Source organism: Jaculus jaculus, chromosome 14 (assembly GCF_020740685.1).
Source record: "Jaculus jaculus isolate mJacJac1 chromosome 14, mJacJac1.mat.Y.cur, whole genome shotgun sequence".
NCBI classification, from domain to species: domain Eukaryota; kingdom Metazoa; phylum Chordata; class Mammalia; order Rodentia; family Dipodidae; genus Jaculus; species Jaculus jaculus.
This window is the reverse complement of record NC_059115.1, coordinates 6675267-6745971: the sequence shown is the minus strand read 5'-3', so window position 1 is coordinate 6745971 and position 70705 is coordinate 6675267. Positions and strand designations below refer to the sequence as shown.

The 70705-nt window shown below is 47.5% G+C and overlaps 1 protein-coding gene, 1 long non-coding RNA gene and 1 pseudogene across 2 annotated transcripts; 2 read left to right on the top strand and 1 right to left on the bottom strand.

The window, feature by feature from the left end:
* Positions 1 to 16436: 16436 nt before the first annotated feature.
* Positions 16437 to 18112, bottom strand: LOC101599055. Its single transcript, XR_006633522.1, has 3 exons — positions 17985 to 18112; positions 17110 to 17326; positions 16437 to 16666 (listed from the first exon to the last, which is right to left on the bottom strand). It is a non-coding gene; the product is annotated as an uncharacterized LOC101599055 (long non-coding RNA).
* A 26090-nt stretch (positions 18113 to 44202) lies between these two features.
* Positions 44203 to 44746, top strand: LOC101602486 (annotated as a pseudogene).
* A 6628-nt stretch (positions 44747 to 51374) lies between these two features.
* On the top strand, positions 51375 to 70443 carry Slc1a5 (solute carrier family 1 member 5). The gene is made up of 9 exons (XM_045134376.1): positions 51375 to 51398; positions 51508 to 52499; positions 58146 to 58188; positions 59193 to 59264; positions 60746 to 60912; positions 63680 to 63913; positions 65364 to 65558; positions 65659 to 65793; positions 69664 to 70443. The coding sequence occupies exons 2-9, from the start codon at positions 51931 to 51933 to the stop codon at positions 69896 to 69898; spliced, it is 1650 nt and encodes a 549-aa protein (XP_044990311.1). The 5' UTR covers positions 51375 to 51398; positions 51508 to 51930; the 3' UTR covers positions 69899 to 70443.
* The last annotated feature ends 262 nt before the right edge of the window (positions 70444 to 70705 follow it).

The window sequence follows — 70705 nt, the reverse complement described above, 5'->3', positions numbered from 1 at the left end:
AAACAAACAAACATAGAAGAGAGTACCCTGCTGTGTGTGTCTGTGAGGCTATGGATGATGACTTTTGCCCAGGCTCCCTGACCCCTCAGCAGAACCTGGAAAAGAACTGAGAGCCCAGGCTGAGGTCTGAGGGACCCAGGAGGCTGTGAACGGCACAAAGGACGAAACCTATGCTCCAGTCTGTTGGGAAGGGGACCCGGAAACTGGCTTTGGGGCAGCTTGTGCCAACTGCTGCTGTGTCCCCGGGTCCCTGGTCCTTGCTGTCTCCCAGTGCTGGAAGTTGGGTGCTGGGGTGGGTTCCAAGCTGTTACAGGTTTCCTTGCAGACCCAAGGGGAACTTCCTATAGAAGTTAGAATTTGAGGGCTGGAGAGATGGCTTAGCGGTTAAGCACTTGCCCGTGAAGCCTAAGGACCCAGGTTCGAGGCTTGATTCCCCAGGATCCACATAAGCCAGGTGTGCAAGGTGGTGCATGCATCTGGAGTTCGTTTACAGTGGCTGGAGGCCCTGGCGTGCCCATTCTCTCTCTCTCTCGCTCTCTATCTATCTGTCTCTTTCTCTCACTCTGTGTATTGCTCTCAAATAAATAAATAAAAATAAGCAAAATAAAAATATATAGAAAAAAAAAAGAATTTGTTGTAGCTATTTCAGTTGCTTTTGTCTCCCTTGGCCTGTACAAAGGGATGATGGGGGCGCTGGGGGAAGGAGGGTCTCACTGGGGGGCTTATGCTACCTCACTGTGCTCCCCAGTGGTGAGGGCCCATCAGAAGAAGTTAAAACGCTAAAGCTGTGTGGGGCAGACCATGATGGAGGGGGGGTGGTTACTGGAAATAAAGCTGAGCTTCTGGCTGCTTGCTTTCCCATGGGAGTGGATAATGAGGCGATGAAGCCTTTTTGTTTACTAAAGGCCTGTTGAAGGGGGTTAGAGCTGTTCCCCAAAGTAGCCAGATAAGTCAAAGGTTGAATCTAGCTATCTGTGAGTTTGTAAGTTCATAAATCCTTCAGTTATGTTGAAGTCTTATAAGAAGTTGGTAAGGCATATTCTAAGACATTGTTCTCCGATAGAAACTGGCCGGCGCATCCATGACCCCACCGAGTAATTAAAGAGAGAAAGACCAGAAAAGGTAAAAAGGCAGAGATGGACCTTCAGAAGACTTTAGAGGAAAATAAACTGCTAGTGAACATCAGCCACACTAGGGTTGATTAGAAAAGGGAAAATTTGGGGTGGAGAGATGGCTTAGTGGTTAAGTGCTTGCCTGTGAAGCCTAAGGACCCTGGTTCGAGGCTTGATTCCCCAGGACTCAACGTTAGCCAGGTGCACAAGGGGGCGCACGCGTCTGGAGTTTGTTTGCAATGGCTGGAAGCCCTGGTGCGCCCATTCTCTCTTCTCTCTCTCTTTATCTGCCCCTGTCTCTCTCAAATGAATAAATAAAAATTGAATAAAATTTAAAAAAAGAAATGGGAAATTGTTACACAATTTACAACTGGGAAATATGTGTTTGAGATTCTCTTTCCTTTTAGTGTAGTTCCCTTTTGTTCTGATGGAACATAAAACTGTAGCCCTGAACTCACAGCGATCCTCCTACCTCTGCCTCCCGAGTGCTGGGATTAAAGGTGTGCGCCACCACACCCGGCCATCAACCTGTTTTAATGACAAAGATACTTGGACAAAAGGTCAGCGGTTAAGGCATTTGCCTGCAAAGCCAAAGGATCCTGGTTCGATTCCCCAGGACCCAGATGCACAAGGGGGCGCACGCAGCTGGAGTTCGTTTGCAGTGGCTGGAGGCCCTGGCACGCCCATTCTCTCTCAAATAAATATGTGTTCTTGCAGCCTCCCGTCTTACATCCTCTCGTCTTACATCCTCCTCCAGCTTCAAAATCTCCTTTGCCCTCACATGCCCTCTTCCTCACACTTTTCTGCATTTTGAATCCCTCCTGAGACATCACACTTTCCTGGAGTGCCACAGGACCTGAGGCCTCACACCGTGATGTGGCCTAACACCCCCCTCAATCTCCCATGTTCCGGCTGTATCACAACCCCCTTCAGGCTCAATCCATCCTGTGGCTGCACAGCATCCTGCAGCCTCACACCCTCCGATGGCTTCACACCCTCCAGCAGCGGCACATCCTTCTGGGCTCCTCAGTGCCCTGTGGTTCTGACTAACAAGTGAAGCCCCATTGAGTTTCTAGGTTGGTTAGCCCAATGGCCATTGCAGATCTCTGCCACCTTGCATTATTACCTGGTTTTGCAATACTTGCAATGACATAAGTGGTTGATAGTAAGTGTACTCCCCTCTTGTGATGAAAGTCACAATTTTAGTGAAGATTTAATGACTTAAAAAGTGTTAAATGATATATGTAAGTAAATCATATATTTCAACACAAAAAGCAGTGTAAATTTAAGGAAAATATAGTGTGCCCATGATCATGTAAAACTGCAAATTCTTTTTTTTAAATTTTTTTTGTTTATTCTTATTTATTTATTTGAGAGCAACAGAGAGAAAGAGGCAGATAGAGAGAAAAAGAGAGAGAGAATGGGCACACCAGGGTCTCCAGCCAGTGCAAATGAACTTCAGATGTGTGCGCCCTCTTGTGCATCTGGCTGACGTGGGTTCTGGGGAAGCGAGCCTCGAACCGGGGTTCTTAGGCTTCACAGGCAAGCGCTTAACCGCTAAGCCATCTCTCCAGCCCAAAACTGCAAATTCTTGTACTATCTTTTTTTTAAAAACGTGCCAAAAACCAGACACAGTAGTAGGCATGTTTAAATTTTTTTTAAATTTATTTGACAGAGAAAGGCGGTGAAGAAAGAGAGGGAGAGAGAGAGAATAGGTGCACCATCGCCTCTAGCCACTGCAAACGAACTCCAGACAAGTCCGCCCCCTTGTGCATCTGGCTAACACGGGTCCTGGGGAATCGAACCTGGGTCCTTAGGCTTCAGAGGCAAATGTCTTAACTGCTAAGCCATCCCTGCAGTCCTCACAATATCGTGAAATTCCAGTAGGACTTCTGGGTTTAGGGCTGATGGTATGTAGCCCTGAAGGGGGAAAGAAAGGAAACATCACGCAGGAAGAGGAATCCATGACTACCACTACTCAGGCACAAAGCAAAGATTAATCTTCACAGCAACAAACAGAATACCTCCATGGGTAAGGAGAACAAAGGTGGACTCACAGGAGGGAGACTGAAAAGGAGAGTCATTCACCATTCCCAAGTATTTGCCCAGGGAGAGACCACAGGGAGTGTCGTTACTTAAACTCTCGTGCACATCCAGTGAAAAGGGAGCGCACCAACGTGCTCTCAAGGTCATTCAGAGCTACTAGTGACATAAGCCTGCACAGCCTTCCGAAGAAAAGCGATGAAGCCATGGCAGAAGAGTACTTCCCTAGAATCAAGACTGGCAATTCCCCATGGTGTTCACACACCTTCACTGCAACAAAGGGGGAGAGAAATGACGAAGGACACGGGAAGAGGTTGGTGAGGGAAAATGGTAAGTGATGCGTGATCTCTGCGAAGTGTGCGCCACATTCACACCAACGAAAGGCAGTGACAGAAGAACAGCCTGACATGTTAATATAGAAAGGGGCAGGTAGAAAGTATCTCAGTTCTACGATGAGAACGAACAATTAGAATATGTTGGGCTGGAGAGATGGCTTAGCGGTTAAGCGCTTGCCTGTGAAGCCTAAGGACCCCGGTTCGAGGCTCGGTTCCCCAGGTCCCACGTTAGCCAGATGCACAAGGGGGCGCACGCATCTGGAGTTTGTTTTCAGTGGCTGAAGGCCCTGGCGCGCCCATTCTCTCTCTATCTGCCTCTTTCTCTCTCTGTCTGTCGCTCTCAAATAAATAAATTAAATTAAATTAAATAAATTAGAGTATGCAAAAACACTGTGCGGGAAAGAAATTATTCTTTCTCTCAAGCTATAACTGAGGAACATGGCACAAATACACACAAACACACCCCACAGCAGAACTATCAGATACACGGAGGCAGTAGATGTCATAGGAGAAATGTGTTCATATGAAATAATCACTCAACCAAATAAAGCACTGAATTATGTGGTAAGAAATATGAGTGTATCACACGCATGAAATCGGTGGTGATAGTTATGGTGGAGGGACTTTAGGAAATGTTGTGTTGCCTGGCCCCAAATACCACCGGATCCGCAGGTGTAGTTACACGCATGGTTGGAATCACCAATGAAGCTGGATCCGGTGCTTTCCTCTACTAGGTGGGTCTAGGTTGAAAGCAAGAAGGGAAGTTCAGGGGCATTGAAGCAAACTGCAATCTCCCATGCTCAATGCCCAAGTTATACACATGCCCCTATTCAATAATCACACTCAAACACAAAATCACAGCCATTTATATGGGGTGAGACAAGAAAATATCACACACACAGTGGTGAAGACAGACTGGGGTCTTTCCCTCTTGAGATACCTTGTGAATTAGGTCACTCAAACCCAAACCTACCCATAGGAGGAGTAGGAGGAGAGCCTGGGGCATGGTTAAAACTCCCTCTGGTTTCAAAGACACACTGACTGCACCGTGAATATAATCATAACACTAAGGGATCAGAAAACCGGGCACTGTCATATTGGAGGACAAGAATGTGGTGCATGCGCACGTGTGTGCGCACACACACACACACACACACACACACACACACACGAGAAAACCCATGGTGGGGAAGGAAACTGCTCTTTGATGTTAGTGATACAAGAGAAACTCAGTTCATGCACACAAACATCCCAACCAGTTATGGTGGAGTTACTTTAGGAAATGTCACCTGGCCCCAAAGACCACTGGATCCACAGGTGTACTTAGGTGATTTCCACCGTCAGTTGGGTGTACGTTGAAAGCAAAAGAGAAGTTCAGGCACATTGAAGCATATTGCTGTCTCCCATGCTCATTACTCAAGCTATGTACGTGCTCCTATTCAATAATCTCACTTAAACACAAAAACGCAATCATGGGCCGAGCGTGGTGGCGCACGCCTTTAATCCCAACACTCAGGAGGCAGAGGTAGGAGGATCGCCGTGAGTTCAAGGCCATCCTGAGACTGCATAGTGAATTCCAGGTCAGTCTGGGCTACAGCAAGACCCTACCTCGAAAAAAAAAAACGCAATAATGTATATGGTGAGAGACGAGAAAATATCGCACACACATAGTGATGGTGACAGACTGGGGTCTTTCCCGACTGAGATATCTCTGGGAGGCCCGGGTGTGTGAGGGATGAGGGGAGCCAGGACTTCTGAGCCCTTGTCACAGAGCATGGGAGACAGCAGGACGCGAGATTCAGAAACTAAGGAGGAACAGTGAGAGTGAAACCTGGAAGGTTCGGGTGGAAAGGCGGGTGTGCAGGAGCTGCACTGATCCTGCTGGCCAGGGGTCAACTTAAGTGTGACCTCCACTGCTTGTTTTGTTTATGTGTGTGTATTCTTTTTTTCCTGAGACTTTGAACACAATGCTTTCTTGTAGAAATGTAGTTTTTTTATGTTTTTTTTTTTTTTTTTTCGAGGTAGGTTCTCACTCTAGCTCAGGCTGACCTGGAATTCACTATGGAGTCTCAGGGTGGCCTTGAACTCATGGTGATCCTCCTACCCCTGCCTCCCCAGTGCTGGGATTAAAGGCGTGTGCCACCACGCCGGGCAGAAATGTAGTTTTGAACATATGATACTTTTTCTTTTTACAACATTTTCTTTTTATTTATTTATTTATTTAAGAGAGAAAGAGGCAGAGAGAGAATGGGTATGCCAGGGCCTTCAGCAAATGAACTCCAGACGCATGCGCCACCTTGTGCATATCTGCTTCCTGTGGGTCCTGGGGAATCGAACCTGGATTCTCTGTCTTTGCAGGCAAGTGCCTTAACTGCTAAGCCTTCTCTCCAGCCCGATTTTTTTTTTTTCCTTACAGGTTTGTCAGGGGTTAGAAAATGGCTCAGCAGGTAAAGGCATTTGTTTGCAAAGCCTGTGATCCCAGGTTTAATTCCCCAGCATGGATGCAAAGTTGCTCAACGGCCAGACTCATTTGCAGTGGCAAGACAGCCTGTCTCAAAGAAGATGGAGTCCAGACAATTCCTCTCATCTTCACATGCCTCTCGAATGCTGGGATTAAAGGTGTGCACCACCATGCCTGCTTTAAGGCTTATTTTTCAATCTCAGTGCTATAGTTACAATTATATATTCAATAATATGAACACACACACATATGACAGATATATTCTTTTTTTTTTTTTTTAGTGAAATAGAGATAAAGAGGCAGAGGCAGGCAAATAGAGAGAGAGAGAGAGAATGGGCACACCAGGGCCTCCAGCCACTGCCAATGAACTCCAGACGTGTGTGCCCCCCTTGTGCATCTGGCTTACATGGGTCTTAGGGAATTGAACTGAGCAAGGTGGCACATGTGTCTGGAGTTTGTTGGCAGTGGCTGGAGACCCTGGTGTGCCCAATCTCTCTCTCTCTCACTCTCTCTGCCTCCTTCCTTCTCTTGCTCTCTCAAATAAATAAAGATATTTAAAATAAAAATAAATTATTAGAGAGAGAGAGAAAAAACAGGTGCACCAGGGCCTCTAGCCACTGCAAAGGAATTCTAGATGCATGTGCCACCTTGTGCATCTGGCTTATGGGGATTCTGGGGAATTGAACCTGTGTCCTTAGACTTTGTAAGCAAGTGCCTTAACTGGAAAACCATCTCTGTAGCCTCCCCTCACCTTTTCTTTTCTTTTCCTTTCCTTTTTTTTTTCCCCCCCTGGGCTTACTTACTCTTTTTTTTTTTTAATTTTTTTAATTTTTTTTTTAATTTTTATTAACATTTTCCATGATTATAAAATATATCCCATGGTAATTCCCTCCCTCCCCACCCCCACACTTTCCCGTTTGAAATTCCATTCTCCATCATATTACCTCCCCATTACAATCATTGTAATTACATATATACAATATCAACCTATTAAGTATCCTCCTCCCTTCCTTTCTCCACCCTTTATGTCTCCTTTTCAACTTACTGGCCTCTGCTACTAAGTATTTTCATTCTCACGCAGAAGCCCAGTCATCTGTAGCTAGGATCCACATATGAGAGAGAACATGTGGCGCTTGGCTTTCTGGGCCTGGGTTACCTGACTTAGTATAATACTTTCCAGGTCCATCCATTTTTCTGCAAATTTCATAACTTCATTTTTCTTTACCGCTGAGTAGAACTCCATTGTATAAATGTACCACATCTTCATTATCCACTCATCTGTTGAGGGACATCTAGGCTGGTTCCATTTCCCAGCTATTATAAATTGAGCAGCAATAAACATGGTTGAGCATGTACTTCTAAGGAAATGAGATGAGTCCTTTGGATATATGCCTAGGAGCGCTATAGCTGGGTCATATGGTAGATCAATCTCTAGCTGCTTTAGGAACCTCCACACTGTTTTCCACAATGGCTGGACCAGATTGCATTCCCACCAGCAGTGCAGAAGGGTTCCTTTTTTTCCACATCCCCGCCAACATTTATGATCATTTGTTTTCATGATGGTGGCCAATCTGACAGGAGTGAGATGGAATCTCAATGTAGTTTTAATCTGCATTTCCCTGATGACTAGTGACGTAGAACATTTTTTTAGATGCTTATATGCCATTCGTATTTCTTCCTTTGAGAACTCTCTATTTAGCTCCATAGCCCCCTTTCCTTTTTTTTAGTTATTCACTTATTTGTTCAAGAGAGTGAGAGAGAGACAGACACAGAGAAAATGGTTGCGCCAGTGCCTTGAGCCACTGCAAATGAACTCCAGACGCATGCGGCACCTTGTGCATCTGGCTTACATGAGCCCTGGGGAGTCAAACCTGGGTCCTTTGGCTATGCAGGCAAATGCCTTAACCGCTAAACCATCCTTCGAGCAACCCCTTTTTTTGTAGTTTTTTGTTTGTTTGTTTTTGTTTTCAATGAAGGGTTACACTTGAGCCCAGGCTGACCTGGAATTCACTATATAGTCTCAGGATGGCCTTGAACTCACAGCAATCCTTCTTACCTCTGCCTCTTGAGTGCTGGGATTTTTTTAAAGGCATACACCACCATCTGGCTGCTTTTTTTGTTTGTTTGTTTGTTTTGTTTTGTTTTCGAGGTAGGGTCTCATTCTAGCAGAGGCTGACCTGGGATTCACTATGTAGTCTCAGGGTGGCCTCGAACTCACGGCAATCCTCCTACCTCTGCCTCCTGAGTGCTGGGATTAAAGACGTGCACCACCACGCCCGGCTCTTTTTTATTTTTAAATGATTTATTTATTGATTTATTTGAGAGAGAGAGAGAATGGTCATACCAGGGCCATCAGCCACTGCAAATGAACTCCAGACACTTGCACCACCTTGTACATCTGGCTTACATGGGTCCTGGGGAATCAAATCTGGGTCCTTTGGCTTTGCAGGCAAGCGCCCTAACCACTAAACCATCTCTCCAGTCACCCCCTTTCCTTGAGGCAGATCTCACTCTAGTCCAGGCTTGCCACAGCCATCCTCCTATCTCAGTCTCCGCAGTGCTGGGATTAAAAGTGTGTGCCAGGCGGGGCATGGTGGCGCATGCCTTTAATCCCAGCACTCGGGGGGCAGAGGTAGGAGGATCGCCATGAGTTCGAGGCCACCCTGAGACTACACAGTGAATTCCAGGTCAGCCTGAGCTAGAGTGAGACCCTACCTTGAAGAACCAAAACAAACAAACAAACAGACAAGAGTGAGCCTGGCATTCTGCTCCAGCCCCTCCCCCAGCGCCTGCCACACTGCCGTCTTGCTATCTTTTTGTGACTCACATGATTCTCAGGGCTTCACTGCCTTGGGTACGGGAGTTACAGATGCGTGTGGCCACACCCAGATGTTTTTCCTTTCCTTTCCTTCTTTCTTCACTGTGTCATCTCAGGGTGGTTTGAACTCATGGCAGTCCTCCTACTTCAACCTCTCAAGTGCTGGGATTAAAAGACATGAGCCACCGTGCCCCGCCTTACACCCAGCTGTTTTTGTGGCGCCTGGGGTCCTCCCTTCTCTCAGACCTCCTCAGGGACCCTCAGGCTTGGGCAGGAAGCGCTTTTAACCACTGAGCCATCTCTCCAGCCCCATTCCTCTGCTTTCTGAGGCCCTGCCCCCCTCATTTTCCCACACTTCTTCCTCCCACGGCTCTGACCCTTGTCACAAGCCGTGCTCCCCTGTCCTGTCTCTCAGTCAGGCTCCGTCACCCCAGGCTTTCCTTTCACCCACCCTGCATCCCACTTCTCCCTAGTCAGCTTAGGACCCTCCACTGCCACCTGGAGGGAGCTCGGCCTTCAGCTGGGGTCCCTCCAACTTCCTCTCCTCACGCTCTGCAGGGCGGCAGAGGCTTCATGGGCCCTGGGGGTAAGCTGCAGGCTGAGATGTCACACAGCTGGTGGCCCAGGCCTGAGCTGTCCGATGACCTAATAAACCTCTGTGAGTGAATGGACCTGAGCGACCTTCATTGCTGGTGTGAGACTGGGCACTGGATAGAGTGGGGGGCACTCGAGATCCTAACATTGGGAGACTGAAACAGGAGGATCCAGGCCAGCGGTTAGCCTGGGCTGTAATGGGGGACACTGTCCCAGAGGAAACTGGAGACCAAGAACATTAAATTTCATCTGTTATTAGCAATGGAACTGAGCCCAAATGCACAAGACACAAACAGGTTCAGAAGGTCGGAGTGAAAGATCCGGGAGCAGGAGGGAGGCCGTCTTGGTGCACTGTGAAGAGGGGAACGTCTGGTCCTGTCACACGCTCTCAGCGCCTCGACAGGGGGAGCCTCTGTGGGGTGGGGAGAGTGAGGCTTTGCTGGGGGGGGGGTGTATCCTTTCACGTTTTGAGAGGCGTTTGTTTTGCTGTGGTTTGGGGGCCTTGCCCATTCTGAACAAATATTCTATCACTGAGTTCTGTCCTAGTTCAGAGCCTTTTTAGATGTTTATTTACTGAAAGAGTGAAAGAGAACGGTAGAGAGAATAGAGACAGAGAGAATGGGCGCGCCAGGGCTCCAGCCACTGCAAACAAACTCCAGATGCATGCGCCGTCTTGTGCATCTGGCTTATGTGTGTACTGGGGAATCAAACCCGGGTCATTAGGCTTTGCAGGCAAGCTCCTTAACTGCTGAGTCATCTCTCTAGATCCATCCTTTTAAAATTTTCATTTATTTTCAAGGAGTGAGAATGGGCACACCAGGGCCTCTTGCCATTGCAAACGAACTCCAGATGCATGTGACATCTTGTGCATCTGGCTTATGTGTGTACTGGGGAATCAAACCCGGGTCATTAGGCTTTGCAGGCAAGCTCCTTAACTGCTGAGTCATCTCTCTAGAACCGTCCTTTTAAAATTTTCATTTATTTTCAAGAAGTGAGAATGGGCACACCAGGGCCTCTTGCCATTGCAAACGAACTCCAGATGCATGTGTCATCTGTGCAAGCACTTTAACTGCTAAGCCATCTCTCCAGTCCTAAAATATTTTTTAAATATTTTACTTTTATTTATTTATTTATTTATTTGGTGGAGAAAGAGAGAGAGAGAGAATGGGCCCACGAGGGCCTCCAGCCACTGCAAACGAACTCCAGATGCGTGTGCTCCTTATGCATCTGGCTTATGTGAGTCCTGGGTCCTTTGGCTCAACAGGCAAATGCTTTAACCACTAAGCCATCTAAAATATTTTTTCAGCCACTAAAATATTTTTTAAATTAATTTTTTTTTATTTATTAGAGAGGGAGAAGATGGACACTGGCCTCCGCAAATGAACTGCAGATGCATGCACCTCCTTGTGCATCCAGCTTTATGTGGGTACTGGAGAACTGAACCACTGGGCATTGCAAGCAAGCACCTTTAACTGCTGAGCCATCTCTCCAGTGCCCTGAACTTTTATTTTGAAACAGGCTTGTGCTATGTAGTGTTGGCTGGACTTGAATTTGAGATTCTCCTGCCTTAGTCTCTCAAGTGTTGGGATGACTGATGTGTGCCACCATGCCTGACTCTCAATCTGAGCTTTAAGCATTCCACAGAAATACTGGCATTGGGCTATAGGGATGTAGCTCAGCTGGGGGATGTTTGCCTAGCATGTATGAAGCCCTGGGCTGGGTCCCATCCCTGGTACCCTATAAGTCAGGCATATTTACACAGGTCTATAACTCCAAAAGGAGTGCATCAAGTGTGTGGCCAGCCTGGGATACAAGAGACCCTGTGTAAAAAACAGGGAGGAGCCGGGTGTGGTGGCGCACACCTTTAGGCGCTTGCCTGCAAAGCCAAAGGACCCAGGTTCGATTCCCCAGGACCCAAGTTAGCCAGATGCACAAGGGGGCGCATGCGTCTGGAGTTCATTTGCAATGGCTGGAGGCCCTGTCACACTTATTCTCTCTCTCTGCCTTTCTTTTTCTCTCTGTCTCTCCAATAAATAAATAAAAATAAGAGCCGGGCCTGGTGGTGCACCCCTTTATCCCAGCACTTGGGAGGCAGACATAGGAGGATCATTGTGAGTTTGAGGCTAGCCTGGGAATAGAGAAGGAATGCCAGGTCAGCTTTGGCTAGAGTGAGACCCAACATCGAAGAAAGAAAGAACAAAAGAAAGTAAGGAGCCAGATATGGTTGTACACGCCTTTAATTTTGTATTTTTTGAGGTGGGGTCTCCCTCCAGCCCAGGATGACGTGGAATTCACTCTAGTTCCAGACTCACCTCAAACTCACTATATAGCCGAGCCCAGCTCTGATCTGACCGGCGAAATCACAGCAGTCCTCCTACCTCTGCCTCTGGAGTGCTGGGATTAAAAGTGCACCACCACGCAGCCTCCCTGTGGTCCTCTTGAAAGCCCATTAGAGGGGTCAAAAGTCACCATGAAAATGAGATCTTAGTGAAGCCACTGTCTTTGGCTGTTGCAGAGCCTTTCTTAGTGCGCATGTGTGTTAATTGGGAAGTACCTGACACCTCCTCTTTTGCTGCAGAGCCTAACTGCAGCTTCAAGGATGCTTGACCACAAGGGGGCGTTGTGACTCTCAGGAGACTGGGCCACCAAGATGCTGTTCCAGGGCTGGCTTAGCGGTTAAGCCTGGGCTTGAGCAGGACCCTACCTAGAAAAAAACAAAAACAGGGTGCTGGAGAGATTGCTTAGCAATTAGTGCTTGCCTGCAAAGCCTAAGGACCCAGGTTCAATTCTCCAGGACCCACGCACTTGGGAGGCAGAAGTAGGACGATCACTGTGAGTTCAAGGCCACTCTGAGACTCCATAGTGAATTCCAGGTCCGCCTGGCTACCTCGAAAAACCAAAAATAAAAATTTAAAAAAATTCCCTGCCTCTCTCTCCCCTCTTTCTTCTTCTTCTTCTCTTCCTCCTCCTCTTCCTTCTCCTCCTCCTCCTTCTCCTCCTCCTCTTCTTCTTCTTTTCTTCTTCTTCTTCTTTTTTCATTTTCAAGGTAGGGTCTCACTCTAACCTAGGCTGAGCTGGAATTCACTATGGAGTCTCAGGTGTCAAGGTGTCCTCGAACTCACAGTGATCCATGATCCCTCTACCTCTGCCTCCCGAGTGCTGGGATTAAAGGTGTGTGCCACCACGCCCGGCTCTCTCTTTTTCTTTTTCAGCAATCTTATGTAGACTTGACCTCACTCACCTCAGCCTCCCGCCTCTTGGCCAGTGGCTGTTCTTCCCTTCCCCCTCCTGGACCCCGTGACTCCTGCCCCTCCATTATTGTGCAATAATTCCCACAGCAGACAGAAGCTCTTCTGAACCACCCGTTGCTCCCCGTTGATTTCCTGCCTTCCCCTGAGGATGTGGCCTCTCCTCACCCTCCACTGAAGTCCTGGCAGGGCGCCTGATGGACAGGCATGTTGGCCAGGATCTGCCCCATGGAGGAAAGAAGATGTGTCAGAGCGATTGCTGGGGGAACAGTTGGGGGAGGACGGTTTGGGTTGAGGGGTGGTTCTGGGAGACTGGAGTTAGGTATTCAAGAAGTCTGGTTGAGGTTTGGCTGGGAGAAGCAGACTAGACAGGAGGGAAGAAAGACCCACGTGGTGGTGCATGACCTTAATCCCAGCACTCCTGAGGCTGAGGTAGGAGGATTGCTTGTTGAGTTCAAGATCAGCTTGAGACTACCTGTGTGGAGGTCTGATGAAGCCATGTGGATGAACCATGGGACTGCAGTGGAATTTAAAACACCCTTTTAGTCTCAGGGTGTCCATAAACTCACAGCGATCCATCCCCCTACCTATTCCTCCCAAATGCTGGGATTAAAGGTGTGCACCATCAAGCCTGCCTAAAAATATTTAATCTCAGTATTTAACAGTTTAGCCATCTCTCCAGCCTTGGAGTACATTTGTAGTGGCTGGAGACCCTGGTGAACCCATTCTCTCTCTCTCTCTCTCATTCTCTCAAATAAATAAATACTTCTTTTTTGTTTGTTTTTTTGAGGTAGGGTTTCACTCTAGCCCAGGCTGACCTGGAATTCACTATGGAGTCTCAGGGTGGCCTCGAACTCCCAGCAATCCTCCTACCTCTGCCTCCTAAATGCTGGGATTAAAGACGTGCACCACCATGCCTGGTTTATAATACTTCTTTTTAAATTTATATATTTGACAGAGAAAGAGAGAAAGAGGCAGATAGAGAGAATGGGTGCACCAGGGCCTCCAGCACTGCAAATTCCAGACACATGTGCCATCTTGTGCATCTGGCTTATGTAAGTCCTGGGGACTCGAACCTGGGTCCTTTGGCTTCACAGGCAAACACCTTAACCACTTAGCCATTTCTCCAGTCCAAATAAATAATTTTTTTTGTATTAAAAAAAGAAAGAGACCAGACATGCAAAGTGGTACATGCCTTTTTGGGGTGTACACTACCATGCCTTTGATCCCAGCACTCCGTAGGCAGAGGTGGGAGGATCACTTTGAGTCTGAGGCCAGTCTAGGACTACAGAATGAGTTCCAGAACAGCCTGGGCTTTAGTGAGACACTACCTCTAAAAAAACAAAAACAGGAGGCTGAAGAGATTGCTTAGTGATTAGTGCTTGCCTGCAAAGCCTAAGGACTCAAGTTCGATTCTCCAGGTCCCAAGTAAGCCAGATGCACAAGGGGGTGTGTGCATCTGGAGTTCGTTTGCAGTGGCTAGAGGCCCTGGCACACCCATTCTCTCTCTCTCTCTCTGCCTCTCTCTCTCAACTAAATAAAATAAAATAAAATAATATAAAATAAAATAAAACAGCCTTTAATCCCAGCACTGAGGAGACAGAGGTCGGAGGTTTGCCGTGAGTTTGAGGCCACCAGAGACTACATGGTGAATTCCAGATCAACCTGGGCTAGGGTGAGACTCTATCTCAAAAAAAAATTTAAAAAGGGGGGGTGCTAGAGAGATGACTTAGTGGTTAAGCACTTGCCTGTGAAGCCTAAGGACCCCGGTTCGAGGCTCTATTCTCCAGGACCCACCTTAGCCAGATGCACAAGGGGGCGCACACATCTGGAGTTTGTTTGCAGTGGCCTCTTTCTCAGTCTGTCACTCTCAAATAAATAAATAAAAATGAATTAAAAAAAAAAAACAGGCAAGAAGAGGAAGAAAGAGAAGGAAGGAAAACAGGAAGAAAGTGAGAGGGAAATGACCACACATATCTGCCCTGCTATCTGCTGGGAATTCCTCAGGGGCATGTGTTCAAGCCCAGCCCCTTCCTGATGCTGTGCCTGGTGTGTGACTTCCAGGTTCAGCTCTGGACCCAAAGTAAACAGCCTGGCTGCCCGTGAGGTTTGTGGTGGACTTTCTCCTCTCTCCCAGCTCTTGGGCAATTCGTCTTTCAGCATCTGAGGTTTTCGCCACTGGTAAGACATGGGCCCTCAGACCACGTGAACGTGCCCACTCCTCACCCTTTCATCCGTGGACTAAACTCCCCTCCCATTCCCCCTTCTTTGGTCCTCAGACTCTCACTCACCCCTCCAGACTTCTGAATAAATATCATAATTCACAAAAGAAATAATCCTTCTCAGTCTTGTTTGATTTGTTTTTTTTTTTTTTTTGTTTCAAACTCAGAATAACTTAACTCTTGTGTTATTTCATATGTATCTGGAAATGGGACAGATAGATGTCTTGATCCCATCACAAGAGGTAGAATTCCAGCATTTGGTACAACATCCCAAGACAGGGTCAAAGTGACATTCCTACTTCCCTTGAGACCATTTCCATCATCAAAGAAAAAATATTTTGTTTTCATATCTTTCAACAGTAGCTTTGGATTATCACCTCTCAGAACAATCTTGTCCCAAAGGACAACTTGGTTCAGAGCATTATTTTTTGTTGAATATTCTGCTGATAAATAAAGAAATAACTGTTTAACATTCTGGTCAAATATGTTTTCTAGATCAGCAGTTATATCAAATGTAATGAACCCCAGATCACTTCTTTCTCTAGGTCCCGTGAAGTCTTCAACATTTTTTTTTTCAAAGCATCTGCGAGCGAAGTGTTTGGCAAGAGCAAAGACCAGAGCCGCAGCTGCAAAGGGAGTGGCAACGGGGAGAGCCAGCGAAGCGGGGCCGCAGCCCCGCCTGGCCCTGTGGGCAGCCTGATTTCAGTTTTTATTACTGTTGTTGTTTTGGTTTTTCGAGGTAGGGTCTCAGGGTGGCCTTGAACTCACAGAGATTCTCCTACCTCCGCCTCCCCAGGTGCTGGAATTAAAGGTGTGCACCACCATGCCCGCCTTTATTAAGATTCTTTAAATTTTTTTTAATATTTAATTAATTTATTTATTTGAGAGAGAGAGAGAGAAATATGGGCATGCCAGGAACTCCAGCCACTGTAGACAAGTTCCAGACTCTTATACCACCTTGTGCATCTGGTTTTATGTTGGTATTGGGGAATCGAACCTGGGTCCTCTGGCTTTCCTGGCAAGGGTCTTAATTGCTAGCCAAGCCATCTCTCCAGTCTTATTTCAATTCTTTTTTTCTTTTCTTTTTTTTCAAGATAGGGTTTCACTCTAGCTCAGGCTGACCTACCTCTCCTGCCTCTGCTTGCCTGAGAGCTGGGATTAAAGGCGTGCACCACCATGCCCGTCGTTTTTGAGAACTTCATTACATGAACCTACCATAATTTGGCCATATTCCTGTCTCATTATTCTCTTTTGTTCCCTTCCCTCAACACCCATTCCAGGCAGGTCTCTCTTTCTGTTTTTGATACCTCATTCCTTTTGGCTTCCTGCACCACCATGAGTTCGAGGCCACCCTGAGACTACACAGTGAATTCCAGGTGAGCCTGGACTAGAATGGAATCCTACCTCAAAAAAAACAAAAACAGTCAACTCACCGGGCATGGTGGCACACGCTTTTGATCCCAGCACTCAGGAGGCAGAGGTAGGAGGATTGCTGTGAGTTCGAGGCCACCTTCAGACTCCATAGTGAGCTCCAGGTCAGCCTAGGCTAGAGTGAGACCTTGCCTCGGAAAAAAAAAAAAAAAAAAAGCTAATGAAGCTTCCAACTTGCTCAAATAGAATTACAAAAAGCCAAAATCGTGTTTGTCACAGAGATACAGTCCACCAGATTCACCAACCCTGGACAGCTGTTAATAGTGTTTAGAGTCTTGAGATAATGAGGAATACAGGCATCCTTTGGACAGTCTTCTGTTGTCCTTTCTTCCCAGTGAGATTTGTGGATGTGAGGAATGACGCCACCACCAGCCACTGTCGCCTCGATCAGTTCAATTCTTTCTTTAAAAAAAAAAACTTTTAACTTTTTTTTTTTTTCGAGGGGTCTCACTCTAGCCCAGGCTGACCTGGAATTCACTATGTAGTCTCAGGGTGGCCTCGAACTCATGGTGATCCACCTACCTCTGCCTCCCGAGTGCTGGGATTAAAGGTGTGCACCACCAACCCCGGCTAAATATTTTATTGTTTTTTAAATTTATTTGAAAGAGAGAGATACAAAAAGAGAGAGAATGGGTGCACCAGAACCTCCAGCCACTGCAAATGAACTCCAGACCTGTGCGCCCCTGTGTGCAGCTGGTTTACGTGGGTCCTGGGAATCGAACCTGGGTCCTTTGGCTTTGCAGGCAAGTTCCCTTAACCACTAAGCCATCTCTCCAGCCCCAGATAGTCCAATTCTACCTCTCCAGGAATAGCAAGTTGCAAGTGTCTGGGGTGATGCGCTTTACCTTCAGGTCTTTTGAGGCATTTTCTGCCAATCCAAGTGAGGTATGCTGGGACGGCAGTCCCCTGCGTCTACACGTCCATGGCTGGTTCTCCTAGATTTCAGGTGTCCAAGGATATGGCCCACAGGGAACTGCAAGCAGTCGCTGCCGCTGCAAGCGGGACACCGCCTTTGTCTTGGCCTCTCCGGAGTCCTTTCCAGCCTTACCACCAGCCATTGCCCTAGCAAAGCAGAGAAGAGGCTAAGTCAGTCGGACGGCCAGACTCCCAACACCTACTCCCCCCTCACACCGCGATTCAAACTGCTGTGGTGCATCTGGCTTACAAGGGTCCTGGGGAATCAAGCCTCGAACCCGGGTCCTCCAGCTTCACAGGCAAGCGCTTAACCGCTAAACCATCTCTCCAGGACCGGTACACGCTTTTAATCCCAGCAGTGGGGAGGCAGAGGTAGGAGGATCACCGTGAGTTCGAGACCATCCTGAGACTACATAGTGAATTCCAGGTCAGCCTAGGTTAAAGTGAGACTGTCTCCAGTGCTAAACTCATTAGTCAAGAGGAGGATTATGGGCTGGAGAGATGGCTTAGCGGTTAAAAGCTTGCCTATGAAGCCTGAGGACCCCAGTTCGAGGCTCAATTCCCCAGGACACACATAAGACAGATGCACAAGGGCGCACACGCGTCTGGAGTTTGTTTGTAGTGGCTGGAGGCCCTGGCGTGCCCATTCTCTCTCTTTCCCTCCCTCTTTCTCTGTCAAATAAATAAAAAAATAAATAAAATATGGAAGGGGAAAGTGACCAAGAGACAAGAGAGGAGAGAATGTAGGGAAAGGAGGAGGTGGAGGAGGGTGGAGGAGGGCCAAATGAGAGTAATTTCCACTCACAGGGTAGGAAGGATCCAGAACTTTTTAAAATGCACAGACGCCAGCAGATGAAATGCTGAGGGAATCTTTACTTTGGGGGAGAGAGCGAGTCCTCCCACCACTCTGTGAGACGCCTGAGGTGCTTGGAGAGGCGCAGCCTGAGGGACAGGCCTCGCCTTCCAGAACCTTCTAAGGGCTTCTTGCAGAACATTCCACTGTGGGGCCTTCGGGGACAGGCTGAGCCAACTTGGCAGCCTCCACTGTCCCTGTGGCTGGGTCACTGCCCTGGCCTCTGTCTGCCTCCTCTGCTTTCTCCTCCTCACTTCCCCTCCTCTCTGGCTTCTCCTCAGCCTCGGTCTAACCCTCCCTTGTCCTTGCTTCTTGCCACAGACGCCCTGGGCTGGGCTGATGTTTTCCTTTTATAGAGCATTTGAAAAACACATATGAATAGGTAATTGGAGGCACATGGTGTGGATTGGCCAGGCGGAGGGGGAAGATCATGCAGGCTGTCTGGTCTCACTTCCTCTCTCCCCTCCCCTCAGGCCCTTCCTGGGAAGGTACCCTAGCTTCTTTCATCCCGTCCTGAAAGGCTCTCATGCAGAAAAATGCCTGCTCCAGCCACCACTGATGGACCCTGGCCAGAGGCGAAGGAAATGGCCACATCAGAGTCCACCAGCTTGCCAAGGCTGGACCTCTGCGGGGAATGCTCAGAGGACCACCGGCTCCCAGCCTGGGTGTACATGTGTGGGGAATGGGGAACCTACGGTGTGGGAACAGAGGAAGGGTCCAGATATTTTATTTTCTTTTATTTCTATACTTTTGATTTTTCAAGGTAGGTTCTTGCTCTAGCCCAGGCTGACCTGAAATTCACTATGTAGTCTCAGGATGGCCTCTAACTCACAGCGATCCTCCTACCTCTGCCTCCTGAGTGCTGGGATTAAAGGTGTGTGCCCCCATGCCTGGCTTTGTGGGTTCCTTTTTATTTTTAAAATATATTTTATTTATTTGTGACAGAAAGAAAGAGGAAGAGAGAATGGGCACGCCAGGGCCTGCAGCCGCTGCAGATGAACTCCAGATGCATGTGCCCCCTTGTGTATCTGGCTAACATGGGTCCTGGATAATTGAACGGGGATCCTTTGGCTTTGCAGGCAAACACCTTAACCACTAAGCAATCTCTCCAGCCCGAGGGTTCCTTTTTTATTTTATTTTATTTTTTATTTATTTTTGTTTATTTATTTGAGAGTGATAGACCGAGAGAGAAAGAGGCAGAGAGAGAGAGAGAGAGAGAGAGAGAGAGATTGAGAGAGAGAGAGAATGGGCATGCCAGGGCCTTCAGCCCTGTAAACAAACTTCAGATAGCATGCGCCCCCTTGTGCATCTGGCATGTGCATCTGCACGTGGGTTCTGGGGAATGGAGCCTCGAACCAGGGTGCTCAGGCTTCACAGGCAAGCCCTTAACAGCTAAGCCATTTCTCCAGCTGCCCCACCCCCGCCTCTTTTTTTTTATTTTTTATTTTTATTTATTTATTTATTTTTTTTTTTTTTTTGAGGTAGGGTCTCACTCTAGCTCAGGTTGACCTGGAATTCACTATGTAGTCTCAGGGTGGCCTTGAAGTCATGGTGATGGTGATCCACCTACATCTGCCTTCCAAGTGCTGCAATTAAAGGCGTCTGCCACCATGCCTGGCTACTTTATTTCGTATTTTATTTTGGTTTTTCAAGGCAGAGTCCTACTGTAGCCCAGGCTGACCTGGAATTCACTATGTAGTTCCAGGGTGGCCTCGAACTCATGGCAGTCCTCCTAGCTGTGCCTCCCGAGTGCTGGGACTAAAGGCGTGCGCCACCACGACCGGCTCTTTAGTGTCTGTTGTTATGATTTGCTTGTGTGTGTGCATGTGTGGGGCAGTGTGTGCGGTGTATGTTGGAGGCGGGGTTCTCCACACTGGAGCTGGATAGAATAGCATAGTGTCCTGTTCATCACGCTTTTGGTCTGGTTTTGAGCGGGAGTCTCTTTTGACTGATTCTAGAGCTTGTGGGGCCCTCGTAGTTTTTTTTAGGTCTCTGTTCCCCTATGAGACTGGGGTTACAGGCACCCAAGGCCACACCCAGCTATTTCCGGGAAATCTGGAGAATTCAGCTCTGGTTCTCTGGGGCCCCTCAGGCGCTCCTCCTTGCACAGGAAGCTCAATTCACCTCTGAGCCGGCTCTCCAGCCCAAGGGTCCACATTCCTGTGTTTTTGCTCAGAAACAGCTAGGCTTATGTAAGCACAGATGGTGGTTGTAGTATTTAGAACATTCATAGACTGTGCCTGTTTTTTTTTGTGTGTGTGCTGTTTTGTTTTTCCTTAAGAAAAAGGGGTGAGAGGGGCTGGAGAGATGGCTTAGTGGTTAAGGTGCTTGCCTGCAAAGCCAAAGGACCCAGGTTCAGTTTTCCAGGACCCACATAAGTCAGATGCACAAGGTGGTGCATACGTCTGGGATAATAAGAGTACTCTTTAGTATTTCTGAGGCCCTAAATTCAGGTTGTAGCGCCCTCCTCCAAACAAAAATTACGCTGGGCATGGTGGCACAGGTCTTTAATCCCAGGACTGGGAGGCAGGAGAATCACTATGAGTTTGAGGCCTCCCTGAGATTAACTGGGTCCTTCAGCTTTGCAGGCAAGTGCTTTACTGCTGAGCCATCTCTCCAGACGCCTAATTTTATTTTAAATGTTTATTTATTTGAGAGACAGCAAAAGAGGCAGAGATAGAAAAAGAGAGAATGTGTACACCAGGTCCTCCAGCTACTGCAAATGAACTCCATATGTGTGCGCCCCCTTGTGTGCGTGTGCCACATTGCATGCATGTGTCACTGTGCATCTGGCTTACTTGGGACCTGGAGATTTAAACTGGGGTCCTTAGGCTTCTAAGGCATGCACTTTAACCACTAAGCCATCTCTCCAGCCCTAATTTTGTTTTTTTTTTTTGTTTTGATTTTTTTCCAGGTAGTGTCTTGCTCTAGATCAGGCTGACCTGGAATTCACTATGTAGTCTCAGGGTGGCCTTAAACTCATGGCAATCCTCCTACCTCTGCCTCCTGAGTGCTGGGATTAATGGTGTGCGCCATCAGGAAAAAAAAATATTTTATTTATTTGCAAGTAGAGATAAAGAGAATGGGTACACCAGGGCCTCTAGCTGCTGCAAACGATGTATGTGCCACCACGCCCGGCTTGAGCTGAGCTTTTGAACCCAGTCTTCTGGCTGCCCCTGTTTCACATGGGTACTGAGGAACCAACCATGGGTCAGTATGGTTTTTCAGGCAAGTGCCTAAATCGCTGAGCCATCTTTCCATAAGGTATAAAGCCAGAGAAGTTGGATTATCAGGAAGTTGGGAAACAAGTTTTAATTGTTTTGCAGGATAGAGAAGGCCTTGGTCAAAGTTAACCTATGAGCCACAGCCACAAGGAACAAGGACTTAAGGGATCTGGGATAAGGATGGAGACATGAGGGAACGGCAAGGGCAGAACCCTGAGATAAGAGTGAGTTGGATGTGTCTTAGGACAGGAAACACAGCAATGTGACTGGAGGGGACTGTGTGAGGAAGACATTCAGAGGTTCAGAGACTTAGCTAGATGTAGCGTCACATGCTTTCAACCCCAGCACTCCGGAGGTGGAGGTAGCAGCATCACTGTGAGTTTGAGGACAGCCTGGACCTACAGAATGAGTTTCAGGTCAGCCTGGGATACAGTGAGGCCCTGCCTTGAAAAACAAAACAACCAGGCTGGAGAGATGGCTTAGCGGTTAAGCGCTCGCCTGTGAAGCCTAAGGACCCCGGTTCGAGGCTCGGTTCCCCAGGTCCCACGCTAGTCAGATGCACAAGGGGGAGCACGCGTCTGGAGTTCGTTTGCAGAGGCTGGAAGCCCTGGCGCGCCCATTCTCTCTCTCTCCCTCTATCTGTCTTTCTCTCTGTGTCTGTCTCTCTGAAAGAAAGAAAGAAGGAAAGAAGGAAAGAAGGAAAGAAGGAAAGAACGCCTTTAATCCCAGCACGCAGGAAGCAGAGGTAGGAGGATCGCTGTGAATGCGAAATCAGCCTGAGATGACATATGAACACCAGGCCAGCCTGGACTAGAATGAGACCCTACCTCAAAAAAAAAAAAAATTATTTTGTCTGGAGAGATGGCTTAGCGGCTAAGACACTTGCTTGAGAAGCCTTAGAATCCAAGTTCAATTCCTCAGTACCCACAATAAAGCCAGATGCCAGGTGACAATGGTCACACGTGCACACTAGGTGGCGCATGCGCCTGAAGTTTGATTACAGTGGCTAGAGACCCCGGTAAGCGAATTCTCCCCTCTCTCTTATTCACTGTCATTCCCACTCTCACTCTCTCATATAAAAAATAAAACTGAAGAGATCGTTTAGCAGATAGGTGCTTGCCTGTGAAGCCTAAGGACCCCAGTTCGAGTCTCGAGTCCCCAGGACCCAGGTTAACCAGATGCAGAAGGGGGCGCACGCATCTGGAGTTCCGTTTGCAGTGGCTGGAGGCCCTGGCGCCCCCATTCTCTCTCTCTCTCTATTTGCCTCTTTCTCTCTGTCTGTCGCTCTCAAATAAATAAATAAAAATGAAGAAAAAAATTTAAATGTATTCACAGAGAGGCAGGAGAAGAGAGGGAGAATGGGCACATGAACTCCAGAAGCATGCGCCACCTTGTGGTCTGGCTTTCCATGAGTACTGGGGAATCAAACTGGGGTCATTAGGCTTTGCAGGCAAGAGCCTTAACCACTGAGCAATCTGCCCTGCCTATCCATATATATATATATATATGTATATATATATATAATTTATTTATATATAATTTATTTATTTATTTTGGTTTTTTGAGGTAGGGTCCCATTGTAGCCCAGGCTGACCTGAAATTCACTATGGAGTCTCAGGGTGGCCTCGAACTCATGGCGATCCTCCTACCTCTCCTTCCCAAGTGCTGTAATTAAAGGCGTGAGACACCACGCCTGGCTTTTAAATCTAATTATTTGCAAGGGGAGAGAGAGAGAGCGAATGAGAATGGGCTTTCCAGGACCTATTGCCGCTGCAAATGGACTCCAGATACATGTGCTTCTTTCTACATGTGGCTTTACGTGGGTACTGGGTCAAACCAGGGTCATCAGGCTTTGCAGGCAAGTACTTGACCCGTTAAGCTGTCTCTCCAGGTCTCTTTTTAGTTTTCTTCCCTTCCTTTGTCCTCCCTTCCTTTGGAGACAGGATATCCCTAAATTGCCAACGTGGACCTCAAACTCAACAATCCTCCTGCCTCACCCTCTGGAGTGCGGAAATAGCAGGTGGTTCACGTCCAGCTGTGGCTCCTTTCCTCAGAGGCCTTAGCTTGATTTCAACCGGCTGTCACTACAAGATGGGCCACAAGCCTGACGACAGCTGAGACATCACTCCTTCAGAAAGCTCTGTGTCAAAGGGTGTGGGAGGCTCTGCCGTGAGCGCCTGAGGTCTCGCTTGTTCTCCAAGGAGGCTGTGCTGTTTCCACCCCTTCAGCAAATGTGTCAGGGTGCACCGACTTCTGCCAGCTCTGCCATCCAGCCCCTTTGATGGCTCCACTGTTCCTGGAACAAACCCTTTGGACTTTCCTTTGTAACCCTGCCCCGTCCACTCCTCATGCAAGGCAGAAAGTTACTCGCGATTCCTTATAACTTCACATGACATCCCCCGAGATGGTCTGCCATCTGTCCCCAGAAATGTCCCCAGCACCATGGGTGGTTATGCAGTTCTCCAGCAGCAGAGGTACAGAGACTTACTTCCCACGACCCCTCACCTATCTAAATCTATCTAGCCTCGTTTCATTGTGGCCTGTTGTGTTTGAAGAGGTTGAAAACCTGATTGTAACTGTGTTCAGTAAAAGCCACAGCTTGATTCACCTGAGTCAGAAATCATGGTGGAAGGCTACAGAGATGGCTTAGCAGTTAAGGCACTTGCCTGCAAAGGCTAATAACCCAAAGGCTTGGGAACGCCGAGTTCAAATCTCCAGATCCCACTCAAAACCGCTGGGCATGGCCACACACACCTGTAACCCCAGTTCTGCAGGGGAGCAAAGACCCCCAAAATCCCAGACTCATAAATTCAGAAATCAGTACAGAGACTCTGGCTCTCAAAACGAGACCAGGCAGAAGAGCAACGGGGCAGGACACATGATGTCCTAATCCGGCCACCACAGGTGAGTGACCCCCCCACACCTGGAGCACGGCAAGTGCACAGATATGTGCATAAACACACACACACACACACACACACACACACACACACACACACAGGGAGAGAGAGCGAGGTAGAGAGAAACGAAAATAAATTTAAGGATACCTGAGTGCGGTAGTGCATGCCTTTAATCCCAGCACTCAGGAGGCAGAGGTAGGAGGATCGCTGAGAGTTCGAAGCCACCCTGAGACTACATGGTGAATTCCAGGTCAGCCTGAGCTAGATGACACCCTACCTCAATAAATAAATAAATAAATAAATAAGTAAATTTAAGGGACTGGAGAGATGGCTCAGCAATTCAAGGTGCTTGCTTGCAAAGCATGATGAGCTGGGTTCCATTCCGCAGTACCGATGTAAACCAGATGCACAAAGTGGCAAATACATCTGGAGTTTGTTTGCAGAAGCTGGAGGCCCTGGTGAGCCCATTCTCTCTGTCTCTCTTCGCTCTGTCACTCTCTGCTTGCAAATAAATAAGTAAGAATAAAAACAAAATAAAATTAATTGGGCTGGAGAAATGGTTTAGCGGTTAAGGCGCATGCCTGCAAAACCTAAGGACTCAGGTTCGATTTCCCAGGACCCATGTAAGCCAGATGCACAAGGTGGCCCATGTGTCTGGAGTTCGTTTGCAGTGGCTAGAGTCCCTAGTATGTCCATTCTGTCTCTCTTTCTCTCTCTCTCTCTCTCTCTCTGCCTCTTGGTCTCTCTCTCTCTCTTAAATAAATAAAAATGAATTTTAAGAAGTATTTTAAAAGTTATGGTGAAGCCAGGAGTGGTGGTACACGCCTTTAATCTCAATACTCAGAAGGCAGAAGTAGTAGGATTGCCTTGAGTTTGAGGTTACCCTGAGACTACACAGTGAATTCCAGTCAGCCTAGGCTACAGCAAGACCCTACCTTGGGGGGGAAAAAAGACAGAGAAAAGAAAAAAAAATTAAATATTTTATTTTTGTTTATTAGAGAGAGAGAATATGAATGGGCACACTAGGGTGTCCACTGCAAACTCCAGACGCATGCATCACCTTGTGCATCGGGCTTATGGGGGTCCTGGGGAATTGAACCTAGGTGGTTTGGCTTTGTAGGAAAGCACCTTAACCTTTAAGCCATCATCTCTCCAGCCCAAGAAAGCAAATTTTTTTGTTTTGTTTTTTTGAGGTAGGGTCTCACTTTAGCTCAGGCTGACCTGGAATTCACTATGTAGTCTCAGGGTGGCCTTGAACTCATGGCGAATCTCCTACCTCTGCCTCCTGAGTGCTGGGATTAAAGGCCTGCGCCACCACGCCCAGCTAGAAAATAAATTTTTAACCAAGTAGAATGTGAATTGTCCTCACACTGTGTGACTTCTCTGTGTTCTGCCTAGTTTGTGCCCCTTCTGCCCACTGTCCCTCATCCCTGTGTTTTGGCAGTCTGAAGCAGGAAGCCTTTTGAGCTCATGTCTTTTCCTTCCATCAGTCCTCTGTGGGATCAGGACAGAGTGAGCCCATCGGTTTCCACGTGCCTTCAACTTCCATGTCTCTGGGCCTCATTGGAGCCTGAGACAGCCACCCCATTTCACTCTCCCTGCCCTAGACTGAAATCCTGGAGCTCTTTCTCGGGTCCTGGAGGACTTTGCTCCACTCCCTCCCCAGGCTGAAGTGTAAACTGCCACACCTCGAGTTCAGGACCTGCCTTCCCTTCTCTTCCCTTCCCACAGAAAGTAAGGCTGGAGCCTGGCAAGGTAGCACATGCAAGTAAGCCCAGCACTTGGAAAGCTGAGGCAAGAAGATTATCCAGAGTTCAAGGCCAGGGGCTAGAAAGATGGCTCCTCGGAAAGCCCGCTGACCCAGGTTCAATTCCCCAGCACCCATATAAAGCCAGACAGACATCTGGTCGCAGCAGCAAAGAGACCCTGGTGCACATACACACACACACACACATACAAATAAATAAATACATCTTAGGGCTGGAGAGATGGCTTAGCGGTTAAGCTCTTGCCTGTGAAGCCTACGGACCCCGGTTCGAGGCTCGATTCCCCAGGACCCACGTTAGCCAGATGCACAAGGGGTGCACGCATCTGGAGTTCGTTTGCAGTGGCTGGAAGCCCTGGCGTGCCCATTCTCTCTCTCTCTCTCTCTCTCTCTCTCTCTCTCTCTCTCTCTCTCTTTCTCCTCCTCCTCCTCTCTGTCACTCTCAAATAAATAAATAAAAATAAACAAAAAAAAATTTAAAAAAAGACAAATAAATAAATACATCTTAAACTATTTTTATTAATTTGAAAGAGGGAAAGAGACAGAGAGATAAAGAATGGGAATGCCAGGGCTTCCAGCCACTGCAAACAAATTCCAGATGCATGTGCCACCTTGTGCATCTGACTTATGTGGATACTGGAGAATCGAACCGAGGTCCTTTGGCTTTACAGGCAAGTGCCTTAACCGCTAAGCCATCTCTCCAGCCCAAATACATTTTTTTAAAAAATTTTTTATAATTAACAACTTCCATGATTATAAACAATATCCCTTGGTAATTCCCTCCCTCCCCCAACTTTCCCCTTTGAAACTCCATTCTCCATCTCATCCTCTCCCCATCTCAATCAGTCTCTCTTTTATTTTGATGTCATCATCTTTCACTTTTTTTTTTTTTTTTTTTGAAGCTCAAGGCCAGTCTGGTCTATAAATGAGTTCCAGGCCAGCCAGTATTACAGAGTAAGACCCTGTTTCAAAAAATACAAACACTGCCTGGCTTGGTAAACCCCTTAATCCCAGCACTTGGGAGGCAGAGGTAGGAGGATCACTGTGAGTTCAAGACCAGCCTGAGACTGCATAGTGAATTCCAGGTCAGCCAGGGCTAGAGTGAAACCCTACCTAAAAATAAAAAAAGCAGGGACATTGGGGAGATAGCTCAGTGATTAAAGGTGCTTGCTTGCAAAGCCTGCCAGGATGGGTTCAGTTCCCCAGTACCCACATAAAACGAGATTCACAAAGTGGCACATGCTTCTGGACTTCCTTTGCAGTGGCATGAGGCCCTGGTGTGCCTGTTTTCTCTATCTCATAAGTAAAAACACTCAAGGGGCTGGAGACATGGCTTAGTGGTTAAGGCGCTTGCCTGCGAACTTCCCATGTTCGACTCCCCAGACCCCACGTAAGGCAGATGCACAAGGTGACCCAAGCACAAGGTTGTGCATGCATGCAAGGTGGTGCACAAGTCTGCAATTCAATTGTAGTGGCTGAAAGTCCTGGAGTGTCACTTCATCCTCTCTATCTCATTAAATAAAGTTGTTTTTTAAAAAATTTTTGTTTATTTTTATTTATTTATTTGAGAACAATAGATAGAGAGAGAAAGAGACAGGGAGGAAGAGAGACAGAACAGGCACACCAGGACTTTCAGCCACTGCAAACAAACTCCAGATGCATGTGCCCCCTTGTGCATCTGGCTAACGTGGGTCCTGGGGAATCGAGCCTTGAACCAGGGTCCTTGGGCTTCACAGGCAAGCGCTTAACTGCTAAGCCATCTCTCCAGCCCCTTTTATAATTTTTTTGTTTATTTTTATTTATTTATTTGAGAGCAATAGACAGAGAGAGAAAGAGGCAGGGAGAAAGAGAGAGAGAGGGTTTTTTAATAAAAAAAAAATAGAAGGCAGGAAGGAGGAGGAAGGGAGAGAGAGAGAGAGGGAGGATAGAAGAAAAAGGAGAGTTGGAGAGGTGGCTTAGCAGTTAAGGCATTTGCCTCTGTTGCAGTCCGGTTTGTATTGCTGTTAGAAATCACCCAACCAAGAGCAGCTTCTGGGAAAAAGAGATTTATTTTGGCTTACAGGCTCAAGGGGAAGCTCCACGATGGCAGGGGAAAACGATGGCATGAGCAGAGGGTGGACATCACCCCCTGGCCAATATAAGGTGGACCATAGCAACAGGAGAGTGTGCCAAACACTGGCATGGGGAAACTGGCTATAAAGCCCATAAGCCCACCCCCTACAATACACTCCCTCCAGGAGGCGTTAATTCCCAAATATCCATCAGCTGGGAACCTAGTATTCAGAACACCTAAGTTTATGGGGAACACCTGAATCAAACCACCACATTCTGCCCCTGGCCCCCATAAACTGATATCCATGCATGATGTAAAATACAATGCATTCAGTCTGACTTTAAAAGTCCCCATAGTTTTTTTTATCAATCCCAATGATGTTCATACATCCCCATAGTCCAAGATCTTTTAACTGAGCCATAATACCAAAAAATAACCTCAAAAAACCCAGAATGGCACAAAATAAATATTCACACTGCAAAAGATGGCATTGGGCATAGCAAAGAAACATTCAACCAATACAAGATTTAAAACAACCAGGGCAAATATCAAACTGTGTAGCTTCAAGTCCAGCAACTCTAGCCAGTGACAAATCTTCAAGTCCGATAATTCTAACCAGCAACAAGTCTCTGGCATTCCAATTCCACCCCTCCAGCTAGGCTACTCACAGCCCTGGAGAACTCCATCGGGGCAGCAGCTCCTTGGCAGCCATCTCATGGTCCCGGCATCTCCACTGGGTCTCCACTGCAAGCCACAGTTCATCCTCATGGCCCCATGGGGTCTCTATGCAGGCAACCAGCAAACCCGCTTCACACTGCCCATGGCCATTTCCAAAACATAAGACCGTGTTGCAAACTCAATGACCCTCTTTCCAGCATTTCTTATACTCCACGATACCAGGTAGGGTGCCAATTTGTTAATCCAGGGGGGAATAAAGCAGACTTTGAAGAACAGGGCACTCCTTGAGCACCCAGACCCCTTCAAAAGAGCTGATATTCTTCCTGTTGCCCCAGCGCAGGTCAGCTAGCCCAGTCTCAAAGGTTGTAATCTCTCAGTTGCAGCTGAACGGGCAACAGTTCACCCAAAGATTTTCCTTTCTGTGCCATATCCCTCTGCACACACCAGTTCATTTCTATGCTAAGCAACCCTGCACAACTTCTCAGGACATGGGCACAAGAGCAAGCTTCTCACACAAACTGCTAGCCCAGTCCAGGCACAGCTCTTTCTCACCCTCATAAGCCAAACCTCACAGTCCATAGTTCTTACTGCATTCAGGTCTTAGAGCTCAGACCAGAACAGTCCATTAAGCTGTACTTACAGCACTGCAAGGCATCTCTTAGGCCAAGGTTTCAACTCCTTCCACTTTCCTCTTGAAAATCAGCTACAAAAGGCTGAAGCCACACAGTCAGGTGTCCAGCAGCAACCCCACTCCTGGTACCACTTTACTGTTGCAGTCCGGTTTGTATTGCTGTTAGAAATCACCCAACCAAGAGCAGCTTCTGGGAAAAAGAGATTTATTTTGGCTTACAGGCTCGAAGGGAAGCTCCACAATGGCAGGGGAAAACGATGGCATGAGCAGAGGGTGGACATCACCCCCTGGCCAATATAAGTTGGACCATAGCAACAGGAGAGTGTGCCAAACACTGGCATGGGAAACTGGCTATAAAGCCCATAAGCCTGCCCCCCAACAATACACTCCCTCCAGGAGGTGTTAATTCCCAAATATCCATCAGCTGGGAACCTAGTATTCAGAACACCTAAGTTTATGGGGGACACCTGAATCAAACCACCACAGCCTCCAAAGCCAAAGGACGTTGGTTTGATTACCCAGGACACATATAAGCCAGATACACAAGGCGGCGCATTCGTCTGGAGTTTGTTTGCAATGGCCAGAGGCCCTGGAGTGCCCATTCTCACTCTCTCTCTCTCTTTCTCTCCTAAATAAATAAATTAAAATTAAAAAAGAAAGGAAGGAAGAAGGCAGGAAAGGAAAGAATGAAGAAGGAGGAAAGAAGGGAGAGAAGAGAGGAAGGAAGAAGGAGAAAGGTAGGGAAGGAGGTTGACTCTTTCCCTGGGGTTCAGTGGGTCTCCCAAGAAGTAAATCTTGTCTCAGGCGTCTCTAGCCCAGGGCACTCTGAGTCCACAGGCTCTCCCAGACACAAAATGTCCTGGTTCTTCAAGCATGCCGCTGTGGGGAGTCCACCCACACAGTCACTGGACGTGTTCTATTTTCAGAATTCACTGCTCTGCAAAGCCCTGTCTCCCTGGTGCCCTTGGGGCAGGACTTGTTTTCCATTAGAATCCCCCATAAATGGCTGGAGAAATGGCTTGCCTGCAAAGCCAAAGGATCCTTGTTGGACTCTCCAGGACCCACGTGAGCCACATGCACAAGGGGGCTCATGCACCTGGAGTTCCTTTGCATCTCTAGCTCACTGAAATCCTACTTTAGTCTCCAGAGAGCTGGGATTAAAGATGTGATTCATTACACCCTGCTTTGTTTAGGGGGATTTTTCTGTTGTGTTTTGTTTTTGTTTTCAAGGTAGGGTCTCACTCTAGTCCAGGCTGACCTAATAGGCCCAGGCTAGCCATTTTTTTTTTTTTTTGAGGTAGTGTCTCACTCTGTTGCCCAAACTGACCAGGGATTCACTATGTAGTCTCAGGGTGGCCTCAGCCTTACAGTGATCCTCCTACCTCTGCCTCCCAAGTGCTGGGATTAAAGGTATGCCACTTTTTTTTGGTTTATTTTTAAAGATTGTTTTGTTTATTTTTATTTATTCATTTATTTTTTTTTTTGAGAGTAACAGAGAGAGAAAAGGGCAGGCAGAGAGAGAGAGAGAGAGAGAGAGAGAGAGAGAATGGGCGCATCAGGGCCTCCAGCCACTGCAAACAAACTTCAGATGCATGCACCAACTTCTGCACCTGGCTAACATGGGTACTGGAGAATCGAGCCTCAAACTGGGGTCCTTGGGCTTCACTGGCAAGCTAAGTCATCCCTCCAGCCCCTTACTTTGATTTTTTTTAATTTTAATTTTAATTTTTTTACTGACAACTTCCATAATTGTAAACAGTATCCCATGGTAATTCCCACCCTCCCCCCCCACTTTCCCCTTTCAAACTCCACTCTTCATCAAACCCCCTCCCCCTCTCAATCAGTCTCTCTTTTATTTGGATGTCATGATCTTTTCCTCCTATGATGATGGTCTTGTGTAGGTAGTGACAGGCACTGTGAGGTCATGGATATCCAGGCCATTTTGTGTCTGGAGGAGCACGTTGTAAAGAGTCCTACCCTTCCTTTGGCTCTTATACTCTTTCTGCCACGTCTTCCGCATTAGACCCTGAGCCTTGGAAGGTGTGATCAAGATGTTTCAGTGCTGAGCACTCCTCTGTCACTTCTTCTCAGCAGCATGATGCCTTCTGAGTCATCCCAAGGTCACTGCCATCTGAAAAAAGAAGGTTCTCTAGCCAAAAGTGAGAGTAGCATTAATATATGGGTATGGGGCTGGAAAGATGGCTTAGCGGTTAAGCGCTTGCCTGTGAAGCCTAAGGACCCCGGTTCGAGGCTCGGTTCCCCAGGTCCCACGTTAGCCAGATACACAAGGGGGCGCACACGTCTGGAGTTCATTTGCAGAGGCTGGAAGCCCTGGCACGCCCATTCTCTCTCTCTCCCTCTATCTGTCTTTCTCTCCGTGTCTGTCGCTCTCAAATAAAGAAATAAAAATTTTAAAAATATATATATATATGGGTATGAACATTAAGAGAAGTGCTTATTGGGCAGTTTGGTGAGCATAGCATATACTTTTAGCTAGACAGCAGCAGACATTACACCCCCAGGGCTCATGACTACCCCTGTTTTAAGTTTTCAGTGTCAGGGATGTATTCCCTGCCATGGAGCAGGTCTCTAGTCCAATTAGAGGGCAGTTGGTTTCCACCATACTAGATGTGCCACTATTGCACCCATTGGCTCATTTGACCTGGCTGGCAAAATATAAGGCTTGCAGTGTCCACTGTTGAGTATCTTCACTGGTGATTTCTCTCTCTCCCATTGAACTGCATGCAGCATGGATTTTTCCAGCTTTCTGTCAGCTGGTCTACATGGAGGAGGTTTTCAGGTCAGCTCCAGCAGGGTTCCTCAGTGACCGTACAGACCAAGTATGTGGAGTCTTAAGCAATAGGGTTTTACCATCTATTCCTGGTGGGAAACCAAGGGACTTGGTAATGGCCTGTAATGTTTTGGGGGCATCAGGGGTCCTCCCTGGCCAACAACTCACTGGAAGATATCCCAACCCTGGCACTGAAAAATTTCTAGTAACAATCTATGGCTCCTGGGTGTTCCATTGTCCAGTAAACCTACTTGGTTTCCATGTGACTTATTTATATCCTCTTAGATTTTGATTAGCCCTCCCTCTACCATTCATTTACTCAGTCTCTTCCCCTGACCTCACTTAGGCCTTTTCACCCCCATTAATCTATTCTTCTACTTACATATACACAATACCATCCTATTAATTCCCCTCATTCCCTCCCTTTCTATTCCCTTTATATCTCCTTTCTAGCTTTCTGGCCACTGCTTCTGAGTTTTCTTCTACAGACACAGAAGTCCAATCATCTGTAGCTAGGATCCACATATGACAGAGAACATGCAATGCTTGTTTTCTGGGCCTGGGTTACCTCACTTAGTATAATCCTTTCCAGGTCCATCCATTTTCCTGCAAATCTCATAACTTTATTTTTCTTTACTGCTGAGTAGAACTCCATTGTATAAATGTGCCACATCTTCATTATCCACTCATCAGTTGAGGGACATCTAGGCTGGTTCCATTTCCCAGCTATTGTGAATTGACCAGCAATAAACATGGTTGAGCAAGTATCTCTAAGGTAATGGGCTGAGTCCTTAGGATATATGCCTAGGTGTGCTACAGCTGGGTCATATGGTAGATCTATTTTTAGCTGTCTCAGGAACCTCCACACTGATTTCCAGTATGGCTGGACCAGATTGCATTTCCACCAACAGTGTAAAAAGGTTCCTCTTTTTCCATAACCTACCAGCATTTATGGTCATTTGTTTCCATGATGATAGCCAATCTGACAGGAATGGGATGAATCTCAATGTAGTTTTAATCTGCTTTTCCCTGATGACTGGGGATGAAGAACATTTTTTAGATGTTTATATCCCATCTGTGTTTCTACATTTGAGAATTCTCAATTTAGTTCCATTGCCCCCCCCTTCTTTTTTTTTTTTTTTTTTTTTGTATTTCGAGGTAGGTTCTCCTTCTAGCTCAGGCTGCCCTGGAATTCACTCTATAGTTTCAGGGTGGCCTTGAACTCACAGTGATCCTCCTACCTCTGCCTCCTGGCTGCTGGGATAAAAGGCATGCACCACCATGCCAGCTCCATAGCCCAGTTTTAATTGGGTTGTTTGGTTCTTATTATATATATATTTTGGTTCTTAGGTATTAATCCTCTATCAGATGTGTAGCTGGCAAAGATTTTCTCCCATTCTGTAGGTTTCCTCTTTGCTCTATTCACAGTGTCTTTGACCATAGAAAAGCTTTGTAATTTCATGAGGTACCAGCTGTTAATCTGTGGTTTTATTTCCTGAGCAACTGGGGTTAGATTCAGAAAGTTTTTGCCAAGACCAATATGTTGAAGGGTTTCCCCTATTTTTTCCTCTAGCAGTTTCAGAGTTTCAGGTCTGATGTTAAGGTCTTTGATCCATTTGGACTTAATTCTTGTGCATGGAGAGAGATAAGGTTCTATTTTCATCCTTGTACAGATATATATCCAGTTTTCCCAGCACCATTTGCTAAAGAGGCTGGCTTTTCTCCAATGAGTATTTTTGGTATTTTTGTGGAATATCAGGTGGCTATAGCTATCCAGACTTAATCTGGCTCCTCTATTCTGTTCCATTGATCTACATGTCTGCTTTTGTGCCAGTACCACACTGTTTGTGTTACTATGGCTCTGTAGTATAGGTTAAAATCAGGTATGGTGATACCACCAGCCTTATTTTTGTTGCTCAGTATTGTATTAGATATTCGAGAATTTTTGTGATTTCAAATGAATTTTTGGATTGTTTTTTCTATATCCATGAAGGATGCCACTGGACTTTTGATGGGGATTGCATAAAATGTTAAGTTAAATTGCTTGTGGTAAGATACCATTTTCACAATATTTATTCTTCCAATCCAAGAACAAGGGATGTCTTTCTATTTCCTAGTATCATCTGTAATTTCTTGCTTGAGTGTTTCAAAGTTTTCATTGTAGAGATCCTTCATTTCCTTGGTTAGGTTTATTCCAAGGTACTTTTTTTTTTTAATGCAATTGTGAATGGGAGTGATTCTCTGATATCATCCTCTGTGTGTTTGTTGTTAGCATATATGAAGGCTACTGATTTCTATGTGCTTATTTTGTATCCTGCTACATGGTTATAGGTGTTTATTGGCTTTAACAGTTTGCTAGTAGAGTCTTTAGGGTCCTTTATGCATAGAATCATGTCATCTGCAAATAATGATAACTTCACTTCTCCTTTCCAATTTGGATCCCTTTTATGTGTCTCTTGTGTTATTGCTATGGCTAAGACTTCCAGTGCTATATTAGAAAAAAGTAGGGACAGTGGACACCCTTGTTTTGTTCCTGATTTTAGTGGAAGAGCCTCAAGTTTTTCTCCATTTAGCATTATGTTGGCTGTAGGCTTGTCATAAATAGCCTTTATTATATTGAGATATATTCCTTCTATTCCCAGTCTCTCTAGGACTTTTATCATGAAGGGATGTTGGATTTTGTCAAATGCTTTTTCTGCATTTTGTCCTTTGATCAATTTATATAATGTATTACATTTATTGATTTGCATATGTTGAGCCATCCCTGCATCTCTGGGATAAAGCCTACTTGGTCAGGGTGAGTGATCTTTCTGATATATTCTTGTATTCTGTTTGCCAATATTTGGTTGAGAATTTTTGCATCTATGTTCATGAGGGAGATTGGTCTGTAATTTTCTTTTTTTGTTCTATCTTTGTCTGGTTTTGGTATCAGGGTGATGCTGGCTTTGTAGGAGTTTGGGAGGATTCCTTCTTTTTCTACTTTATGGAAAAGTTTAAGAAGCAATGGTGTTAGTTCTTCCCTGAAGGTCTGGTAAAATTCACCAGTGAATCCATCTGGGCCTGGACTTTTCTTAGTTGGGAGATTTTTGATAACTGCTTGGATCTCCATACTTGTTATAGGTGTATTTTAGTGGTTTATCGCATCTTGATTTAATTTATGTAGGTCATATAAATCAAGGAAATCATCGATTTCTTTCAGAGTTTTAAACTTAGTGGAGTATATGTTCTTATAGTATGTCCCTATTATTTTTTTAATTTCTCTGGTATCTGTTATGATGTCCCTTTTTCATCTCTAATTTTATTAATTTGTGTCTCTTCTCTCTTTGTTTTTGTCAGATTTGCAAAAGGTTTATCAATCTTGTTTACCCTTTCAAAGGACCAATACTTTTTTGTTGTTGTTGTTGTTTGTTTGTTTTTTTTGAGGTAGGGTCTCACTCTGGCCCAGACTGACCTGAAATTCTTTATGTAGTCTCAGGGTGGCCTTGAACTCACAGCGATCCTCCTACCTCTGCCTCCTGAGTGCTGGGATTAAAGGCATGCGTCACCACACCCAGCTCAACTCTTTCTTTGATTGACTCTTTGGATTTTGTTGTTGTTGTTGTTGTTGTTTCTATTTCATTAATTTCTATCCTAGTCTTTATTATTTTTTCCCATCTACTGGTTTTCAGTTTCCTTTGTTCCAAGGCTTTAAGGTGAAGCATTAAGTTGTTTACTTGTGACCTTTGTAATGTCTTAATATAGGCTCTTAAAGCTATAAATTTCCCTCTTAGGACTGCCTTCATTGTGTCCCAAAGGTTTTGGTATGTTGTGTTGTTATTATCATTTCACTCTGTGAATTTTTTTATTTCCTTTTTGATTTTTTTCATTGACCCAGTCATCCTTTAGTAGTGTATTGTTTAGTTTCTGTGATTTTGTGTATGCTCTATAGCTTTTCTTGCTATTGATTTGTAGCTTGATCCCATTGTGATCAGATAGAATACAAGGAATTATTTCAATTTTCCTATATTTGTTAAGATTTGCTTTGTGTCCTAATATATGGTCTATTTTAGAGAATGTTCCATGTGCTGCTGAAAAGAATGTATATTCTGCAGCCTTTGGATGAAATGTCCTGTATATATCTGTTAGGTCCATTCCTTCTATGACCTCATTTAGTCCAGATGCCTCTCTGTTTATTTTTTCCTGGGATGACCTGTCAATTGATGAGAGTGGGGTGTTGAAGTCACCACTACCACTGTGTTTGGTGTTATCTGTGACCTTAGTTCTAATAGCATTTGTTTGATGAAGTCGTGAGCCCCCATGTTAGGTTCATATATGTTTAGGATTGTCATGTCCTCCTGTTGGAGTGTGCCTTTAATCAATATAAAGTGGCCTTCCTTATCTTTCCTAACTAATGTTGGACTGAGGTCTACCTTGTCAGATATTAGGATAGCAACCCCTGCTTGTTTTTCTAGGCCCATTTTCTTGAAACACTGTTTTGCAACCTTTTACCCTAAGATAGTGTCCATTCTTTGTAGAAAGGTGAGTTTCTTGGAGGCAACAAATTGAAGGATCCTGCTGTTTAACCCAGTGTACCAACTTATGTCTTTTGGTTGGGGCATTTAGGCTGTTGATATTAAGAGTTATTATTGAAAGGTGTGTATTTATTTTTGCCATATTGCTTGTTTTGTAGTTCTTCTGGTTTTACCTTTGCTTTCTTGTGTTAACTAGTATTTGAGTATGGTTTGTTTTTTTTCCAGGTTCTTTATATGTGTGTTTTCTTTCTCTTCAGCATGGAGGATTCTTTCAGGTATTTTCTGTAGAGCTGGTTTTGTCTTCAAATATTCCTCTAGCCTGCTTTTGTTGTAGAATGTCCTTAATTCTCTGTCTATTTGAATGGATAGCTGGGTAGGATAAAGTAACCTTGGTTGACAGTTGTTATCTTTCAGAAATATTCCAAGCCCTTCTGGCTTTTAAAGTGTTGAGTCATCTGCTATGATCCTGATGGGCTTGCCTTTGTATGTGACTTGCTTTTTGCCTCTAACTGCTTTCAAAATATTTTCTTTGGTTTGTATGTTTGGTAATTTAATTATAATATGGAGAGGAAAGGTTCTTTCCAGGTTTTTTCTGTTTGGTGTTTTAGAGGCTTCCTGTATCTGCATTGGCATCTCTTTCCCAATTTGGGAGAAGTTTTCTTTTATGATTTTGTTGAAAAAGCCTACTAAGCTTTTGGAGTAAAATTCTTCTACCATAACCTGAATTCTTATGTTTGATATTTTCATAGTGTCCCGAATATCTTGAAATTTCCAGATGCATGTGCCAACTTGTACATCTGGCTTATGTGGGTACTGGGAAGTCGAACCTCAAACCAGGGTCCTTAGGCTTCACTGGCAAGCAGTTAACTACTAAACCATTTCTCCAGCCCCCCACTTTTTCTTTTTTTATTAATGTCCTTTATTTTTTTCTCAATTTTTATTAACATCTTCTATGATTATAAAAATATCCCATGGTAATACCCTCCCTCGCCCCACTTTCCCCTTTGAAATTCAATTCTCCATCATATCCCCTCCCCATCTCAATCAGTCTCTCTTTTATTTTTTATTTTAAAGATTTTTATTTATTTCTTTGATTATTTGAGAGTGACAGAGAGAGAAAGAGGCAGATAGAGAGTGAGAGAGAGAATGGGCATGCCAGGGCTTCCAGCCACTGCAAACGAACTCCAGACGTGAGCGCCCCCTTGTGCATCTGGCTAATGTGGGACCTGGGGAACCGAGCCTCGAACCGGGGTCCATAGGCTTCACAGGCAAGCACTTAACTGCTATGCCATCTCTCCAGCCCAGTCTCTCTTTTATTTTGATATCATGATCTTTTCCTTCTCTTATGATGGTTTTGTGCAGATAGTGTCAGGCACTGTGAGGTCATGGATATCCAGGCCATTTTATGTCTGGAGGGATCACATTGTAAGGAGTCCTACCCTTCCTTTGGCTCTTACATTCTTTCCACCACCTCTTCCACATTAGACCCTAGCCTTGGAAGGTGTGATTGAGATATTACTCAGTACTCCAGTCACTTCTTTCCAGCACCATGATACTTTCTGAGTCATCCCAAGGTCACTGCCATCTGAAAAGTGAAGGTTCTCTACCAAAAGTGAGAGTAGCATTAATATAAGGGTATGGACATTAAGAGAAGTGCTTACTGGGCAGTTTGATAAGCATAGTATATACATTTATCCATATATCAGCAGATGTTACCCCCTAGGGCTCATGACTACCCCTGTTTTAAGTTTTCAGTATCAGGGATGTATTCCCTCCCATGGAACTTGCCTCCAGTCCATTTCGAGGGCAGTTGGTTTCCCCCATAACAGATGTGCCACTATTACACCCATTGGCTCATTTGGCCTGTCTGGCCAAATATAAGGTTTGCATGGTCCACTGTTGAGTATCTTCACTGGTGATTTTTCTCTGTCCCATTGAACTGTATGTAGAATGGATTTCTCCAGCTTTCTGTCAGCTGGTCTACATGGAGGAGGCTATCAACTCAGTTCCAGCAGGATTTCCCAGTGGCCTTGCACTCTAAGCATGTGGAGTCTTCAGCAACAGGGTTTTACCATCTATTCCTGGTGGAAACCAAGGGACTCAGCAATGGCCTATAGTGTTTTGGGGGCATCAGGGACCTCCCTGGCCAACAACTCACTGGAGGTATCTCATCCCTGGCACTGAAATTTTTCTAACAACGATCTATGGCTCCTGAGTGTTCCATTGTCCAAAAGCAGAGGATTCCATAAGATTTATTTGCATACTCTTAGATTTTGATTAGCCCTCCCTCCACCTTTCCTTTACTTAATCTCTTCCCCTGACCTCACTTTGGGCCTTTTCACCCCCATTAATCTATTCTTCTACTTACATATATACAATACCATCCTATTAAGTACCCCTTCCCTTCCTTTCTCTTCCCTTTATATCTCTTTTTTCGTTTACTGGCCTCTGCTACTGAGTTTTTTCCTTCTCACACAGAAGCCCAGTCATCTGTAGCTAGGATCCACATATGAGAGAGAACATGTGGCGCTTGGCTTTCTGGGCCTTGGTTACCTCACTTAGTATAATCCTTTCCAGATCCATCCATTTTCCTGCAAATTTCATAACTTCCTGTTTCTTTACCGCTGAGTAGAACTCCATTGTAAAAATGTGCCATATCTTCATTATCCACTCATCAGTTGAGGGACATCTAGGCTGTTCCCACTTTAGTTTTGTAAAAATATTTTATTTTTATTTATTTATTTGTCAGAGAGAGGGAGGGGGAGGGAAGGAGGGAGGGAGTGAGGGATAGAATGGGTGCACCAGGGCCTCCAGTCACTAAAAATGAATTCCAGATGCATGTGACCCCTTATGCATCTGGCTAACGTGGGTCCTGGAGAATCGAACCTGGGTCCTTTGGCTTTGCAGGCAAACACCTTAACTGCTAAGTCATTCTCTGTCTCTGTAATAATTAACAAATAAAATAAAATAAAATAAAAAACTTTAAAGGGGGGGGGGCTAGAGAGATTGCTTAGTGGTCAAGGTGCTTGCCTGCAAAGCCAAAGGACCCAGGTTTGATTCCTTAGGACCTACGTAAGCCAGATGCACAAGGTGGAACATGTGTCTGGAGTTCGTTTGCAGTAACTGAAAGAGAATGGCATGCCCGTTCTTTCTCTCTCATGTCTGTCTGTCTATCTATCTGCCTTTCTCTCTAATAAATAAAAAGTAAAATAAAAATAGAGCCAGGTTTGATTGTTTTTTTGTTTTTGTTTTTCAAGGAAGGGTCTCACTCTAGCCCAGGCTGACCTGGAATTCACTGGCTTGAGGCCCTGGCATGCCCATTCTCTCTCTATCTGTCTTTCTCTCTATCAAATAAAAAAAATAATAAATAAATAAACAATGAGCCGGGCATGGTGGCACATGCCTTTAATCCCAGACCTCATGAGACAGAGTTAGGAGGATCGCTGTGAGTTTGAGGCCACCCTGAGACTACAGAGTGAATTCCAGGTCAGACTGGGCTAGAGTGAGACCCTACCTCAAAAAACAAAAAGAAATTACACATACATGTACACACAGCTAGGTGTGGTGGCGTATACCCCTAATCCCAGCACTCGGAGGCAGAGGTAGGAGGAATGCCATGAGTTCAAGGCCAGCCTGGCACTGCAGAGTTACTGGGTGGAAAGTGGAATGTGAAAGGAATGGGATGATCCCTCTGTGCAATGTTCCATGACCTTACTGTATCTCTTTGTTTCTAGAGATCTTTGTGATTATATAACATGGAATGTTTCTTTCCTCAGTTCTTGCTATGTGACCTGTGTAGCTTTGTGACTTCTTGGAATATCCTCCCCCCTTGTTTACCAATGTAATTCTGTGGTTTAACTCCCAATCCTATTTTTACTATAAGCCTCATCTGATTATTTTCAATAAAAGCTGACATTCTGAACAGTTCAGGGCTGCATCTTGAGATCTCGAACTCTGGGATGCAGACTTGGTGCACCAACTTTCTTCTTTTTCTTTCTTTTTGCCCAATAAAACTTTGCCTCACATTCTGTGAGTCTGTGGTCCTACTTGTGTGACACGGGACCCCATAACATAGGTCAGCCTGGTCTAGAGCAAGATCCTACCTCGAAAGACCAAAAAAATAAATAAAACAAACAAAGAACAGGTCCTGGGGATGTGGTTGTGAGCTTGTGTAGCATGCCCAAGAGGCCCTGGGTTGGATCCCAGAGCTGTAAAAACTGGATACAGTGGCTCCCACCTCTAATCCTAGCCCTTGGGAGGTAGAGGAAGGAAGTTCAAAAGTTCAAGGTCATCATCGGGTACACAGGGAATTCAAGGACAGCCTGGGCTAAATGAGATCCTATCTCCAAAAACAAACAAAATAATAAATAAAATCGAGGAAAAGTTATTGTTTCTAGGAATCAAACACCTCCCATTGCTAGTTTTTTCTGCCATTGTCAAGGCTGAGAGATTTGTGATTTTTTTTGGTGGGGGTGGTTTGAGGTAGGGTCTCTTTGTAACCCAGGCTGACCTGCAACTCACTACATAGTCTCAGAGTGGCCTCGAGCTGATAGCGGTCCTCCTACCTCTGCCTCCTGAGTGCTGGGATTAAAAGTGTATACCACCATGTGCAGCTTAAAAAAAAAATTATTAGAGAGATTGTTCAGTGGTTAAGGCACTTGCTTGCTAAGCCTGACAGCCTGGGTACAATTCCCCAGTACCCACATAAAGCCAGATGCAAAGGGGCACCTGTATGGGGAATTTGTTTGCAGCAGCACAAGGTCCTGGCACACTCATATTCTCTCTGTCTCCATATTTTTAACTTGTTTTGTTTGGTTTTTCAAGGTAGGGTCTTGCTCTGGTCCAGTTGACCTGGAATTCACTATGTAGTCTCAGGCTGGCCTCGAACTCATGATGATCCTCCTCCTCCCTCTGCCTCCCGAGTACTGGGATGAAAGGAGTGTGCCACCACGCCCCGCTAGCGTCAACTTCTTGAATGGTGGTATCATAGGGGTACAGTACCATGCTTGGCAAGCAATGGTTCTGTTTCACTTTCCTGCTGCCTCTGGTTCAGGTACTGCTGTCCTGGTCACAGCTGAGGTAAGCTCTGTGGCTCTGCCTGATCCACTCTTACATTATCCCAGCCTGTCTCCAACAGCCATCAAGTGTCTCTCTACCCAGGTCACCTCAGCCCAGAGATACCCATGCTGTCTTGGTTCTGGGCCTAGAGTGGAGATTGGTGCATGTGCCCCAGAAACTGTCCGCCTCTTAGCCTTGGCAGCATGTGAGGAGAGCAGGAAGACAGCACCTGTCCCCCCTGTTGTGGGCCTCTGACCACAAGCAGCCTGCAGCTGGGGGAGAGCTTCAGGCTGCTGACAAGCCAGCTCTTCAATAAACAAGTAGCCAGAGAGGAAGGGCGGGGCTCGGCTCTCCAGTTCTCTGAGTGTTGAGTTAGAGTCATACTCTACTTCCCAAGTGCTGAGACAAAAGGCATGAGCCACCTCCAGCCTTAATATATATATATATTTTTTTAATTTTTTATTTATTTATTTGAGAGCGACAGACACAGAGAGAAAGACAGATAGAGGGAGAGAGAGAGAATGGGCGCGCCAGGGCTTCCAGCCTCTGCAAACGAACTCCAGACGCGTGTGCCCCCTTGTGCATCTGGCTAACGTGGGACCTGGGGAAGCGAGCCTCGAACCGGGGTCCTTAGGCTTCACAGGCAAGTGCTTAACTGCTAAGCCATCTCTCCAGCCCAATTTTTTAAAGTATTTATATATCCCATGGTAAGAGAGAGAGAATGGATGGGCCAGGACCTCCTGCCACTGCAAAGAACTCCAGACACATGCCACTTTGTGCATCTGGCTTTACTGTGTACTGGAGAATCAAACCAGGGGCCTCAGGCTTTGTAAGCAAGCACCTTTGGCTGCTGAGCCATCTCCCCAATTCAGTGAACGTATTTCTTTATCTTTGGTCACCAGATGAAGGAGTCTCCTTCTGTTTGGAAGCAACACCAAGACAAATATGTATCTTTTATTTAAAATATTTTGTTCAGAGGCTGAAGAGATGGCTTAATGGTTAAGCCATTTGCCTGCAAAGCCAGAGGATCTTGGTTTGACTCTCCAGGACCCATGTAAGCCAGATGCACAAGAGGGCACATGCATCTGGAGTTCATTTACAGTAGCTTGAGGCCCTGGCATGCGCATTCTGTCTATCTCTCTCCCCTACCTCCCTCTGCTTCTTTCCCCCTCTCAAATAAATAACTTTTTAAAAATTTATTTATTTATTTATTTGAGAGCGGCAGACACAGAGAGAAAGACAGATAGAGGGAGAGAGAGAGAATGGGCACGCCAGGGCTTCCAGCCTCTGCAAACGAACTCCAGACGCGTGCGCCCCCTTGTGCATCTGGCTAACGTGGGACCTGGGGAACCGAGCCTCGAACCGGGGTCCTTAGGCTTCACAGGCAAGCGCTTAACCACTAAGCCATCTCTCCAGCCCATAAATAAATATTTTTTAAAATAAAAAATATTTTGTTTATTTATTTGCAAGAGAGAAAGTAAATGGGCATGCCAGGGTCTCCAGCCGCTAAAAACAAAGTTCAGATGAATGTACCACCTTGTGCATCTGGCTTATGTGGGCACTGGAGAATTGAACCTGGGCCCTTAGGTGGGTACCACCATGCCTGGCCCCTTCTTCCCTTTCTTTTTCTTCTTTCCCTCTCGACTTCCTTCCCTTTTTCCCTTCTTTGCCCTTTCTTTTTATCGGGTCAGAACAGTTGAATTCCTAAAATGCTCAATACGTGCCAGGCATGTTGGCACACACCTTTACCCCCTGCCCTTGGGAGGCAGAGATAGGAGGATTGCTATGAGTTCAAGGCCAGTCTGGGACTACAGAATGAGTTCCAGGTGAGACCTTACCTTGAAAAAACCAAAACCATGGAATTTCAAAGGGGAAAGTGGGGGGGGGGGAGGGTATTACCATGGGATACTTTTTATAATCATGGAAAATGTTAATAAAAATTGAGAGGAGCCGCTCACTGCATGGTAGTCTGGTGGCCCCGCCGCCTCACCAGGACCACCGCCGCCTCCTGCCCTGCCGCCCCCGCTCGGGACCGGCTGTATGATTAGGCCACAATCTTCAATGAGTAGACATATTCCTCCATTCTGTGGTGTTCTTGGTCACACATTTATGGGGTTTCTGAAAGGCAGTGGAGATTACTGCCAGGCACAGCACGATCTCTATGCAGACAAGTGAACTATAGAGATCCATTACTACTCCACCAAGAAGCCCCCATAAGAGTGGTTAGCCTGGACACGGCAGTGTGGACGTGAGATCCACAGCTTTAGCAAGAGCTCAGACCTGGATGGGGTCAACCTCAGGGCACTTCTTTATATTGCCTCAGTATTCCTGGATTGATGAGTTGCTGCTTCTTGTTAGGAGGTTCCTTTCATTTCCCATTTCTCTCAGCTCCATACTCAAAAGCACTGAGAAGTTCAAGTGGAGTATATTGAAGTAGACTTCAGTGTTTTTTTATTTTATTTTTTTTTTTGCTCCCTTTCTGTGTTCAGTTTTTTTTTTTTAATTCTTTCATAACCCTATTGAGGGCTTTTTTGTTTTTGTTTTTTAAACTAAATTAACATGGCTCGAATGAACGGCCTTGCTCCTGTGGAAGTCACATACAAGAACATGAGATTCCTTATTACTCACAATCCAACCAGTGCAACCTTAAATAAATTTATAGAGGAACTTAAGCAGTATGGAGTGACCACAATAGTAAGAGTATGTGAAGCAACTTACGACACTGCTCTTGTGGAGAAAGAAGGCATTCGTGTTCTTGATTGGCCTTTTGATGATGGTGCACCACCTTCCAACCAGATTGTTGATGACTGGTTAAGTCTTGTAAAAATCAAGTTTCGTGAAGAACCTGGTTCTTGTATTGCGTTGTGTTGCAGGACTTGGGAGAACTCCAGTGCTTGTTGCCCTAGGATTGATTGAAGGTGGTATGAAATATGAAGATGCAGTACAATTCATAAGGCAAAAGCGGCGTGGTGCTTTCAATAGCAAGCAACTTTTGTATTTGAAGTATCATCCTAAAATGCAGCTGCACTTCAAAGACTCCAATGGTCATAGAATCAACTGTTGTATCCAATAAAACTGGGGTGCCTGATGCTATTGCCTTGGATATGGGACTTCAGACAAGACCTGTTTTTGTCATACATAATTAGCCAACATTTTGGCTTGGTGAATAATTCTAATGAAGTCCATAGGAGTGTTTTCCCAGGCTATAAGCTTGATAGACTTGCAACCTCTAAGTTTGGGTTATGATCAACTTATTTGGACACTTAGCAAAAGATTCTTGCTGGTCAGCATTTAAAATGTGATTATTATTTGTACCAATTGACCTTTCGTAAAATCATGTGGCCATGGGTGTCTTTAAATGTTCCCTACGGCAGAATCTTGTCAGTACATAAGGCGTGTGTGGTGGTTTGATTCAGGTGTCCCCCATAAACTTAGGTGTTTTGAATGCTAGGTTCCCAGCTGATGAATATTTGGGAATTAACACCTCCTGGAGGGAGTGTATTGTTGGGGGCAGGCTTATGGGCTTTATAGCCAGTTTCCCCCTGCCAGTGTTTGGCACACCCTCCTGTTGCTATGGTCCACCTTATGTTGGCCAGGGGGTGATATCCACCCTCTGCTCATGCCATCGTTTTCCCCTGCCATCGTGGAGCTTCCCCTCGAGCCTGTAAGCCAAAATAAATCTCTTTTTCCCAGAAGCTGCTCTTGGTTGGGTGATTTCTAACAGCAATGCGAACCGGACTGCAACAGCGTGTAAGACAATTAGTTGCCGAAGCGTTTAGCACAACATTGTACATTTTTAGTATCACACAGAACCAACGCTCAGGAGCTAAGGACACTAGACCCTGGGTGGTTCATTCCTTCAGTCATTTCAAACTCAGGGTCTATATATATAGTTTTCTGCTCACTTTATATTTATATTTCCCACATTCATACCAGGACACATCAGATTTGCTCAAGTGTTGATTTTTTCTTTTAACCAACTCTTTTGGTGATTATTTTAATGTCATTCTGTCTTTTATGCTGTTGTGGAAAAACCTCCATTTTGAAAATCTGCATTGTTGAAGAAACACATGTCTTTAATGTCTCCAGACAAACAAAAAGCCTTATAGTTAATTTAATGTTTGCACTCTGAGGTGCACACAAACAGGCAGGGCCTGAAGAAAGAATGGGAGAGAGGCTGTTCACTATCTCCATCAGATGTTGCCTTTGTCTTGTATAGCAGAGAATGTGCTCTTTAATTTAGTAAATGTTTATAAAGGTAGAGATGCTTTGTTGTAAACAATTCTTAATCAAAATTTCTAAAATACTTAATTTTTTCCATACTTAACAAAAGTTCTTTGCCAGCTTTTTTTTTTTTTGTTTGAATTATGATTTTCCTCTTTCCAAACTTGCAAAAAGGTGGGGTCTGCTAACGAACTGAGCAGACATCTAATATTTTATATGCCTTTTGAGCTATGTAACTTAATAATTGGATACTTGATAATTTGTTTTATTATGTAATTGATAAAATGGTGATGTGTTGTCTAGTGCCAGAAGGTGCTACATGGGCAACTGGGGGAAATGACCAATATCTGTCCAAGCAACTCATAGTCTAACCTACTTAGCAACAAATAACCTGTTGTGATGCCCACACAAGTGTAATAGTGGCACACAGCCATGGTGGGGACCCAACTGCTCTTGGTTTGGCTAACTGATCCCCTCAGTGGTGCAGGACCCATAGCTGGAGCTGGGAAACAAGTCAGAACCATACCCAAGCATAAGCCCACTCTCCATTATTCAAGCTACCATCAATCATGGGGTACAAGAGGGCCTACACCTATTAAACTCTGTATTAAAAAAGTAAGGGTTATCTCATTTGTCCTGGTGCTAACTTATTCTCTGTTGGAGATTCTGCTTCTCTTTTTCAGATAGATGCAGATCCTAAGGAGAGAGCCACCCCATCATACCTCAAAAAGGCCCCGACTGAAACTAAGGAAAATTGGCAAAACAAGCAAAGGTGCTGTTTTTCTGATGAACCAGATACCAGCACAAGGGGGAAGGAGACCAACACACAGAAAAATCAACTCCTACCAAATCAGAAAGCCAGAGCCTCAGAGGCCCCCAACACCTCATCACTGAAGCAGACCAAAAATGAACCCAACATGGCTCAGGGAAATTTTGCCGAAGAGGTGGGGGAAGGTATGTCAGAGCCACATGTTGGGTCATGATATTTAGAGACATTTATCATACCAATAACTGTGGGCTAACTCCACAATGCACAACCCATATACATCAATAAGGAGGGGCCCTCCCATTGGGGAGGGGGTAGGTCACGGATGAGCCTAACAATGGTACCAAACTGCCTGTATTTGCTGAATAGAAAACTAATAAAAAAAATTTTTTTAAAAATGGCGACGTGTTTTAATGTGAGTTCAACCATATATTTATACTGTCTAGGAATGTGTGGTTCTAGTTCTGTGGGAGAAATAATTTGTCAGTGTTCACCAGCTTGTAAAAACTTAGTGCAAGAGCTTAAACATCTAAATAAATAATGAAGTGCAAAAAAAAATTGAGAGAGAGAAAAAAATAGAAAGACTATCTTCACCTAAATCAAGAAAAAATATATATAAAAAAAAGAAAAAACCAAAACCAAACCAAAACAAAGCTCAGTATGAATGAAAGGAGATCACCTTTAATCTCACATTCCAGCCTCACTTGCTAACTTCTCTTCTGCTTTTAAATTGTTTTTGTTTTATTTTTACTTTTGGTTTGTCAAGGTAGGGTCTCACTCTAGCCAAGGCTGACCTGGAATTCACTATGTAGACTCAGGGTGGCTTCAAACCCACAGTGATCCTCCTACCTCTCCCTCCCAGCTGCTGGGATTAAAGGCATGCACCACCACACCTGGCTAAATTATTGTTATTTTATTTTATTTTATTTACTTACTTACTTGCAAGCAGACACACACACACACACAGAGAGAGAGAGAGAGAGAGAGAGAGGCAGATAGGAAGAGAGACAATGGGTGTGCCAGAGCCTCTAACAAACTTCAGATGCATGCACCACCTTGTGCATCTGGCTTACCTGGGTACTGGGGAATTGAACCAGGATCCTTAGGCTTTGCAGAAAAGCCCCTTAACCATTGAGCCATGTCTCCAGCCCCCTAACTTCTCTGCTTCTCTTAATATTTTATTTTTATTTATCTGAGAGAGAAAGAGGGAGAGAGAGAATAGGCAAGCCAGGGCATGCCACTGCAGAAGAACTCCAGATGTGTGCGCCCCCTTGTGCATCCGGCTAACATGGGTCCTGGGGAATCAAACCCGTGTCCTTTGGCTCTGCAGGAAAATGCCTTAACTGCTAAGCCAGCCATCCCTCCAGCCCTGCTTCTCTTGATAGCCAAACTCAAAAGCTTTATGTATATGCAAGATCCAACATAAGACGCCAGAGAGCCAGTGGCCACATGAAGAGTGAACGCTGACAGGTCTTCCTACTCTCAGTATTTTATATGGTTTATCTCCTGATCTCCAGGGACAATACTGAACTGAAGGGCTGGAAGGTAATTTTATATGTTATGCAAATAACTCACAGTTCCGATGCCACTGGCAGCTGAAATGTGAACCATGTTCTTGGCAGACTTAGACATTATTACCTAGTGAATTGTGGTAACTGAAATGCATGCCCAGCAAGGCCCTTTAAAGTGAAGCCGGCCTTTCTTACAGAGCCATCACAAAAATAAAGCTGCAGCGGGGCGTGGTGGTGCACACCTTGAATCCCTGCACTCAAGAAGCAGAGGTAGGAGGATCCCCGGGAGTTCAAGGCCACCTTGAGACTTTGTAGTGAATTCCAGGTCAGCTGGGCCAGAGTGAGACCCTACCTCAAAAAACCCCCAAAATAATAAACAAATAAATAAAGATATACAGAAGCAAATTGTGGAATCTGACCTTGGAGAGTCCCAAAATATCATTATTGTAATATATTTTTTTTTATTTTGTTTTTTGAGGTAGGGTTTCACTCTTGTCCAAGCTGGCCTGGAATTCACTATGTAGTCTCAGGGTGGCCTCGAGCTCACGGCGATCCTCCTACCTCTGCCTCCCAAGTGCTGGGATTAAAGGTACGTGCCACCCCGCCCAGCTTCCAGTTAGGTTTTATTTTTAAATATTTATTTATTTATAAGAGAGAGAGAGAATGGATGCACCAGGGCTTCCAGCCACTGCAAACAAACTCCAGATGCATGCACCACTGGCATAGCGTGGGTACTGGGGAATTGAACCTGGGTCCTTAGGCTTTGCAGGCAAATATCTTAACTGCTGAGCCATCTCTCCAGCCTTAGTTTCATTTTTCTCAAGGTAGGGTCTCACTGTAGCCCAGGCTGACCTGGAACTCACTCTGTAGTTCCAGTCTGGACTCGAACTCACAGTGATCCTCCTACCTCTGCCTGTTTGAGCGCTGGGATTAAAGGCGTGTGCCACCATCCCAGGCAAAATTAATGTATTTTCTTAGTCTGTGTGCGGGCCAGCTTTTACATATGGCCTGGGGATGGGAACACATCAGAAGTCAGGGAACTGGAGTTGTATGGCAGGTGCTTTATTCACTGAGCCATCTTCCCAGCACTCTCTTCCCATCTCTCTCTCTCTCTCTCTGTGTGTATGTGTGTGTATAATAATGTTTATTGTAGTCAAGGCTGGTCTCAAACTCACTGTGCATCTGAGGATGACCTTGGATTCCTGATCCTCCTGCCTCCACCTCTTGAGTGCTGAGATTACAAACATAATCCCATGACTTGCTAATGTGGGGATGGAACTCAGGGCTTTGTGCATATTAGCCAAGGAGGGAGAGAGGGAGGAAGGGAGGGAGGGAGGGAGGGAGGGAGAGAGAGAGAGAGAGAGAGAGAGAGAGAGAGAGAGAGAGAGAGAGGGAGAGAGAGATTGAGAGAGAGAGAGGGAGAGAGAGAGAGGGAGGGAGGGAGGGAGGGAGAGAATGGGCACGCCAAAGCTTCCAGCCTCTCTAAACGAACTCCAGATGCATGCGCCCCCATGTGCATCTGGCTAACGTGGGTCCTGGGGAATTGAGCCTCGAACCAGGGTCCTTAGGCTTCACAGGCAAGTGCTTAACCACTAAGCCATCTCTCCAGCCCAGAAACAAATTTTTTTTAAAAAAAAAAGGCAAGAAAAGAAAATAGGGGACTGGAGAGATGGCTCAGCAATTAAGACACTTGCATGTAAAGTCTAACAACCCAGGTTTGATGCCCCAGTTCCCATGTAAAGCCAGATGCACAAAGTGGCATATGCATCTGGAGTTATTTATAGCAGCTAGAGGCCTTGGCATGCCTATTCTCCCTCCCTCCTTCTTTCCTTGCAAATAAATAAATAAAAATATTAAAAGGCTGGAGAAATGGCTTAGCAGTTAAGGTGCTTGCCTGTGAAGACTAAGGCCCCAGGTTCAATTCCCCAGTACATGCATCTGGAGTTTTTATCCGTGGCTGGAGACCCTGGTGCACCCATTCTCTCTCTATCTGCCTCTTGCCCCTCTCTTCACCACCTCAAATAAATAACATAAAATAAAAAGTAGAAGCTGAAGCTGGGCGTGGTGGGGCACGCCTTTAATCCCAGTACTTGGGAGGTAGAAGTAGGAAGATCACCGTGAGTTCCAGGCCACCCTGAGACTACAGAGTGAAAATTGGGGGGGGGGGGCTGGAGAGATGGCTCAGTGGCTAAGGTATTTGCCTGCAAAGTCTAACAACCCGAGTTTGATTCCCCAGTACCCATGTAATGCCAGATGCACAGTGGCGCATGCACCTGGAGTTCATTTGCAGCAGTAGCCCATTTTCTGTACTTCACTGTCTCTCTCTCATCTTGAAAATAAATTAAAATTAAAAAAAAAAAAACATTTGGACCTGGGAGCGAGGAGCTAGTTCAGTTGGTAAAGTTCTTGACTGGCAGGCATGAGAACCTGAGTTTCATGCCCCATTACCCACGTCTATCCGGTCATCTCAGCCCCGGGGAAGTACAGATGAGTGGATCCCTGGAGTTCGCCTGGCCAGCCAATCTAGCCTAATGGGCGAGCTCCTGTCTCACAGAACGGTGGACAGGGCACCTGAGGTTGTCCTCCGACCTCCCCACGAATGCACGGACGCACGTGGACGCACGTTACACACCAGCCAAGGCAGAAGGAAAGTAGGGAAGGGAAACCTTCCCTTCCTAGAGACCCTCGCACCAGGATGCTGCCGGGGTCCAAAGCTCGCAAACCCGCACCGGATTACTTTGGGGTGTAAAAAGCGGACAGCAGCTAGGCGTGCTGGCGCACGCCATTAATCCCAGCACGCGGGAGGCAGAGGGAGGAGGATCGCTCTTGAGTTCGAGGCCACCCTGAGCCTACATAGTGAATTCCAGGTCAGCCTGAGCTAGAGAGCCTACCTCGAAAAAACAAAAGAAAAAAGAAAGAAAGAAAGAAAACGTGGACAGCAACCTCCGACGGCCCGCCCCCTCGGGAACCCCATTACTTATGCCTGGCCACGCCCCCAAGTTGGCCTCGCCCCCAAGCTAGGCATTGTTATCCAGCCTTGTTTGGGAGACAGCACCCCTCTCGGGTGTCAGCCCCGCCCCCTCCCCTTCCCCCTCCCCTTTCCCCCTCCCTCGCTGGCTGTGAGATGGGAAGGCGCCGTAGCCAATCAGCGCCCGCGCTCGGCCTCCTCCTTCCCAAGCCCCGCCCCCGCCTTTAAAGCTGACGGATTCCGTCCAGCCGTCCCAGAGCCTCGCGGCGCGGCGCGCGCCCCGGAGGTAGGTGCTGCGACCCGGGCTGCCACTTGCCCACTGGTGGGGGGGAGCGGTGGTCCTGGATTCCCTCCCCCCCCCGGAACCCCGGACCTTAAATCCCCTCCTCCTCCAGCTCCACTTCCCAATCTCCGGATTCAGGATTCCACGACCCAGGCGACCCCCCCCCCCACACACACCCAACACCGGGCCTTTGGGTGCCAGGCGTCCCGGATCTGCGCCATCTGGAACTAGCTGTCTGCCACCTGGGCACCCCTCAGCCTTCTAGCCCGGTGCCACGTTCGCGTCGGAGAAACTCCTGGAGCTTCCACGTCCAGGACCAAGAACTCCAGACTGTTTCTCGAACCCTCTTCCCAGCTTTGGGGGGCATCGGACATCACTGTTGGGGAGAGCAGAGGCGCCTCGGAACGCAGCCAGGGGCTCACCCGGGGAGCTGAGCCTCCATCCCGAAGTGCCAGCCTCCGGAGGCGCCGTGTCCTGGGCCAGAGAAGGGTCCCCGTGCGCCTCCAGTCCCCGGGCGTTGAGCTAGCTCGTCATCATGGTGGCCGATCCTCCCAAAGCCGACCCCAAGGGGTTGGTGGCGGTGGAGGCCACGGCGAACGGTGGCCTCGTGCTGGGTTCTGCACCGGACCGAGACGAGACCGCTAAGGGATGCTGCCGTTCCCGGGACCAGGTGCGCAGCTGCCTTCGCGCCAACCTGCTGGTGCTGCTCACCGTGGTGGCCGTGGTGGCCGGCGTGGCCCTGGGGCTGGGGGTGTCGGTGGCCGGGGGCGCTGCCGCCCGGAGCCCCGCGCGCCTGGTGGCCTTCGGCTTCCCCGGCGAGCTGCTGCTGCGCCTGCTCAAGATGATCATCCTGCCGCTCGTGGTGTGCAGCCTGGTGGGAGGCGCGGCCAGCCTCGACCCCGGCTCGCTCGGCCGCCTGGGCGCCTGGGCGCTGCTCTTCTTCCTGGTCACCACTCTGCTCGCGTCGGCGCTCGGCGTGGGCTTGGCTCTGGCGCTGAAGCCCGGCGCCGGCTTCACGGCCATCAATGCCTCCGTTGGGACCACCGACGGTGTCCAAAACACCGGGAAAAAGGAGGTGCTGGATTCCTTTCTGGATCTCGTGAGGTCGGTTCCCGCCGGAATTGGGGAGGGAGGGGGCCCCATGCGGGCGATGGGGGCTGATAGAAGTGTGGGTGGGTGGGGGGATTCTGTCCCTCCCTCTCTCTCTCTTTCCGGTTTTTCAAGGTTGGGTCTCACTCTAGCCCAAGCTGACCTGCAATTCACTATATCGTCTTAAGGTGGCCTTGAACTCATGGTGATCCTCCTATTTCTGCCTCCTGAGTGCTGGGATTGAAGTCGTGCGCCACCACCCCGACCCCCCCCCCTTTCTCTTTGGAGTGTGTGTGTGTGTGTGAGAATTTCTCTGTGTAGCTCAGGCTGACCTTGAACTCGTGGCCGTCTTCTTATGCTCCAGAGCACTGGGATTAGAGGTGTTGTTCACCACATGTGGGTAGGTGGGGGCTCTGGGTGAGATATTCTTACTAGAGTTTAGGAAAACAGGAGAGAATGGAGAGGGGCGCTCTGACCCCTTGGAAAGGTAAGACAAACTTTTAGGGGAAGGACAGGGATTGAGGGAGCTGAGTATGTAAGACGGGCCCAGAGGCACGGAGGTCTTATAGAAGGACTTGGGGACTCTTGTATTTTTTTTTTAATTTTTTTTGAGGTAGGGTCTCTTTAGTCTCAGGCTGACCTCGAACTCATAGTCATCCTCCTGGCCTTCTGAGTGTTGGGATTAAAGGCATCCACCACCATGTCTGGCTTTTGATTTTGAGACAGAGTCTCACGTAGCCTAGGATGGCCGCAAACTCTGTAAAATTTTGTTTATTTGGGGCTGGAGAAATGGCTTAGCGGTTAAGCGCTTGCCTGTGAAGCCTAAGGACCCCGGTTCGAGGCTCGGTTCCCCAGGTCCCACGTTAGCCAGATGCCCAAGGGGGCGCACGCGTCTGGAGTTCGTTTGCAGAGGCTGGAAGCCCTGGCGCGCCCATTCTCTCTCTCCCTCTGTCTGTCTTTCTCTCTGTGTCTGTCGCTCTCAAATAAATAAATAAAAAAATTAAAAAAAATTTTTTTGTTTATTTGAGAGAGAGGTAGATACAGAGAATAGGCACACCAGGGCCTCTAGCCAGTGCAAATGCATGCACCACCATGTTCATCTGGCTCACGTGGGTTCTGGGGAGTCGAACCTAGGTCCTTAGACTTCACAGGCAAGCACCTTAACTGCTAAGCCATCTCTCCAGCCCTCAAACTCTTTCTGTAGTTGAAGATGGCCTTGAACTCCTGATATTCCTGCCCTCACCTCCCAAGTGCTGGGTTTACAATCTTTCACCACCATGTCTGGCCTTGATTTTCTTTTTTTTGGTGGGGGGTAGTGTTTCACTTACTCCAGGCTCACCTGAAACTCACTGTGTGCCCCAGGCTAGCCTTGAACTCAAGGTGATTTACTACCTCAGCCTGCCCAGTGCTGGGATTAAAGGCTGGCCAGTTCTTTTCTTTCGTTTGTTTTATATTTGAAAACGGCTTGCTATGTAAACCTGGCTGGTCTTGAACACCTGGCCATCCCCCTGCCTCAGCCTCCCAAGAGCTGGGATTGACAGGTCAGAGCCACCTTGTCCAGCTTGGTGTGGGTGTCTTAAGGAACATGGGGCTACCCCAAGGCAAAAGAGCTTGAGTCATTCGCCCCCAAAAAATAAACCTAACAACTGGTGCAAGAGTATCCTGGTCCGCAGGAATATGAATACTTTTTTTGTTTATTTATTTATTTGAGAGCGACAGAGAGAGAAAGGCAGAGGGAGAGAGAATGGGTATGCCAGGGCCTCCAGTCATTGCAAACGAACTCCAGACACATGCGCCACCTTGTGCATATATCTTATGTGGGTCCTGGGGAATCAAGCCTCGAACCTGGGTCCTTAGGCAAGTGCTTAACTGCTAAGCCATCTCTCCAGCCCATGAATACATTTTTGGGAGGGAATCTGTGGTTGACTGAGGGCCTTAAAAAGGGGCTTCAAGGTAAAGATTTGGAGCCAGGGTCAGAGGGCTTGGGACTCCTGTCATAAGACCCTGGAAGACCTGAGGAGCCTTCTCCTTCCAGCAGCAGGTCTGTCCACCTTACTGTGTCACCTGGAGTCAGCCACTCTTTTCTCGGGCTCCCCCTCCCAGTTCAGCTGGGGCCTGGCATCTTCCGCTTTGCAAAGTTTCATCTCACTTCCTCCTCAGAGGCCCCTTTCCGAAGAGAGACAGTTCCAAAGGGGAGCAGGCTTCTTTTCCTGACTGCTCTCCTGTGGGAGATGGACGACCGCATGGCCATTAGGGCCTCTGATGCACTGTCAAGTTGGGGACTTTCAGGAAGTGCGGGGGTGGAGGTGGAGAGGAGGAAATAGTTCGTCACCAAACAGGGTTTCCGCAGCCCTTCAGCGATAGTGCTGGCTGAGGTGAAAGACTGCCAGGCTTGGTATCCACGATTGCAGCTGGTTATACCACCTGGCTGGTGCAGATTATCTGGGGCCAGGCCTTGCCTAGAGCTGCAGGCAGGCACACCCACCCTCAGGCTGTTTATGGGCACAGACCTCCCCACCCATCCAGGCCCAGTCCAGCTATAACTCACGCTTGGCTAGCTGGGACTTCTCACAGCCAGCCAACTTTATAACCAGCTGCCACACAGGTAGTAGACACAGGCGCTAAACACCAGCTGTAAAGCGCACCCACCCACCCAGAAGAGACTGGTCTTTTAAGCAGGCCACCTTCAGTGAGGCCACTGGCCCCACCAATGTGTTCAAGAGGACCGTGCTAACAGGGTGTGGTGGCACACACCTTTGAGGCCAGCCTGGGTCTACAGAGTGAGTGCCAGGTCAGCCTGGGCTAGAGTGAGACGTTACTTCGAAACAAAACAAAAAGAATAGGTCGAGCCCAACGTGGTGGGTCAAGTTTTGTAATCCCAACCACTCTGGAGGCTGAAGCATGGGGATTACTACAAGTTCAAGGACAGCCTAGACTACCTTGTTGGTTTCAAATGTCTCAAAAAGCTGCCCCAAGGGCTGGAGACATGGCTCAGCACTTGCCTGGAAAACCTAATGACCAGGGTTCGGTTCCCCAGTACCCATGTAAAGCTAGGTGCACCAAGGCGCATGCATCTGGAGTTCGTTTGCAGTGGCTAGAGGCCCTGGCATGCCCATACACACACACACACACACACACACACACACACACACACACACTTTCTCCCTTTCTCTGTTTGCAAATAAATAAATGAAATGTTTTTTTTTAAATAAATATTATTTATTTATTTGAGAGAGAAAGAGGCAGATAGATTAGGTAGAGAGAGAATGGATGTGCCAGGGCCTCCAGCCACTGAAAATAAACCCCAGATACATGCGCCCCCTTGTGCATCTGGCTAATGTGGGTCCTGGAGAGTCGAACCAGGATTCTTTGGTTTTTTAGGCAATCACCTTAACTGCTAAGCCGTCTCTCCAGCCCATAAAATATTTTTTACAAAAGTCTGCCCCCCATATATGTATGTATGAGTGTAGTCACAGTACCTTTACATACACACCTTTGCGGGTTCACTGGCATAACCATCCCCTACGCTACACAGTCCAGTCATACTGGCCATTTATCTGATTTGTGTGTTGGATACTGGGGACGGAATCCAGGGCTTTATGCAGGCTAGGTAAGAGCTCTGCCACAGAGCGACAGACACCCCCAGCCCTCTCTCTGATCCTAACCTGCAGTTTCAAGCAGGGCCCCAACATCTGGCTTCCTGTGTGCAGTCCCACAGTGACAGCTGTGTGCCCTTGGCCAGGCAGGAGTTAAGCGGGTCAGAGCTGGTTTAAATGCCATCCCTGAGCTGGGCATGGTGGTACACTCTGTAATCCCAGCACTCAGACACCCAGGGAGGAACACCCGACTCTGTAAGCCGGCCTTCGCTAAGCAGCACTCACAAAGGCCAACCTGGGTGACAGCTCACCTGTCCCTTCTGAGTCCAGCAAGTGTCTTCCTTTCCCTTCTTTGCCTCAGTGTCCCTTTCTGATGTGTGATTGAGTTATCTGGGTTTTTTTGTTTTGTTTTGTTTTTGAGGTAGGGTTTCACTCTAGTCCAGGCTGACCTGGAATCTGGAATTCATTATGGAGTCTCAGGGTGGCCTTGAACTCACGCCGATCCTCCTACCTCTGCCTTCTGAGTGCTGGGATTAAAGGTGTGTGCCACCATGCCCGGCTGTTCATTCATTTTTTGGATTTGGTTTTTCGAGATAGGGTCTCCCTCTAGTCTAGGCTGACCTGGAATTCACTATGGAGTCTTAGGGTGGCCTGATCCTCCTACCTGTGCCTCGCAAGTGCTGGCATTAAAGGTGTGCGTCCCCTCTGTAAACAAGGAGCTGGGTGTGTAAAGCAGGAGCCAGTGGCTGTCCTTCCTGACACATGGCAGGCACCTTCACCCGTGAGTGGCCTTATGGGGACAGATGCATATTCATGACAGAAACAGTCACGCCTGCCCCTCCGTCACAGGTTCTTAAACTCTCACTGCCATGTTTCAACCCACCCAGATCCGCTCCCGAACCCTCTGACCCCCCAGTCAGCCCCTGAGGGATCAGCTCTGGCCTCAGCCTTCCAGGAAGCAGCTGATGCAAGACTCCCAGGCTATTAAGTTGGCTGCATGGGTGGAGCTAAGGCCTGGGGTGACCCTGCCCTTGCCTGCTTCAGGAGCTCAGCGTGAACTGCCAACTCACATTCTCTCTGCCCTGAAATGCCAGCCTCCCGAGGCCAGTTCAGATTCCCACACCCTTAGGTGTGCAAACCTGGTCCAGCTGCCTGGCTGAGTGTGTGTGTGTGTGTGTGTGTGTGTGTGTGTGTGTGTGTGTTGGGGCGGGCCTTGAAGGTTCCTATCACAGTCATGCTTAGTCCTATGGACTGTAATCCCAGCTACTCAGGAGACTGAGGAAGGAGGACCCCAAGTTTGAGGCCAGCTTTGCCAAGACGCCACCTCCCACCCCGTCTCACAAAGTTTAATGAGGGTTGTGAATAGGGATCGGTATTAAGAGTGCTTGCGTAGCGTGAGGAAAGTCATGGGTTCAAATGTGAGTTCTGTCACATTTGGTGGTTTGTGGAGGGTATTTCAACCCTAGCACTGGGGAGGCAGAGGCAGAAGGATCAGACTTCGAAGGCCATCCTTGGCTCCATACTGAATTAGAAGCTAGCCTGGGCTACATGAAAAACCTTGTCTCAAAAAAAATTGCCTCTGCTGTAATATGTCTTCCTTGCCATGATGAAACTTTTCCCTCGAAACCATATGCCAAAGAAAACTCATTTATTTATTTATTATTTTTTCCACATAGGGTCTTACTCTAGCCCAGGTTGACCTGGAACTCACAGCAATCCTCCCACCTTTGGTCCTGGGGAATCAAACCAGGGTTCTTAGGCTTCACAGGCAAACACCTTAACTGCTAAGCCATTGGCCCCCCCCCCTTTTTTTTGAGGTAGGGTCTTTTTATGGCCCAGGCTGACCTAGATTTCACTATATAGTCTCAGGATGGCCTTGAATTCACAGTGAACCTCCTACTTTGGCCTCCCAAGTGCTGGTATTAAAGGTGTGTGCCACCACACCTAACAAATAAACACTTTTGTTTAATGTTACTATCACTACACCCTACAAAAGACCAGCCCAGGCACCCCCTTTCCCTCCCTCTGTGATAGCATCTAATCATCTGTATGTCTCTTTCTGCAGGAATATCTTTCCCTCCAATCTGGTGTCTGCAACCTTCAGATCTGTGAGTCCTTAGGGGTTTCTCAAGGGGCCAGGGGTGAGAGGGTGGAAAAAATGAATGTGGCTACTTGTTACACATGATACTTCCATCAAAAATGAGAATGTGGGGCTGGAGAGATGGCTTAGCGGTTTAGGCACATGCCTGTGAAGGCTAAGGACCCAGGTTCGATTCTCCAAGTCCCACATAAACCAGAGGCACATGATGACGCATGCGTCTAGAGTTTGTATGCAGTGGCTGGAGGTCCTGATGCAACCATTCTCTCTCTCTCTGTCTCTAATAAGTAAATAAAAACAAATCTTAAAAAAATGAGAATGTAGGTCAGGCGTGGTGATGCATGTCTTTAATCTGATCAGTTGGGAGGAGGAATCAGGAGGATCAAGAGTTCTAGGTTGCGCTGGATAGATGGCTTAATGATTAAGGCATTTGCCTGCCAAGCCAAAGGACCCAGATTCAATTCCCCAGGACCCAAGTAAGCCAGATGCACAAGGTGGCACATGCATCTGGAGTTTGTTTACAGTGGCTGAAGGCCCTGGTATGCCCATTCTCTCTATTTCTCTCTCTAAATTAAAAGTAAAAATAAAAAGAGTTCTAGGTCATCCTTGGCTGTGTAGCAAGTTTGAGGCTAGCCTGGACTACCTGAGACCCTCTCTCCATAAAAAGAAAAAAGGGGCTGGAGAGATGGCTTAGCATTTAAGTCACTTGCCTGTGAAGCCTAAGGACCCAAGTTCCATTCTCCAGGACCCACCTAAGCCAGATGCACAAGGTGGCGCATGCATCTGGAGTTTGTTTGCAGTGGCTGGAGGCTCTGGTGCGCCTATTCTATCTCTGTTTCTATCTCCCTCCATCCCTGTGTCTCAAATAAATAAATAAATAAAAATGATTAAAAAAAAAAGAGAGATAGGAAGCTTGAGGCAGGTTTGGGTTTGGGCATCATGGTTGCCAGCGTGGTGTGGGGAGCGTTGGTGACAATTAACATTGATTCCTCTGACCCCTCCCCCCACCTACAGTATGCCACCAAATATGAAGAGAGAAGACTCAACACAGCCATGGCCCAGGAGCTCAATGCCACCATGGTGCAGGTGAGCATGGGCAGGGCCAAGGGATCCACACTATTGGCCCCCCACCATCCCCTATCCCTCTTGCTGTTGGGGTCTTCCAAAAGTCTAGTGTAAGCTGGGCGTGGTGGCGCACGCCTTTAATCCCAGCACTCAGGAGGCAGAGGTAGGAGGATCGCCGTGAGTTCAAGGTTACCCTGAGATTACATAGTAAATTCCAGCTCAGCTAGAGTGAGATCCTACCTTGAAAAACAAAACAAAAGTAAATAAAATAAAATAAAAGTCGAGTGTAGAATTTGATTTAAGCCCTGTACGATCTGGGGCTAAGAGTGTAGCTCGGTTTGTAGCGTGCTGGCCTAGCATTCAAGGGGCCCTATGTTCGAGCACTGTAAGCTAGGCATGGTGGTACTTGGCTGCAACCCCAGCACTTGTGTGATAGAGCCAGACAGGAGGATGAGAAGCTCAGGGTCATCCTCAGCCTCGTAGTGAGATTGAAGCTAGCCTGGGATACATGAGCCCCTGTCATAAATAGATGAAAACTCTGCTATCCTTAATATCCTGCTCTGTGGTTCTACTAGAGATCCATCCTGGGCCTCACTGTGGGTTCAGGTGCTCTACCACTCAGCCTTGTCTCTAGCCCTGGAATCCTTGATATCTTAAAATAATGTACAGTATTAATTGTACAGAATAGTGGGTTTGATTATGATACTTTCGTGCATGTAGAAAATGTAATTTTTTCATAGCCCTCTATTATATTCATTTCTCTCTTTTCCCAGTGTTTTTTTTTTCTCTTCCCAAATAGTCTCCCTTCTCCTTTCGTATTTCTCCAAAGTTCTGTCTTTTCCACCTCCTCTCTTTGTCGGCACGTTGTCTTCTCTTTCCTCCCTATGACCCTACCCTGTCCACGTTCCATGCCCTTCTTCTCACCATCTCCTCACTCCATCCCACCCTTCTCCTTGTTGCCAGAGGGCCTCTGCAAAGCTCACACCTGGCCCTACCGCTGCGCTGCCCGGAGCCCCCAAGGCCCTGTCTCCCTACCCCTCGAGTGTCCCTGCACATTAGGGCCCCTGCCTGACTCACCCTCAGCCCCCAGCCTTGTGACTGTGCACAGCTCACTTCCTGCTAGCCAGTGTGGGTGTCTTCCCATTCTTGGAATGGCGCTGCTTGTACTCATTTGTGTATGGCAGTGCACATTCTGTTCCTCTCTCTAGAACCTTCTATACCTGGCTTACTCTTGCTGTCCTCCAGGCTCAGTCTGTGCCTTTTCATCCAGGACGCTTTCCCTGCTACTTCCCCACCTTGCTGGCACCCTCCTGTGGCTACTCCTGCTCACTCAGAGTGACCCCTGGTCTAGTACCCTTGGACGTGGACTGGGAGCCTTGTGAGGATGGGCCCTAAGGAGCTGTCTTGTCACCACTGAGGCTCAGTCGTGGCAGGATGGGGCATCCAGCACTGTGCCAGTGTACTGAAGGTCCTTCTAAGCCCTGTCTCTTTCTTGCTGGAAGGTACCCATGGAGAGTGAAGTGGAGAGCATGAACATCTTGGGCCTGGTGGTATTTGCCATCATCTTTGGCGTGGCCCTGCGGAAGCTGGGGCCCGAAGGGGAGCTGCTTATCCGTTTCTTCAACTCCTTCAATGATGCTACCATGATCCTGGTTTCCTGGATCATGTGGTAGGTGGAGGGGCAGGTGCCAGGCATGTCTGCACTGTGTGTGGGAGCCCCCTATCCAGTACAGGGTTCAAGGGTCTTTATCCAGTGTCCACTGTTCTGTGGCTGTGTGACGTGGGGCAGGAACTTGACGTCGTTGTGCTTCGGTTTCACATCTATAAAACAGTGGCAATGCTGTGCTCCGTGGTTGCGAAGGCTGCTGCAACCTTGATCTTGCCAGAAGGTGACGTTGGCCACCGCCTGACTGGCGCGTGGTACTTTTAAGTGTTCTAGCTGTAATGATATGGTCCCCTTGGAATGAATGATCTAAAATACTGCTGACCTCATAGGGTCATGGTCAAGTATAAATGAGTCACAGAAACAGGGAAAGTGCTTTAAGGCCAGAGTGGGGCTCAGTGCTTAGCAAGTGCAAAGAACACCCCAAGTTCCATGCCTAGTCCTGGCCGGGATGGGGGGGGTGGAGCCTTTGTGCGCCAGGACCTCTTGCTGCTGCAAATGATCACCACAGCTTGTGGGCCTCTTTGCATCTGGCTTTCATGTGTGCCTTGGGAATCGAACCCTGGCCATCAGGCTTTGCAAGCAAATGCCTTTAGCTGCTGTACTATCTTCCCAGCCCCTTTATTTTATTTTATTTTTATTTATCTAACTCTAGACTTAACTCCCCTGGGCCTCTGAACACTGCAGTTGTGACAACAGCCACCAAGGACACAAATGAGTCACAACATGTGCTGTGCTGTGGACAGTGTCAGATCTATAGGATGCCCACAGTAATAACAAGTATTTTTTCAAGCACTTGGTTTTGATAACTTCTGGGAAAGTATCAATGGTTAGGACTTGGGCATCTGGCCACAACTAGGCACACAGCTGGTTGGGAGGATTTTTTGGGACAAATGAGAAGGGCCGGGGAGACAACTAGCTGTGGCAGCCAGGTTGTAAGGCATCTTTCATCTGGTTCTGCCTGACTGGAGGCATGGATACCTGAGGGTCTGCCCTGCAGAGGAGGCTGATACCAGTCCCGCCAGAGTCAAACTGCACCACAAGGTTTCAGTGCCTCAGCTAGCATCTCATGCCAGCCTCTAGTAATTTCTAGAGGTTAGTCATATTATGAACATAGAATTTTTTTTCTTTTTTTTCTCACTAGTGAAGACTGCCTTGGTCTACCGCTGAGCCACGCCCCCAGCCCCTCACTGTGGATCTAGACAAGTGCTCTACCTCTGAGCCACGCCCCCAGCCCCTCACTGTGGATCTAGACAAGTGCTGTACCTCTGAGCCACGCCCCCAGCCCCTCACTGTGGACTCTAGACAAGTGCTCTACCTCTGAGCCACGCCCCCAGCCCCTCACTGTGGATTCTAGACAAGTGCTCCACCTCTGAGCCACGTCCCCAGCCCCTCACTGTGGATTCTAGACAAGTGCTCTACCTCTGAGCCACGCCCCCAGCCCCTCACTGTGGATCTAGACAAGTGCTCTACCTCTGAGCCACGCCCCCAGCCCCTCACTGTGGATTCTAGACAAGTGCTCCACCTCTGAGCCACGCCCCCAGCCCCTCACTGTGGATTCTAGACAAGTGCTCTACCTCTGAGCCACGTCCCCAGCCCCTCACTGTGGATCTAGACAAGTGCTCTACCTCTGAGCCACGCCCCCAGCCCCTCACTGTGGATTCTAGACAAGTGCTCCACCTCTGAGCCACGCCCCCAGCCCCTCACTGTGGGTTCTAGACAAGTGCTCTACCTCTGAGCCACGCCCCCAGCCCCTCACTGTGGGTTCTAGACAAGTGCTCTACCTCTGAGCCACGCCCCCAGCCCCTCACTGTGGGTTCTAGACAAGTGCTCTACCTCTGAGCCACGCCCCCAGCCCCTCACTGTGGATTCTAGACAAGTGCTCCACCTCTGAGCCACGCCCCCAGCCCCTCACTGTGGGATCTAGACAAGTGCTCTACCTCTGAGCCACGCCCCCAGCCCCTCACTCTGGATCCTAGACAAGTGCTCTACCTCAGAGCCACGCCCCCAGCCCCTCACTGTGGGATCTAGACAAGTGCTCTACCTCTGAGCCACGCCCCCAGCCCCTCACTCTGGATCCTAGACAAGTGCTCTACCTCTGAGCCACGCCCCCAGCCCCTCACTGTGGGTTCTAGACAACACTCTATGGGTGAACTGCTTTTATTCCTTGAGTCAGGGTCTCATTCCTGTTTCTCCAGCTGGCCTTGACTCTGTTACCCTCACGCTTCAGCTTCCCAAACAGCTAGGATTACAGAGCTGTGCCACCAAGCCCAGCCTATGGCGCCCACATTCAGTGTTTGAATGTACAATAGCTGCGTCTTTACTGGCTGTTGGTCAGTCATGATCAAGGGGCTCAGGGTGTCACGAATGCCTCAGACCTGGGAGTTATTGCGACTCAAGCCACAGCCTTTTTCTTTTTCATGATGTGCGTAGTAGATAGTGACTGTTGGCTCAAGTCACACCAGCTGCCGTAACTAGTAAACACAGAGCAAATGAGTCACACGTGATGGTGGCTGCTTTCATGGGATGCTGCTCCAGTAAGGAGGAGAACACAATAGCTTTTTTTTTTTTTCTTTTAAACCTCCCAGCTGCACAATCTTCAAAGGAAAGAGCCTGCTTGGAAGCAGGAGAATCTCCTCAGAGGGGTGCCCTAGGCTGTTCCAGACATGGTGGGAGGCTGGGTAGTGTGGTCAGCTGGACTGCCTAGTGCAAGGCCAGGCTGTTGCAGTCACATAGTCAGCAGCAGTCACTTTTCTGTTTCCGGTATGATTAGGTACGCCCCCGTGGGCATCTTGTTCCTGGTGGCCAGCAAGATTGTGGAGAGAGAGAACGTGGGGGAGCTCTTCGTCAACCTGGGCAAATACATCCTGTGCTGCCTGCTGGGCCACGCCATCCACGGGCTGCTGGTCCTGCCCCTCATCTACTTTGTCTTCACACGCCGAAACCCCTACCGCTTCCTGTGGGGTATCATGACACCACTGGCCACAGCCTTTGGGACTTCCTCTAGGTGGGTTTCGTTCAGTGAGGGCAGGGCTTGTGTGCAAAGGGACATGAAGCAGGCATCAGGTAGGTGTACTCGGGGACATTAGATCGGGATACAGGTGTCTTATTTTCATCTGTTTCTTTTTCTTTCTTTCTTTTTCTATTTTTTGTTTTCTTCGAGGTAGGGTCTCACTGTGGTCCAGGCTGACCAGGAATTAACTCTTTAGTCTCAGGGTGGCCTTGAACTCACAGCGATCCTCCTACCTCTGCCTCCCAAGTGCTGGGATTAAAGGCGTGTGCCACCACGGCCGGCAGGTTCTTTTTATTTTTTTTTTAAGATTATTTATTTATTTATTAGAGACAGAGAGAAGGAGAAGGAGAAAGAGAGAGAGAGCCAGGGCCTCTAGCCACTGCAAACAAACTCCAGATGCATGTGCCACCATGTGTATCTGGCTTACATGGGCCCTGGAGAATCAAACTTGGGTCCTCAGGCTTCATAGGCATGTACCTTAAGTGCTAAGCCATCTCTCCAGTCCTCTTTCATCCAGTTCTTGAAGTCCTAGGGTCCTCTGCCTTGGAAAAGTCTTATTTTATGTTTTTGGTTTTTCGTGGTAGGATCTCACCTCTATCCCAAGCTGACCTGGAATTCACTCTGTAGTCTCAGGGTGGCCTTAAACTCACAGTGATCCTCCGACCTCTGTCTCCTGAGTGATGGGATTAAAGGTGTGTGCCACCACACACAGCCAAGGCCTGACTTTTAAAAATTTACTTACATGTGTGTTTTGGGGGCACACCAGTGTCTCTTGCCACTGGAAATGAGCTCCAGACACGTGCGTCACTTTGTGTCTGGCTTTACATGGGTATTGGGGAATTGAAACCAAGCTGGCAGGTTTTGCAAACAAGTGCCTTTAATCACTAAGCCATTCCCCCAGCCCCTTCTTCTTCTTCTCCTCCTCCTCCTTCTCTTCCTCCTCCTCCTCCTCTTCTTTTTATGGGTGTTTCAAGGTAGGGCCTTGCTGTAGCCCAAGCTTACCTGGAATTCACTATATAGTCTCAGGCTGGCCTCGAACTCACAGCCGTCCTCTCTTACCTGTCTCGCGAGTGCTGAGATTAAAGGCTTGCGCCGCCACACCTGGCTCCGCACTAATTTTATTGGTGGTTTTCTGAGATTCAGCAGGGGACGTGCCCAGGCCTGTCTAGTACTCCTACATTTTGGGGTCTAGGTCTTTTTTGCAGGACCCTGCGCGCCTTCTGTGGGGAGAGGAGGGCGCGTGGTTGGAGAGAGGAGGGTTTGGAGGTGACAAGGGCCCTTGCTTGTGCGATGTGGGCGGGGCGGGGCGGGGTGGTGCCGGAGACCCCAGCCGCAGGTGATGGTCCCCGTTCTCCGTCCCCACCCTCTGCACATGGTATGGGGGGGGGCGGGAGAGGGTCCTTGCTCCCTCGGAGGCGGGGTCACTCCTCCGTGCTTCCCCCAGCTCGGCCACGCTGCCCCTGATGATGAAGTGCGTGGAGGAGAAGAACGGGGTGGCCCGGCACATCAGCCGCTTCATCCTGCCCATCGGCGCCACGGTCAACATGGACGGCGCCGCGCTGTTCCAGTGCGTGGCGGCCGTCTTCATCGCGCAGCTCAACGGCCTGCCCCTGGACCTGGTGAAGATCATCACCATCCTGTGAGTCCCGGAGCCCCTGGCCGCCGCCGCCTGGCCGCCTCCTGGCCGGCGGCTGTCTCACCTCTCCCCCTCCCCGCCCCCGCCCCTTCCCCGCTCTCAGGGTCACGGCCACAGCTTCCAGCGTGGGGGCGGCGGGCATCCCCGCAGGAGGGGTCCTCACCCTGGCCATCATCCTGGAAGCAGTCAACCTCCCCGTCAAGGACATCTCCTTCATCTTTGCCGTGGACTGGCTAGTGTGAGTGGGGGCCCCGGGGCTTGGTGGTGAAGGGGGTCCCTGAGAAAAGAGGATGGGTAGAGGGTGACTTTCTAGTGGGAGCATGTGGGACCTTGACCCTCCCCATCATAGGGAAGATTGGCATCTTTGGGGGTTTATTCATTTATTTTTAAATGTTTTATTTTTATTTATTTATTTGATAGAGACGGGGGTGGGGGCGGCAGGCAGAGACAGAGAGAGAGAGAATGGGGATGCCAGGGCTCCAGCCATTGCAGATGAACTCCAGATGCGTGCATCCCCTTGTGCATCTGGCTAATGTGGGATCTGGGGAATTGAACCTGGGTCCTTTGGCTTTGCAGGCAAATGCCTTAACCGTTAAGCCATTTCTCCAGCCCTATTTGTTTATTCATTCATTTATTTATTTATTTATTTTGAGATACAGTTTCACTCTTGTCCAGGCTGACATGGAATTCACTATGTGGTCTCAGGATGACCTTGAACTCAGCGATCCTCCTACATCTGCCTCCTGAGTGCTGGGATTAAAGGCGTGCGTGGCTTATTTTTTTGTTTTTGTTTTTTGAGGTAGGGTCTCGCTCTAGCCCAGGCTGATCTGGAATTCACTATGTGTTCTCAGGGTGGCCTTGAACTCATGGCGATCCTCCTACCTCTGTCTCCCAAGTGCTGGGATTCAAGGCATGCGCCACCACGCCCGGCTTATTTTATTTCACTTGGGGGGGGGGTATTTCCTCCCTGCCCCGACTGGGTCTCATTGTATAATCTTAGCTTGTGTGGTACTTGCTATGTCCTGCTGGCAAACTTCAAACCCTTCATCCTCCTGTCTCGGCCTCCACAGTGCTGAGGTTACAGGTGAGGATCACTATAGCCAGCTATCTTTGGGGTCCTGAGAGGAATCCCAGAAAGATAGTGAACCCGCTGAATGTTTGCCAGCCTCGACTTCTAGGCCTGGCAGTGTGGGTTCACTTCCTCATGTCATCATTGTAGCTGTGTGACCTTAGGCAGTACTTGAAGCTCTTGGGTCTCCATTTCCCCACCTGTAAAAGGTAAAATTACATGACTTTGTTGCTGGAGAAATAGCTTACTTGTTAAGGAACTTGCTTACCAAGCCTGATAGCCCAGGTTCAACTCCCCAGCACTCATGTAAAGCCGGATACACAAAGTGGTGCACACATCTGGAGTTCGTTTGAAGTGGCAAGAGTCTCTGGCATGCCCATTCTCTCCTTTCCCCTGCTTTGCAAACAATAAAAAGAAATATTTAAGAAACAGATTATGGGCTGGAGAGATGGCTTAGTGATGAAGGTGCTTGCCTGCGAAGCCTAAGAGCTCATGTTCTAATTTCCAAGTCCCACGTGGCCAGACACAGTGACACAAGTGCACAATGTCACACATATGCACAGGGGACACACATCTGGAGTTTGTTCATAAAGGCTGAAGGCCCTGGCACACCCATTATTCTCTCTTTCAAAAAAAAAAAAAAGCCGGGCATGGTGGCGCATGCCTTTAATCCCAGCACTTGGGAGGCAGAGGTAGGAGGGTCACCGTGAGTTTGAAGCCACCCTGAGACTCCATAGTGAATTCCAGGTCAGCCTGGGCTAGAGTGAGACCTTACCTTGAAAAACCAAAAAATAAAAATGAAAAGGACTGGAGAGATGGCTTAGCAGTTAAGGCCCTTTCTTGAAAACCCTAAGGACCCAGGCATGATTCCCGAGGACCCACATAAGCTACATGCACAAGGGCGTGCAGGTGTCTGAAGTTCATCTACAGTGGTTTGAGGCCCAGGTGTGCCCATTCTCTCTGTCTGTCGCTCTCAAATAAGTAAATAAAATAGATTTTTAATTTTAATTTTATTTATTTATTTATTTGAGAGCAACAGAGAGAGAGAAAGAGGCAGATGCAGAGAGAGAATGGGGATGCCAGGGCCTCCAGCCACTGCAAACGAACTCCAGACGGTGCGCCCCCTTGTGCATCTGGCTAACGTGGGTTCTGGGGAATTGAGCCAAGAACCGGGGTCCTTGGGCTTCACAGGCAAGTGCTTAACCACTAAACCATCTCTCCAGCCCAAATAAAATATTTTTTAAATAAATAAAATTTTAAAAACCCAAAGATTATGATTTGGCAATGAAAGGGCATGAGGCATCAGGTGTGGTGGGTCATGCCTATAACCCCAGCACTGTGAAGGATGAGGCAGTAAAATGGTGAATTTGAGATCAGCCTGGGCTACATAGTGATTTCCAGATTAAACTTTCCCAAACAAACAAGCTGGCGATGGAGCTCCTTTGCTAAAGAGCCTGCCTGGCATGCACAAGTCCTGGGTTTGAGCCCGAGCACTACAAAATGGAATGTGGTTGTTGGGGGCAATGCCCTGGTCTTCATCCCAAAAGTAAAGAAAGAAAAAGGGGGGAAAAAAAAAACTAACACTCAAAACAAAACCCAGAGCAGGGCCTGGAGAAATGGTTCAGTGGTTAAAGGAACTTGATGGCAAAGCCTGCCAGCCCAGGTTTGGTTTCCCCATTACTCATGTAAAGCTAGATGCACAGTAGCGTATGCATGTAGAGTTCATTTGCATTGGCATAGAAAAATATTTATTTTATTTTTTGTTTTTTCAAGATAGGGTCTCACTCTAACCCAGGCTGACCTGGAATTCACTATATAAACTCAGGTTGGTCTTGAACTGATGGCGATCTTCCTACCTCTGCCTCCGAGTGCTGAGATTAATGGTGTGCTCCACCATGCCGGGCCAAGAAAAATATTTTATTTCTTTATTTGATAGAAAGAGAGAGGGAGAGAAAGTGAGAGAATGGGCATGCCAGGGCCTCCAGTCACTGTAAATGAACTCCAGATGCATGTGCCACCTTGTGCATCTGGCTTACATGGGTCCTAGGGAATCAAACCTGGGTCCTATGGCTTTGCAGGCAAATGCCTTAACTGCTAAGCCATCTGTCCACCCCAAGAAAAGTAGAAAAATATTTTAAACACACACAGCAGTCCTGTGTATGGCCAACACACAAATCAAGATTTTTTTTTTTCAAGGTAAGATCTCACTGTAGCCCAGGCTGACCTGGAATTCACTAGGTAATCTCAGAGTGGCCTCGAACTCATAGCGATCCTCCTACCTTTGCTTTCTGAGTGCTGGGGATTAAAGGCATGCACCACCATGTCTGGCTAAGATTCTTTCTCTTAAATAAATAAATAAAAATTTAAAAAATCAATTAAAAGGGCTGGAGAGATGGCTTACCGGTTAAACGCTTGCCTGGGTTCAAGGCTCGATTCCCCAGGACCCACGTTAGCCATATGCAGGGGATGGAGGGGAAGGGGGAGGGGCACATGCATCTGGAGTTCATTTGCAGTGGTTGGAGGCCCTGGCATGCCCATTCTCCATCTATCTGCCTCTTTCTCTCTGTTTGTTGCTCTCAAATAAATAAATATAAAAAAATCAATTAAAAAAGTAAAAAAAAAAGGCTGGGTGTGGTGGTATAGGTCTTTAATCCTAGCACTTGGAGGCAGAGGTAGGAGGATTGCTGTGAGTTTGAGGCCACTTTGAGACTGACTACATAGTGAATTACAGGTTAGCCTGAGCTACAGGAGTGAGACCCTATCTTGTAAAACCAAAAAGAAAAAAAAAAAAAAGCTGGACGTGGTGGTGCACGCCTTTACTCCCAGCACTTGGTGGAAGGCAAAGGTAGGAGGATCACCATGAGTTTGAGGCCACCCTGAGACTGACTACATAGTGAATTCCAGGTCAGCCTGAGCTAGAGTGAGACCTAACCTTGAACCCCCCCCTCAAAAAACAAACAAGATTCCAAGATTCTAACCAGCGAAGTCAGGAGGCTTGAATCCTGCCGCTCCTCACCTTGTGTCCCTATGTCCTTTCAGAGACCGGTCTTGTACCATCATCAACGTGGAAGGTGATGCTTTTGGGGCTGGACTGCTCCAGAGTTACGTGGACCGGACGAAGCTGCAGGACCCAGAGCCTGAGTCGACCCAAGTGAAGAGTGAAGTGCCCCTGAACCCACTGCCCGCCAGCATGGAGGAAGGGAACCCCCTCCTCAAACAGTACCGGGGTCCTGCCGGGGATGCTGTGGCCTGTGAGAAGGAGTCGGTCATGTGAACACCTGGCACGGCATTCCCCACTCTCCTGGGCCATAGGACACTGGGGAGATGGACCCACTGGCTCCCCAGGGCCACCTCCCGAGAGCCAGGGTCTCTGTCCTTCCAGGACAGGACACCAGGAGGCCATGCTGGGGCATATGTGCATATGTCCATCTGCAAGTCTCCCTGGACCTCAACTCCTGTCTTCCACTCTAGGAGGTGTTATCCCCCCTCCCCCAGCGAGAGTCACCCAACCTTTCTGGTCTCAGGGTACAGGTTGGCATGTGGAGGGCTCTGCCCTTTGAAGGGGAGTGCTGCAGATTGATGCTGGTGTTTGACAGCTTTAGCTGCGTGGTGATGTGTGTGTGTGTGAGATCTGTGACCTTGTGACCTTACATGGTACACTCCTCCCTGTGTGTCCCATTGGTGCTGTGCCTCACCCCCACAGTAAGAGAAACACCCCCCAGGAGCGCTGGGGGGAGGGGCGCCAAAGATAAATGCTTTAACTCCAGAGAACTTTTTTTTTTCATTTGGGAATAAAATTATGTCAAGTGTATTTAATAAGATGCTTTAAGTATTTGACTAACGCCATGGGGGATGGCTCTGGGGTGACTGCTCAGTGGGTAAAGTGCTTTTCTCTGTGTTCACATCCCAAGTACCCATGTAAACAAATGCCACATGTGGGGAAAATAAATGCCAGGCATGGTGATATGGTATACCATGCTCTGATCCCCCAGCACTGGGAGGTGGAGACAGCAGGATCCCTAGAGCTTGCTCGCTCCCGGGTGTAGACAACAAAGTTCTAGATTCAATGCATGACCCTGTC

Bases quoted from the DNA above. Each gene is read 5' to 3' on its own strand.
- Slc1a5 (XM_045134376.1), top strand. From the start codon at position 51,931: ATGGTGGCCGATCCTCCCAAAGCCGACCCCAAGGGGTTGGTGGCGGTG. The intron at 59,265-60,745 runs GTGAGCATGGGC...TCTTGCTGGAAG, and splicing joins TCAATGCCACCATGGTGCAG to GTACCCATGGAGAGTGAAGT. The intron at 65,559-65,658 runs GTGAGTCCCGGA...CCCCGCTCTCAG, and splicing joins GTGAAGATCATCACCATCCT to GGTCACGGCCACAGCTTCCA.